Below are 72089 nucleotides of genomic sequence, written 5' to 3'. Positions count from 1 at the left end.
TTTAAAATGGCTTGATTGTGTTAAACAAGCATTAATTAAACTCCAGCAATTTCTAAATGTTGTGGTAAAGATGATGCAGTCAGTGTGAAATCCAGTAGTCAAGCATATTGTATAGTTGAGAGTGTTTAAGTTGATTAGAAAAACAGACTGACATTTTTCACATGAGTGGTTTTTGGCTGTTTTTATGTACTGTGTGTGTTTTTGAGAGTATCAGAAAGTGAAAATGGATGTTTTACATTTGTGTTCATAAGCCAGATTGGCTTAAGAGCTCTCTCTCTCTCTCTCTCTCTCTCTCTCTCTTTGTGTTAAAATTATTTAAATGCTTTTTCACAAGAGATGTTTCATGTTTTATCATTAAAAAAATGTGTACATGCATGTGTGTGCATTTGTGTGTGTATAGCTTGTGTGTGTGTGTGTGTGTGTAATAAACAGAGTACATCTGTGGGCTGTGGAAGCCCGGATGTGCAGACAGGGAGAGACCCAGGTGCTGCTCTGTTTTCATGGCCTCTGTGGGGAGGAAGGGTGTTGGGATGGAGAGAGAGAGGGAGGGAGGGAGGGCAGGCGGGCAGAAAGCACATGACCTTGGGCCAGGCACCAGAGACCTTCACACTTTACCGGGGGACTCTCTCCACCTCTGCTTATGTCTTCCTTCACTTTCACTCTCCTTTCTTCTTTCTCCCTCTCTCTCTCTCCTTCTCACTCCGTCCTCCAGCCATCCCATAGGAGGAGCACACTGTCCAGTCAGTTGGTGTCTGAATTAGGGCGTTAACTATTGCTGTAACTTGCTGTAAGTGGGATAAGGAGTCACCTAGAGCATACAATAGGGTCACATCTGTATCTTTATCTATATCTACACCAATATACAGCTCTGGGGAAAAAAAAGAAACAACTTAAAAATGGCTAGTTTCTTTGTTTTTAACAAATTGTAAAACCTCTGGAATATAATCAATAAGAAGATGGATGATCACAAGCCATCAAACCAAGCTGAACTGCTTGAATTTTTGCACCAGGAGTGGCATAAAGTTATCCAAAAGCAGTGTGTAAGACTAGTGGAGGAGAACATGCCAAGATGCATAAAAAATTTGAATAATACCTACATATACCTATAAATAGCAAAATCAGAGAAATTGATTCAGAAACTAAGTGGTCTCTTAATTCCCAGAGCTGTATATGTGTGTAATATTTTTTCCTGGTTAAAATGTGTTAAAGGTTAATTTATTATTGGATACAAAATGATAGGATCTGTGTGAAATGGCCCTCCCTTTAGAGATTGCATTGGTCTAATCCCGATTACTGGGATCAGGCCAATACAAGCAGGAAATGATGGATCTGATATCTGAGCAGAAAATAAAAAAAATCTGATCCTTGAATCCTTGAATGATGTCACCTAAAGTAGCACAGAATCACTTGCAAAGAGAATGACAATAAAAAAATCATATTAAATTCTTCATTTTGATTAGTTACTCAGATTTAATAAGACTAACGTTGCATAAAATGTAGGGGTCCTACACATCCTGGAAAATGTGGAACGACTGGAAATTTAGAGACTGTTTTTCCATTAATGGAAACTCATGGAAAATTGCTGGAAATTCATGGAAAACTGTCCTGGTAATTTTTGTGAACTGAAACCACTGATTAATAGAACAACTTACAGAGGGATTTTCATCATTGAATGTCATTGAATGGTACATCCAATAATTTGTCAATGCATAAATACTGGCATGCAATCATGGGAAATGTCCTGAGAAACATGTCTTTAAAACAATGGGAACCCTGAATTGTTTTCACTATTTTTTTGCTTCACAATCAATATTTCCTCAGTTATTTTGATTATGTTATATTTAATTTAATTCATGATTCTGTGTTTGTAAAGTACCTCTTTTAAACATATGTTCATTAGTTTGGTGTTATTATACATGTATTATACATGTTCCAAGCATTATGAACTAATAATAAATGTAAATTGTTAAAGAGTCATGAGTCAGTAAAACAAACCAAAGTATGTGTTGTGAATAGCTGCAGTAAATAGCTGGCTACATGTATTACTATCCTAACAATAACAAATATAGTACTGTATGGAATTAGTACTTTTTAATAATAAACTTTTTTATTAAACAATCTGTTTCAAAAGACTGCTTGTAAATAAGATATACTGAGATTTCACTGTAGATAACCACTACCGTGATTGACTTGCCTTTATTGTGCCTTGTTCAAAAATCAGTCCAGTCTGAAACATTCCTTTTAAATTAAATATAAGTGGGCAGGGTTTAACTGCTGTGGAATGCATAGTTTCTAATTTCCTAACATTGCAGAAGCAAAATAATGTAAAATAGCCTGTTTGTGCCATTTTAGATCCCATTTACACCTGGTGACTTCAGGCATACTGAGACCAACCCACATAATAATACAAGTGTAAACACGACTAAGTCGTATTAATACATTAATTACGAGCCCAAACTGGGTTGTAAATATTGATATAAAAATTAAAGTTGAAAAAGTAAAATTAACTGAGCAGTTTTTGAGCAGTTTTTCTCAGTGTGAGGAAGGAACATAAAAAATGATTTAAATTTATTTAAAACTTTTCACTAGTCAACTGGTTAAAATCAAAAACTGTCCTGTGATTCACTCAGGATGTTCAGTATATTTCAAAGAAGCACTTCCTGCTGTTAAAGTGAAAGACAGTGTTTCCACATCTTTTAAAGTGTATGTAACATGCATGTGAACATGGGCTGATCACTCAAATCATTTAAGGAGGTGCTTTCGATCCATGTGCTACAGCAGTGTGAAAAAACGTTTGTCTACACCAAGACACATTTGACAACCAAAAGCTATCCCAGTACAACCAAAACATCAGTAGTAATTGCTGTGCTTTGAGACAATTTGTATGTTCTCTTTTACACAGCAGTCAGATTTCAGTCTATTTAAGTGAAGATCCCTTTGAGCGCCCAGTGTAAATGCATGTGGCTTAAATCTAATCAGGATACAATCCAGACACTATTTACATAAAGTGACCAGGTGTAAATAGTGTTTTAGGTTGTTTTTTTTATATATATACTGTAGATATGCTTAAAACTTATTTAAAACTTTATAAAAAAAAAAAAAAAACAGTTTTTGGGGAAAAATAAGATCAGGTAGTTTTAAGACTAAGACTCAAGGCCATCTTTCATTGCCACCATCACGTCCCGCCTGCAGCGGTGATGCATGGCTCTTTCACTTTAGCATCAATTTACTCAAACAAAAGTAGCTTGTTTACATAATCATTAACTGGCGTAAAGGCGTTCCACTCGTGACGTGCCTTTTTCCCAGCCAAGTGCATTAAGCACCAGTCAGCCTTTTAAAAGCGAAGTTCAAAAAAAAAAAAAAACATCCATGCGACAATGTACGCTTGCCCCGTTGTTCTTAAGCGTATTCGGTTAGAGCGCGGCTAAAAACCTCACCACTTTAGCTATGAGGGGCCGCGGTCAGCCTTAATCCCCCCTACAGTATATGACGGGGCTGCCCTCACCTTGCCAAGCACTTAAAGAAGCAATCTCTCAAAAAGTCGCCTTTCAATTAGGGGCATGTGTGTGCGCACGAGTGCGCGTCCGCTAAAGGGGAGACTGAGGGGCAGAGAATGGGGGCCCATTCCTGATGTAAATGAAGAGATGCATATCAGCGTTAATCCATTGCTTTGTAGTCACAGCCATACCCAAAGTCTGTCTAATTTCCCTCGCCCTCCCCTTTCGCAGGCAGGAGTGTATCGATCCGCCGTAATTGAAGTGTACTTGATAATCCGAGAGGCAACAGGGGAGAGGGAGACCCTCAACTCTCACACTGATGCACGGGGAATGTAGATGTGTGTGTGTGTGTCTTTGTCTGGGTCTGCGTCTGTGTGTGTGTGTATGTGTGTGCGCAAGCGCGCTGCCTCCGTAAGGGTTCTTAGGTATGGGCGGGTTGGGCAACACCCCTTTCACAATTTTTTCTCAGCTGATTAAACTCATTGAGAGGCAGACGAGTGGAACAAATGGATACAAAGCTTTGCCTGCCAGCCAACAGCAATACAGATTTCTTCATTGGAACTGCCAGCTCCAAATCTCCAAGGCACTCTCCGCGCCGACATTACCCCTGCAGGAGAGACTTGCCTGACGTTCTCTTAACTATAGGAACCACTGCACAAAGACAGCTTATACCCAGAGAGCGAGAATAGCTCATTAGCAGGGATATTCCGCTCACGCTATCATGCAGCGCTGAGAGTAAATGTTTCTCTCTCAGTGCGTGAATATTGTTCAGATGTTCCACCTCCTAGAAGACAAGCGGAATTGATGGAAAGAGTCGATTAAAACAATGTGGTGTAAAGAGGTTTAAATGAACCAATGTAAAATTGATACTGATTGACTTTTGACTTTTGAATATTGTTCGAATACTGAAATGAATTAACTTAGGCTGCTTTTCCACAGCAGTGACAACAGCAAAAACATCCTAAAGTTTAATACACACGTGCTACATGACAATATGTCTCAGTCTGAAAAGCCTGATTGGAAGTCATGTGAATTTTATGGCCATGCAATTTGACATTCACTAAGAAGATTAGGAAATGGATGACAGCAGTGAGGAAGGTTTTCAGTGGTGGAATTATGAGGAAACATGCCTAATAAATACGTATTCCTGTGGTACGTGTAACGCTGGTGGTACATGAGGCACACCAATGGGATCAACCACCAAATAAACTATTTTTCTGTATCAGAAACAAAATATTTTACAAGCAAATGCATGTGGGTACCTGTGGATGTCCAAATCTCTGGGTCTTAAAAATTGTTACTGTCAGATAAAAAAAAAAAAAAACCTTATATCTCTAAAATGAACATTTTTTTCAAATGTCATAAACTCAAAATGGAAAAAATAAATTAATAAATAAATCTCTTTTCTTTCTTTTGGAATTTGTAGCATTCATTTATTGTGTTTCAAACTGACATCTGGATATCCAACAGTCCCTAGTTTGCTTGCATATTTTCCTGTGCATGACTTAAATGTGATAATTTGAGTTCCTAATTCGAGTGTAGGTGTTGCATGGTCTAAAATGTTTGAGAACCACTGCTTATATGGGATATATACGTTTAAAAACATTTACTAAAATTAGAAGCCACAGATTGATAGCTCCTGTGGCTTCTGTGAAGATGAAAGCAAATTGCATGCGCATCAGTTCGGGAAAATGAACGGTTTTAGATGAATGCTGGAAATTAGAAATTAGAAAATTAGATTTGCGCCACATAACATGCTGTGTGAATGTAGCATTAAAATTAAATAACTATATTTTATTTTATTTAGAAGTAATCTTACAAATAATAATATGTGCAAATAATGTGCAACTGTATTAGTCAAAAAGCGGCTTTATCATAGCTATAGGTTGCAGAACATTAGTTTGTAGAAGTCTAGACGTTTTATGGATATGTATCATAGTTTATCACCTAGTAGATTGTATCAGATCAGATTGTGTACTGGCTATGGATTTCATCTGGTCTTTTCTTCTGAGATTTGAACCCTATGTTAACCAGAGAACAAGGTACAGGCTGGACTACATTGTGTAGTGTGATGCAATTCCAAATTACATTTGCGATTAGTCGACTTTCTTTTTTATAATCAACTCTGCAAAGCCACATATAGTTGCGTATGGTCAAACAGCTATAGATGGGTTTTGCCGATTTTTTTTGTATTACAGCAGTTTCTTTGTCATGCAATTTGATTGTTAGCATATGGTAACAATACCTGTTTAGGGGTTAAAAGCTGTTATAAATATTGTTATATTGTTATAAATATAAACAGTTAACAATAATTCTGATTCACTAGACAGAAGATTTCTTTCAAAGCAGCTTCTAAAAGAATTATCTAAAAAAAAGGAGTAAACCAGGCTCCTCAACATCTGCATTTATGTGCTCATTTACATTTAAATCAGTCTCAAGTCTTTTTTGTATTTTGCTTTTGTGCAAAGCACTCATTTTTCATGCAGACTGCTCAGGTCACACAAAGCCTGCATTATCAGCCCTGTGACGCAGACACTTGCTTACAGTCCGGCCTGTTTCCTGTCCTCTTGGCGGCCAAATGTCAGCGCATTTCGATCAAGAACACCACCACGACTGTGTGGGAGCACTACAGTTTTAGGCCTTCAAACACACAAGGGCAGCACTGGAACAAGTGCTTCTTTATTGGACAGGCTCTCAGAGACACCCTCCACCAACACAGAGTGCACCCTTTCCTCACGCAGGCATTAAGAACAGTAAAAAGTGTCTCTTTAAACACATTATAGCAAGATGTAGAGCTGCCAAAACAATTCACCCATACAAATATTTCATTTTATGTGTCTGAAAATAAAAAATAAAAATAGAAAATCTGAAAAGCACCTAAAAATTTTCCTGGTTTTTACCATATTTTGGCCATTACATGTTCAACTGAATAATTAAAGTGTCTTAAATTAATTTTGTAAAGGCTTCTAAGTAATATTAATTCATAAAATTGACTCTGAATTATTTAATATTAGAGTGATAGCCTTCAAATTTGAGTATGTAATTTCAGGCGGAAAATTGTAAAAAATAGGCTTGGGGCTTAAGAGGTTAACCAACATTTTCCAGCAACCTCGCAACCTCACAACCTCAGGTGAGTCTGCAGTCACTCACTGGATACGGAGCACGGAACTAACCAGTAGTGACTTAACTGGCAGCTAATTAGGTGGGCAGCTTTCCAGAACTTACAGGAGATTATGTGTGCAGCACTTGTACTTGAAGCGCTTAGTGGTATCCAGTTTTAACCTTTAAGCTTAGCCACCGTATAAGATAACTTAGTGCAGATAGATGCAGCTACTGACTGGACTTTGACCCAACATCACACACAGACAGATGTTTTGTGTGAGACTATAATGTACTATATATACTTATTGTCCAAAAAAAAATGCACTCAGAAGGAATCAGCTGACAGGAATGAAACTTGGTGGGAAGCTTTGACATCATGGGATATGCAAATGGTTTAAGTGCTTTAATGTGACAAAATAAAAAGATAACTGGCCTTTTTGCAGCATCTTACTGCACTGTAAACCCATACGTTGTTTGAACTCAAATGATTTAAGCCTGTTTTACATAAAATTGGATATTTCCAAACAATACTCAACTTTTTTGAGTTAGTTGAACATTTGTGGGCACATATACATTAAAACTGAGATCTTTAAGTAGAACCAGTTTATAATAGCTGAGTTTAGTCTGTTGCCAGCTTTTTTTCCATTGGCTTCTGTCACAATTGATTTGCATACTCGGTGTGTCCAACTGTTTCTGACTAACAATCACCATCAGTGTGTAGTGATTCCCCCTGGGCTACCTTAGAAATAAATTAAGTTCCCCTTTAGTAATAATAACTTGATGTTTTAATTTATGCTAACTCAGGTTTTCATTCCCAGTACTTTCATTTTCATTACTTGAAAAATTGAGCAAAACAGCTGCCTTAAAAAAGTTAAGTAAATTCAACTTATCCAGGCTTACAGTGTACAAGACTATACAAGGTAATCTCGCTGTGCATGCTTTCCATTCTGATATTTTGTAAAAAAAATGGTTTGGAGAAGAATTTGAAAGCAATTTGAGCAGTTGGAACAATTTACGAGGGGTCGCATCATAAGGCTAGGGTTAGTGTTAGGACAACAAGTGTTAACAAAAATAAAAGAGGGCACACACCAGTGACATAAAGGATCTGGGACACCTACATAAACCATAGAGAGGGAGAACAGATTTATTATCTAACAATCGTGTAGTGACACAACAGCTACAAATGTGGGAATTCAGCAAGCAGTGATGTCCTCTGCAAGTCTTCCTGTTGGTGCCAGCACCATTGGCAGACAGCTACACGATACAGGACTTTGAATTAAAAATGGCAGCAGGTCATCTTCAGTTGAGAAGACCAGAGAATTTATGTGTGGAGGCACTGTAGTCAGTATGAAAAAGATGAACAATTAGTTGTTATGCATTACACATCCAGGTGATCAACACTCCACCCCTACCATAAAATCTGCAGGAACTGTGTAAGTATATTATGCATTATTATGCATGGGATATATTATCACAGCACACCATTAGGAACCTCTACAACTCCTTGCAAAGATGTGCATAGCATTGTTTGTTCTTTTTTTTTCATTGAAGAAAAATAAAATATTACACATACAAAAATTTCAATAAACACTTTTTTTGTGTCCAAAACATAAATGATGTATTGTTTTTATATCTAATCTCAGACTATATTTTCTGTCCTTCATTACTGTCAAAATGGTGCCTCCAGTTCTGTTTGTGTGTTCAGTGTATTTATATTATCACAATTTCTGAACCACATCAAAGATACAGACCTGAATCAGTTCAAAATTAAGACTTAATGATGCATAGACTAGTTTGTTAAAGAATCCTAAACAAGTCTATGTGAGGTTAGAGGTTTACGCCCCTGATAGTTGGAGGGCAGTAAATTGTAGGATTGACGGCTGCAGCTGAAGGGGTTAAAGGAAGGGAATTTGGGTTTAAATCTGGGATAGTCCAGCCGTATGAGATGTCAGAGCAAATGCTGCTCTCTGAGACTGATTTCTGGAGACGTTTAGTAATTGAGACGATGTCCCCTCTTGAACTGGCAGCAGGGTCGCGTCTGTGGCCCACCTCTTGGCTGACCTCAGCATGTCGCCCCGTGGCCCAGTCGAGCACGTTTACAGTCTGCACAGCCCCAACCCATCTCTCTCTCTCTCTCTCTCTCTCTCTCTCTCACTCTCTCAGTCTTTCTCTCTTTCTCTCAGTCTCTCTCTCCATCTCTCTCTGTCTTTCTCTCAGGCTGCTAGGAAACAGACCTTTACTGAGACAGCTTATTAATAGCCAATGAGGAGGCAAAGTGGAACACAGGAGAGTACTAAAAAATAATCTGTATCATCTTTGTTATTGTAATGTTGACTCTTAATCCAAAAGAACACATAGTGGCATTTGCATAACAGACAGAATAAAAGCTGTGTAAAATTCCTTACAGCACTCTGTCTGTCCTTAACTTTAACTCCTGAAACAGGTCTGTTATAACCTTTATGTAATGAAAGCACTTTATTATAATTTACTTTCTTTATTCTTTTAATTTCTGAGAAGTAGCACTAATTTCCATATTCATCCTCAGTATTAGCTGTTCATTAATGTGGTGCATTAATATCAACCAGTTACAGTAAGAATAGTTAACGTTAATGTAGTATAATACTGGAATCCTATGATAATATTCTATATTATATAGTTTTTGAGCATTTAAAACATAAAAATTGTAAAGGACAAATATTCATTGGTGTCTGTAATTGTGGACTATAGCAATCCCCTCATGCACTGCAAAAATAGTAACAATAATATATCCAACATATCCAAGCAGACAAGGATTACCCAGAATTCATTGTGTTGTTTGTTCTGAAGATTTACATGCAGGTTTTTTCCTGAAAAAGACTGTTTTGTCTAGGCCAAAATGTGAATATGGAATATGTTAGATGTGTAAAGATGTGCTGTCACACATACATACATAAACACACACACACACACACATGTATACACACAAACAGACTCAGCAGCCAGACACCTACAGATATCCTAGTGCCCCAGCCTATCACAATAGAGCTGAGATATATGAGGCTTCACACTTTCTCTCAGCATATGTTTGTCTGTACATGTACAAACACACACACACAGCTCAGCAGGTATCCGGACCCAATCTGCCCTCTCCCCTCAGGAGCGAATAAGGAATAACCATAACTCCTTCCTCCCTGCGCTGCCCTCCGCGACCCCTGCTTTAAGTGGGCAGCGGGTAATTGGCGAGGCGGTGTCGCCCATCAGCCAGCACCACCGCATGTGCCTTTCACGCCGCCACTATTTATTATATTCTGCGCACTTCCCCAGGCCGGGTAATCAATTTCACAAGGATACAGCGCTGATATCAGCTGCTGCGCACATCATGAGACCAGCCCCTCTCTTATCAAGTGCAGAATTGCCGGCTAGAGGTCAGGAGCAGATAAACAGTGGCGTAACGCAAACTCCCGCACACACACATACACACACAGACACACGCAGACACACAGACGCTCCACCCCCTAAGAAAAGCGTGTGGAGGTGAAATCAGGGCTAGTGGTAGGGTAGAAACAAAGCACACGCTGCAGCTAAAGGTCGTGGCCCCTGTAATGTTGTCTCCTGTTACAGCCAACCTTCAGAATTTCATCAAGCGCATCATGATTCAGCGGCAGAAGCGAGCTCATCTGTGTGTGTCTGTGTGTGTGTGTGTGTGTGTGTGTGAGAGTGTTGTGAGGAGGGGTGGATTAGCCTGCAGACGCCCTTTCTTTGATTATCTCCCTGCACTCTCGGCAAGCCTTTATGGACCAAGCCCTACTCCATCAATCATAGCCCCGGCTCTCTGGCCCTCTGCCTGCCCCATGTCCCCTCATCTCCACCGGCTCAGCCACCGGGGCAGAGTACAGTCTTACAGCAGCTGAGAGGGGGAATAGCAACACCCCACAGATCGCTCTCCCCCATCTACAGTTCTACTTCTTACTCCAGACCAGCTTTAAAAGTGACCACACACTATTTTTACACTCCTCTGTTGCGGCTGGCTAACCTACACATGATCTTTATTTTCACACACTGTTGTAGGTTAGGGATGCACTAAAAATTTGGCACCAAAAAAACACTTTTGGTGTTCTGTCGAACAAGTGAAAAAACTGTTAATAATTCATAGCAAAAATTAACTAACTCATTTTAAGTCATATTGCAGTGTTTCCTCTAATGCCAGGCTCCAATTACCTCCCACCCTAGCCCCCAGTGGCACTGCGTATCAGTGCGTATCAGTACAAGGCCTTACACCCTGCTCATTTATCACGATTGGCATCTATTTATTCAGTTTCCTGACATTTTATAAACTGTCTGTTTTCCTGCTGAAAGATTAAACTTGTAAATGGTTTCATTCACATGTGACTTGAGTAGCATGGCTACTAGGTAAATTCATGACTAAAATTGCACAGCTGAGGTAAGTTCACGATTAAAGTTGTGCTGATAAATCAGCTAGCTACCTAAATGGCTGATTAAAATAGCACTGCTGACATACAGTAACTTATATCTACAGATAGAATAGCACTGTTGGGGTGAATTCAATGTGTTTTGTTCAGTATGCTGGGAATTTAAACTGTGAACTGTTCAATGGTAAGTGTCAGAAGGTCTGCCCACTAAGTACCAAGATTTGTAGAATATCCCAAAACAAGTCATTAAGTCGTCCACACCTAACACTTAGGTTAACACACCATATTAAATGAAATTAGTTATTATTAGCTAAGCATAGGAGTGTAATTACACAAAAATATGATTAATATTATATGGTTGCATCATCTACAAACACAGAATCCTACTTGTTAATATACCACTTTACTGGCTATTTAAGTGCAAATGTCCAGTTTCTAACACCACTTGAATTTAGCATTAGCATAAGGCAGTGGTCTTCAATCCTTTTCCTGGAAAGCTATACCTTTTTTATTTATATATATATATATATATATATATATATATATATATATATATATATATATATATATATATATATATATATATTTTTTTTTTTTTTTTTTTTTTTTTTTTTTTTTTTTTACCAGGTTTTAGCCCCAACCCAAATCTAAAACACCCCCTTCAGCCAAGCAGGGACTATTGTAGGTAGTGATTAGTTGGATCAGGTGAGGGTGGATTAGGGTTGGATCCAGAACCACTATAAGGTAGCTCTTCAGAGCAGGATTTTGGACAAGTCCTCTAAAGAAAAGACTTATTTGGCTTGTAATGTTTTAAACAGTTCTATAAAGAAAAGACAAAGATTTCCAAGACCAATAACTGCTCATTGGTTCAGTTAGCTCTCATGTAGCTTCACAGGAGTGCTCTGGAATTGTGGTGAAATGGTTTCCAGGTAGAACCTAATTATTTATTATTTTATATTCCTTAAATCCTCTGTGACAAAGCTAAAATTTGCTTTTATTAGCTTTTATTTCATTTTATTTTATTTTTCTGTTACACCTTAAATGCTGCAGCCTCTGCCATCTGTGGCAGCATTTAAGGTGGAACAGGAAAGTTAGCTTGCTGGCTAGCTACTAGTGATTTTTTAAAGAATGTTGTGAAGAAAATAGCAATAAAAAATTGAAACTATACTTTAAATTATGGTAATATTGTGTTTATTGTAATGCTTAGGAAACAAAACACTATTTTTTTGTTTTTTTTATTTTCAGCTCTCTGTTTTGAGTGTGCCTCTGAAAAATATCAGTTTGAAGGTTAATGTATCCCCAACACTCCCCTCTACCCCTCCAGCCTAACAAGCATTAGGACACCCTACCCCTAGACATGAAAATGCAAAACAGAAGGGTAGGGCTATGTGGTAGGGCCAAGGGGTGAAATGGCCTTAGGCCTTAGTGCTCCAGCCTTTTAAAAAAATCATACATTGTGTGCAAGGTCTTAACGATGAGGTGAAACCTGAAAAAGCTGCAATAGTTAATAATAGGGGTTGGATAAAATATTAATATCATGATAAATAGTATTGTTTTCAATTATGATACATTACTGATACATGGCATTCAATGTCTATATTTTTTATTGAAACATAGGTGCTGTAAACTAAGCCACTGCTTTATTACTCTAAATGTTGACGGTACTCAAATAAAGAGGGTAAACCTGTAGTAAGGAATATTTAATATGAGGTGATACCTATCATTATTGTGAGCAACATATCGTGATACCATTGTTATCATAAGATGCCCTGTGATTTCCAATCCTTACTTGGTAACCTCTTCTATACCTCTATATTTCTCTATATGTTTGGTGTTACATGATTGACATAATTTTTATCATGATAATATATTTTACTACATATCAGCTCTTACACAAAACCATACATGCAGAAAAAGACATGTCAGGTTTTGTCTGATATCACATAATGCAGTTTCTGGGGATGGATAGGGGGCCAAGACACACACCTCCAAAAGATGTTCATCTAGGACCCATTCCCCTCTGCAAATATACACAGCTGCTTGCGGAGAATCCTGGGCTGTGTCTACACAGTCGGGCCCGCGACCTAATGAATGTTTACACAGGCTGATTCCAAAGCGAATGACATCCTCCTGGTTCTGACTCTCCGGTAGGCCATCAGACAAGCCCTAAACTGCACCGTGCCAGTAGTTAACAACTACTCCCAACGTTATGACCTTTCAATCCCTAACAACTTGATCTGGTTACTGTGATCTAAATGGCTATGAGAGACTCCGCTAAAGTACTAGCTTGTATGTGTGGTACATGTGAGAGAATTGCAGTAAATAGAGTAATGTATAGAATATTCTTACATTTACATCTTCAATTTAAGCTTCTTTTTAAGCTAACAATGAAGGAAAAATGAATATACTTTATAATCAAAAGATTTACTTATCTTAAAAACCCTTATATTCCCATATACACATGAATGACCCATTTATATTCAAAACGTGGCACAATACCAATATATCTTACTTCCAGCCCTTACAGGTTTTATTACCATTATACACACATTCATACTTACCATGGAGGTTCTAGCATCTTTGACTAGTATAGTGTATTGTCTTAATTTTGCACATTAAAAAAGCTATTTTAAATAAAATAGTATACTGTAAAATAAATAAATAAATAAATAAATAAATAAATATTGTTTAAAAAATGATTTTTTTTATGAATGGTAGCAATGAATACAGCTATAGCAATAAAACATAAACTGAGCTTTGGAAATGGGTTTTAAAAAAAATGTCAATTTACAAAGTCTTTCTCTGTAATAAAGTAATGTAGGAACAGTTCATGTTACTTAACCTTCTACTGCAGCATTTACACAATTACACACAGCACATTCACACTTTAATCATAAAAACTAGAAAAAAAGACACAGAAACACAGATAGTAAGACTCTCTAACTATTAAAAGTATAATTCTTTTCTTTAGTGAAATTACAGACAAAGCTAGAGAGTGATGAGTACTGCTTCCTAAACATTCAAAGACATTGGAAACTGAAGAAAACTGGTATAGGAAGATATGGGTCAGGTCTGGCTGACCCACATGGCAACACCTTCAGCTCAGCTTAATACTAGACTTAGACTCAGTTTTAAAAGTTAAAGAGAGGACTTGAATGTTAGTGATAAAGTCATTACTAAAATGGGAGAAGCTAGCTTTTAAAAGCATATTTTAAATATATTTTCAATCTCGACCAATTGTAACAATATAATAGTAACATAAAATATGTATTATATGTAAAAATAATTCCCACATAACATTCCTGTTTCTGCACATTCCGTTGGACAGCAGTTAACTGTGATTGTGTCACTCCTTTCATTACGGGTGTAAGGCACTGCGGCACAGTGACTTAGGAGTGTGTAGAGATTTATTGCAGTAAGCTGTTGACACCTGCCTCATTCCTGTGGAGGAATCTACTATGTCTCTCCTACTCTGTCTCCTTCTGTGCAATCTCGTCTGACCCCATGATGATTATCTGGGCTGAAAACTTGAGTTTTTTTTTTTTTTTGGTGTTGTTGTTTTTCTCCCTCCCCCTCTCTTTTTCTTAGCCCCTATCTCGTCCCTCGGCCTGCTGGCTCCATCCGGCCCATCAGTAAAGCCTCCACACACAGGCTTTAAGACACAGCCATATGGTGGTGCTTGTACACTGTGGACAGGGAGACTCAGGGACAGGCATGATCTGATGAAGCGTTCTCAGAAAAAAAAAAAAGAAGGAGGGAAAAAAAAGAAAAGAAAAGGAGCAGTTTACTTCACCACTGAACCAGGCCAAACTGTGTGTGCACGTGCTTCTGTCAGTGTGGTGTGTGTGTGATGTGTGTGGTGTGTGTGTGTGGCTTTATAAGCCCTGAGGATAGAGAGGAGATTCATTGATGTCTCTCTGTGGCACCACCTAGGGGACCTAGAAAAATCTAACAGGAATGTTTTTCCTTCATATTGATCACAGATAAAAATAGATTAAATGTAATAGCATGCAATGATATTTGTTTTAGAATTAAATAATTACATATTAATCTTTTTTGTGAGGATTTAAAATTGGAATAGAAGCATTATACTCTCTAATTACTATGGTACACATATACTGTAACAAATTGCTGTAGTTTTCACAATATTACTAATGTATAAAGTACAAAGCCTTACTGTAAAACATGTATACACCATCCTACTGTCGTTTTTTCTAGCACAGTAATTATGAGCGTTTCCTTTTTAGCAGTTTAAAAAAGATTTAATCTTTGCTAATAGTATGAATTTCCATTATTTACAACTCGGACACATTTTTTTTATTTGAATGCAGACAGAATTACAGCTTTAGATCCTATTTTTATATTGAGTTGAGAAGAAAAACATATGTTAGCCTCCTTTTTGTGAGTTTAAAGATCATAGACATCCATAATATTGATATATCCAACAAAAAATAAGAACCACTGCTGGCCATGATTGTCTTGTTATGTAACTGCATCATGTTGCCCATCATGAGGGAAAAAAACAACAAAAAGACAACACTGTTTTAGTAAGAAATTTAAATCAAAACAGCCACAAAATAACAAACACATTGAAATGACAATGCAATAATAATAAAAAAAGAATCTTTGTTGCCTGAAAGCAACACTATGCCACAGAGGCTAACAGGTTAACAGAGGCTAGACGCTAGTGGTCAGTTACCTCAACTTGCTATCAGCTTGTATCTTTTAAGTGATTAACAGTCAGTCTGTGTCTGTAAAGATGTAGTTACCCATACTAAGTGTGAAAAGTACCTTTATTTTATTTTCAGTTTATTAGAACAGAGTTTATTAACAGATTTCAACTTGTCGTTTATTAGCTTCTTGACACCAAGAAGCTAACGCTAGCTACACGACACCGGGAGAGAGAGATGCATGAGAGTAAACCTCCCTGAGTTAGCTTAGCTGGTAAGTAAATCACTACCAAAATAAACTATTTGCACATAAAAGTTTTATAGATTTAGTTACCTGGAGATTCATTGTGTGTGTCAGGATATATTGCTAGCTAGCTAATTAGCTAGTTAGCTAGCTTACATGTGTTTAATGTTAGCTAACCTTGCTCCATTTAGTAAAGCTTGTCACTCTTCTTACTCCTAATTAAATTTAACTTAATACATGTTTTAAAATGTTGAAAATGATTACATTTATAAAAAAAATGTGATTTAACAGTGTTTTCAGTTTACAGTATATAAGATTAATTTAACATTAGAATAAATGAACTATTTGTACATAATATTTTATAGATTGTGTTATCTGGTGGCACATATTTAATAACTGTGTAGGAGTAGCATTATTGAATTAACGTCTGTGTTTGTGTCTGAATATATAATATATTGCTCGCTAGCTAGCTTAGCTACCTAGCTAGCTGCATGTGTTGTGCACTAACTAGCTAGCTCTATTAAAAAAAGCTTGTCACTTGTTTTACTTTTAACTAAATGTAAATAAATATTTTAAAATGTTGAAAATCATTAAATTAATGATTTAAAAAAATCAATCTTACAGTTTATAATTATTTTACATTTGTAATTTAGCTACAGTAGGGATGTGTTTTAAAGTAGTCTGCTTTTTGTTGTGATACAGCAGCCTATATTAGATAGATAGATACTTTATTTATCCCGAAGGAAATTTAGGGAATAATTACTGTGATAATAAATAATTGCTAATGCTAATTGCTGCCAGCAAGTTACTATACATTAGTAAAAGTATTCTTTTTACAGTGTTTTATTATTTTACTAAATAAATGCATTACAGCTTTGCAAGGCTAGCTACTGAGGGCGCTGAAACAGATTAGATCCGGACGTGTAGCAGCTAGGTTTGTATGGTCAGCGAGTGTTAGTAGACGCTGGGCTGCCCTTGGAATCTTGAAGAGCATGTACAATGGCGGAGGCGAACAATGCCGGCCGGCTGTGCAGTTAAGACGTTTGGTTTGTCTTCGGGCGTGTTTGGTATTCGGCTGGTGGAGCATGGAGAGATAAAAGAGGAAATGTCTATCTTGGAGGCCAAAGGAGTCCAAAAGAAGCCATCAAGCTTCCAACATACAAGTATGAATGGACCGCGCTGGCAGCGGCGAGATGCTATCGGCGTCCACAAGCAAATTCCCCCCAGATAACCAAACAGAGGGCAGGCAGGGAAGAATTTATACGCCACAGGCTTCGTCCATGTGATCCAGACACAGCATATTCCCATGAGTACGTGTTTGCATGTGTGTGTGTGTTTGTGTGTGGGTATGTGTGTGTGTAAATGTATGTGCGAGTATATGTACGTGCATGCATGCAATAACAGCAGCAATAGGCAGAGCGAGACTGTGCTCTGTCCAGTTTGATGACATTGTAACCATAGGTCATGTGTCTCTGACCTAGTTTCTTGGAGCAGCAGAGGGGAGGGGCTTATGCACACATATATACACCCCCCTCCATACACAGGCGAACACAAACACACCCGACACGCACACACACTCACTTACGGTGTGGGCCACAGGGCATATGCCGAGATTGGGGACAGTTTAATGCAATTAGCTCAGTAGATGAGGGGTGACATTTCGCTCATCAAAAATGGCCTTAGACCAATGGAGTGCTAAACGTTCGAGCACGCGTGCGACACCTGTCCTCTCGGCACATGACGCTGTCTGCCTCGGCATCGCGCTGTCTGCCTGCGTGTTTTCGTCTTTTTAGGATATTAATCTATTTGGAGTGACCCAGTGACCTATAAAACGCCAAAGCCAACTGCAGGGCCTGGAGCCATAAGCTCATTTACTGCTGAGCGAGATGAAAACCAGCTTAAGCCTGTAATCACAATTAAAGCAGAGAAATTAAATAAATAAATGAATATATTTTTCTAAAATCTGTTAAAATAAAATAAAAATAAAAAGTGATACTACTAATTTATTTTTGTACAATGTTGCATAAATACTCAAATTGTATTCTAAAAGAGTATTAGCCTTCTTAATGTTATTTTATTTTTCTCAATTGTTTTATTATCCAGTTTTAGATATGCAGCCAAACATGTATGAACACTGATGAGAAAAAAAAAAGAAAAGAAATTAGTTCATAGAAAATAAAAAAAAATAAAAAAGTAAATAAACAGAGGGATGCAGGAATCGTTAATACAAAGGGAAAAAAATGATTTATCCACCCCAGAAAGTTCAATTTGACTTTTCTATACAGCAGTCCAGACAGATTTATCCAGCCAGGCTCATTTAAATGAAGGGTTTTACTCTATTAGATGAGTAAACTCAACAAAGCAACGTCGCGCCTCTTTCAAAGCATTGCCACTGAGCTCCCACGATGTCACTGTAAATACGGACTGTATTTGTTCAGCACATTATCACCAAGGGATACGGCAAGACTCTGCCGCATGGTCACCTACAGACGCTGCCCCGATGAGCAAATTAGATCACACAGGCTGGAGGAGACTATAGCACTTTCCCATGCTTTCACTACTGCGCATTTAACCACGAGAGACTGCTGGGTCTCACCGGGTTTCTGCCTGAACGTCCCGAGATCCAGAAACTGGCACCGGGGGAAATGTTATTAAGACAACAGTTGTCAGGGAAATTAAGAAATTCGGAAATAATCTCTTTTTAGATGTCAGGGGCGGTTTTAGGTGCCTTCTTTCTTCGGGCTCACTGAAGCAGTCCGGCCTACCACCCACCCGTGCACACGCCCCGAGCCAACACACTTTCATGTATTTTAATAGGCCTTTAGGCCTCTTGACTCCTTCTTCTTCTCTCGGCTCTTTTGTGTGCATGTGTGTGAGTGTGAGTTTTTGTGTTTGTGTGTGTGTGAGTGAGTGTGATTGTGTGTATGTGTGTTTTTTGTATGTGTGTGTGTGTGTGCATGCAAGCAAAAGGCAAAGGAAGGCGGGGAGCTCCAGATAAAGGGAGCCATTTAGTCAAAATTGAACTATTACAGATGGGAATTATTAATTTGTATCTGTTTTCCTTCAGCTGCACCACTTAGAGTCTGAGAAAGAAAGAAGGAGAGAGAGGGGGGAAAAAAGTGTCATTCTTTTCGATTTTCTGTGGGACTTAGTCTGTGGGCTTCGGGGCTGAGGCTGGTCCAGGGTCCTGAGTGTTAAATGTCAGGCCTTGTAGTGAGCTGTCAAAGAACAGAATAGGGCCGGCATGATTGATGACTGGAGGGCCCGAAACCCAAACCCCCCAATTGCAAATGCTACCTTGCGTCAGCCGTCCAGGCGAACCGCACGCCCGCCCCCCACTGCCGCTGATAGTTTCCCGCCTATTCAAGGTCAGCCTGCATAGGCCAGCACCCAAACGTATTGGCATCTCTCGCTAGGGTTCTTGTTGCTAGCCTTTATTTTGCAGATGGAATCACCAGAATCTCCTTGTGCATTTCATACCATCTGAATGAATCCCAGTAAAGGAAAAGTCTCTGATCATTTCTACTTTCATGCTTCTGTTTTTCTCATTCCAGCCTGAGATGGCCACTACTGAGACCTCTGTGTGAAGGACCCCACCAGTCTTCATCTGGCATGAGCGGTGGAAGAGAAACTCAATGTGGAGGAACACCATAAGGTACTTTAAGGAACCTTAACACAATTTTTTTTTAGAAGAGTATGTTCCAGAAAGCACCGTAAGCATTCTTCAGAACATCTTAAGGAGTTCCTCTACAGTTTCCTCTACAAATTATTAAACTCCTAAAAGTTTCTCAAAAAAGTATACTTTTAAAAAAATATATAGTTCAAGTAAATATACTGGGAACAGGAAATATTCAGGTCTGTGCTTGCTCTCTTAATAATAAGGTGGCCAAAGAGGCTTATTTAAAGGATCTGCCCTCCCATACAATAAAGATACTATTGAAATCACAGAAGAAAAGCTTTTCCTCAAAGCATATGCCCAAGCTGAAAAAAGCATTTAAGAACCTTTATTCTACGAGTGTGAGAGAAGGGCACGGAGGAAGCAGAGGAAGTGTGAGCGTTCTAATCCGATGACAAGATTATTAATGGGGCAGACTGCAGCATATCTGGCCCTTTGCATATTCATGGGGATGTGCTACACATGGCACTGGCGGGCACAGCTGAATGTCTGAGTGTGGGCTGTAGCCAAGGTGCCTAGCAAAGGCTCAGGCACAGGGCATTGTTGCTTTTAACTGGTAACCTTAACTATAGAGATTTTATAGTTCTACAGATCTACAGAACAACTTGAATATATACGTGTGTGTATAATGTGCTGTACATATATATTACCATGTATCACCATAATGAAGGCGTGGATTTGTCATTCAAGGTTGCTAATCTTATTCAGAGATGCTTGTTAAATATGGGAACAGTACAGCTATTGAAAACCGGGGTTGTTCTCATGCATTTTATTTTATTTATTTAAAGATGAGCACAATTATGAGCAAATAAAAAAATCAGTTGAAGAGTTCAGTTGAAGATACTACACTGAGGTGCGTTTCCAAAAACGTTCTTAAGAAAATTGTGGCCTCATACTTAAGAATACTCTAAAAATGACTAGCATGACTAACGTAAATTACATAGTTCTTAATTTCGAGAGTAAAAAGGCTTTTGGAAAACAGGCATAAAATAGGCATTCTTAAAGTTACATTGTTTGTAAGTTGTTCATATTTTTTTTTTACTAAACTGAACCATAGCTAGATTTTAAACACTGTAACCAAACCATAATGAAGTGTGTGGTCAGCAGTTTGCAGGATGGAGCGTGTTGCACACGTAAACGACAACATACACTTGGTTCAAACTGTGTTTGGTTGTGGAGTAATGTCCAAAAAAAGAACATTAGGAACAGGGACACTGACATAAACAGAATAAAGAGCATAAATAAACAAACAAAAAATATTAGATATTTGAATAAAAAAATACTAAATTGTATCTCTCCTTATTTATTATCCAAAATAAAAGAAAATATCAAACAAGGTTATAAAGTCTAATTAATGTGCTTAAAGAGTTCAGGTGTTTTTGTTTTTTTGTAATGATGTAATGTTGCCAATAGTAGTGTCTCATGATACTAACAAAAACTAGTAAACTAGTAAAACTAGTTACGTATCCTTAGTTATGATGAAACAAATACATGCTTTGATATTGATCTATCCAAAATTGTGTGATTTATTACTTACGTTTATGGCTCACATTAAAAATGTGGCTAGAAGTTCCTTTATGCTTGAATTTTGCTTACCTTTTGTTCATTTTTTGGATTTAAGCATGCAGTTTCCATGTAATCTGGTGCAATAACCAATAGCAATAACCCTATTTTTTTCTTTGTTTATTTATTTATTAACTTTCTGTTGTACCATGAAGTAATCTTTACACATCAAGAAATCCACATGACCCACCATGTTCAACAAAAGACCATCCTCAGTGCAGCAAAATGCCAGAATCCTCAGAGAGACTGAAGAGAATGCTAGGATTCTGGAGCCACGTTGGAAGCTGCAGCTTAGATATCCTAATCTGACCTCCCTGCTGATGCCTGCAGGTGATAACTCAAATGAGCACTTGTGGTACACCCATCTGGATCAACATGGTCATGATCAAAGGCTACTTCAGTGTAATAATGGCGAGGTTTGTCCACTTGTACATATTCAGTGGTTAATCACAGGGCTTCAGTGTCATGGATGCCAGACCCTGCCAGGCCTGAAGAAGCTCAGAAACCGCCACTCTACTCACATTACTTTATCTGTCCTTCACTGCAGGCTCACAGATGCTATCAGTGGCCAGAAAACCATGCCCTGCTCTCGAGATCAAAGGCCTCCTTCTGAAACCTCACTATGCTGATTATGCTTCATTTGTTGCCGTAAGTGATATTTAGCCTTCATTATTGACCGCAAGACTTATACATATACAATGTAAAGCATTGACAGAGCTATAGATAAATGAGCTCAGTGTCTTTTCTCAGCTTTCTTTTCTTCTCTTTTTTTTTTTTTTTTTTGATGGCCTTCGTGGCTTTGCTCCACCTGGACTTTTGCTCACCTGCGTTAAAAGGGCTGTTTCGCTCTTTGGGTACCTAAGTGGATAAGGTGATAGGGTTATAAAGGTAGAGCCAATGCTGGACGGCGAGAGTAATGCCAGGAAAAAAAAAAAAAAAAAAACGAAAAGAAACATAAAGCTAAATACCAGGCCATGCTCTGTTAACTTTATGTGATTAAGAATGATTGGGTTCTTGCCTCGCCACACAGCGAGGATCAAAGAGCACTGGAGGCCTGTGAGCGCCCCGCCATCCCAGCGGAGCCCCTTTCCCCATTTCCTTTTGTATCTAATACATGTAGAAGTGTCACCATTCCCTCCCTCAGCTAGCCGAGCCTGCAATGCCCTGTCACATGCAATGAACGTATCTGCGAGGCGCGTATTTAAACATAGCCTGTAATTTATAGCCCAGAATGAATAGGGCTGCATGGGGAACTTGTAAAACTGCTTTCTGCGCCCTGACATTGAATGATCTGACCTTATAAACTGGAAGAAACTTGCACTATCTTTGAAATCTGGGTTCGTGTGACTTATAGCCGTGAAGTGAAGTCAGGAAGAAATGCGGACTTTGCTCTGCAGTTGATTTGCGAGCTGTACTGTACGCTGTAATGTAACAGATGTATGTGGATTTGTTTGATTTGATAACATAAAGTGCTTGGATCTCGCTGTGCAGTCCCAGAACATACTCTCAAGACCTGTACGATTGGAGTCCTGTGCAGGTTTTTAACACTTTGTTAAAAAAAGTAATTTACATTACTTTTACTTGTAAGGTGTTTAGCAGATGCAATCATCCTGAGTAACTTAAAAATTTGTGCTTTGTTGATTACAAAAATATCCATAGCTAGTTTGTAGAGACTAGAAAGATCAGAAAGATACATTAAGCTAACTTTGTTTGAAGCTAGGTAATGTTTGAACCAATAAGAGAAAGTTCCTAGTATAGGGACTTCTTGAACAGATAAGTCAGAAAGTGGATTTGCTCTTCTGACACCCAATGGAAGTTTGTTTCACCACCTTGATGCCAAGACAGAGAAAAGACTGGATGTTTGTTTTATTTGTGACTTTAGGGATGGTGGATCGAGCCGAGCTGTACTGGAAGCTCAAAAAGCTCTGGGTTCTATTAGCAATAATATAATAATAATAATGATTGTCTACTCTGGTGGACATAAGTCAAGCATCATTAATGCAATCTCTTTAAATTCTACTGTACTCTCAAGAGGACATAGTACGCTATCCAGTAAGACCTTACAGATCATTCACACTGGCAAACAACAGAGCGAGAGGTGACCATTCCTTTCCTATAGGAGGGCGTGTTTTGTAGCTGCAACCAGCAGCAAGTGATAGAGCATTAAGGCAACAAACTGAGTTGAGATTTTCTCACCTTTATACAGATAAATTATGATGTAGTTAAGTGACATTGAAAGTGAAATTCTTCAGACCAATCACAGGCAAGGGGCTCAGAGTTGCGCAGTTTCAGCTCTGTGAACATTTGATTCCCAGCAAACTTTGTTCATATGGCATGAAATGTGGTTCTGAACATAGAAGAGAGGTTTATGACCACTGATTTATTTATTTCCATTTTATATGATGCAGTTTTCCACAAATACATGGGCAATTTAGACAAAAACAATGCTTGGAAGAAAGTAGTGGTTTCTTTTGAAAGTAGTTTTTTTTTTTTGTTCAAAATCATCGCAGCTTTCACATATGGTGACAACGAGAGGGGCAAGTGATCAATTTTTGCAGATATTATTTTGTTTCTGTAGCTTATAACCAAATTGTTTCTACAAAAGGAGACTATTAGCTTGATTTTTTTTAAGAGTTCAGAAATGTACAGTAATTGTAACCTTTTTAAACCACTGCTTTTATTCAGTGCCCTCGGTAGTACTCAGTTTTAATACTGAAGAGTCCAAAAAAAATATTTTTATTCAGAATTGAGAGCAGTTTTTGGAAATATTTTTGGGATCTGTGTTCAGATTTCTTTTGTTCATCTTCTTATTTTTTATGTTAATGAAGTCAAGAGCAATCTCTGCAAAAATCCAAATGAAAATAAATACAATTTCCTGATATAACCCCCATGTTCTGAGACCAAGTATTACTTGTTCTACCTAATTTTTTTCTGTCAAGCACAATACTTTATTTATCTAAAAAAAAAAAAAATCTATTAATTTTAGTATCATCATACAGTGATTCACATACTCACTAGTTCATTCTTTGACTATAAATACAGCAATGTCAACCAAAAGCATAGATTACGGCATATAACCAGCATTACATTTAAACCTTTTGAAGCTAGCTGTGCCGCTGAATCTTGAAAACAGCAAACATGCTTACTCAAAGTAAATAGTCTTGGATTTTTCATCCCGAAGCTTCCTTTTAAACAACGTGTCTTAGGAAGGTTGTTATGGTTGCACAGTCAGCTTTTGTCTTCCTCCTTAATGTTCCTCAGCACAGCAACATCACAAGGCCATTATCAGCCTTTTCAACTTGTAACTGCTGAAACAGGAAAGGAGGATGTGGATACTTTTTCAAAGCTGAAATATTGGGGGAGGCACTTGAAAAGAAGGGATGCAGACGGACGGCTGCAAATGTTTGTTTGCCACGCAGCGCTCTAGTGTCACACTTCCTCACATTCAATCTCTGTATATGCACTTCTTTCCCTCTTGCCGCGCTCGTATTGTCGTATTGTTGTGAGCATATAGGAGATGGGATGCATCAGCACAACAGAGCAAAACAGCAGCAACAGCAATAATTATATATAAATCATCTCTAATTCCCTGCAAACAATAAACAGGTGTCCCATTATTTTTTATATATATAAATATATGTTTTTTTTGTCTGTATATGTTTTTAGGCTCATATACACAGTATAGTCCTAGACCACATTTACACCTGTTCACTTATACAGCTCAAAGCAACACTAGGTAGGATTTCCTTGATTTTTTATATTTTCAAAGAAGTGAAATAACAGCTTGAAACTCACTGCAGCGCTGCATTGAGGTGTAATAGGAGGAATAGCGGTGCTCTCGTGTCTGTGCCGGAGCTCCTCTGAGCCCAAACCAGACTCTGAGAACTGCGACCTGCTTTCCGACCTTAGGTTCTAACAGTTCTACAAGGACTACTGGTTTATTCTTTACAAACTAACATACAGACACTCTGGGGGGAGCCCACGAGCACAAAATCTCAATCCTACCTAGTGGAGCTTTAACTTTCAGGATAATACCTAGATAAGGTCAAACTATTTTTTTTGTCAAATCATGTGGCTAAAATCTTATTAGTATGCAACCAGATACAAGTCACATGATGTGACTAGGAGTAATCGAGTCTTATTCTATTGGTAATATTTAATATTTCTTTAGGGACAAGCTGTGTTTGTGCATTTGCACATCTAAGTTAGGAATGTGTACAACCTAAAGTCATATTTATTTCAGTAAGAGGGCTACAAATGGACCATCCACCTGGCATCCAGTCCTCACTCGGACTTACATACTTTACATACTGTTTTCCTATGAATTTTGGCATGTCCATGTATGCTATTACTTTACATAGGCCTAAGGCTTAAACCCTTTGCTAAGCCTATTGATACAAACCTACAAAAAATTAAATAAATGCATTTTTTTTCATGTCTATTTCTATTATTCTAATGTATGCAGTTCAAATGTAGTAATCATGTAGTCATTGTTCACAAAAAAGAGGGCATATTTTAATCATATTTTAAACAGCTTGATTAATCGAGTTTGAAATCTACATTTGATCATAAAGTGTTACAGGATGTACCGTGATATAAGTATATAACTTGCATCCAGTATACCAACTAAACATCCAGGTTATCCCATACATTATTTAATATATAGCTGTCGTGAGTTACCCGCTAAATTACAGCATATACCTTTAAAAGTTAAGTAGTAGAGCATGCTGGACTGAAATCAGGCAAGTCTGCACCCAACGCCAGGCCAAGGGGGTCCAGGGATATGTTAACTGTGCCAGCGAGGGGCCGCAGGAGGAGAGAGGAGGGGGCTGAAGGAGGAAGCAGACAACAGCAGAGGACATTACAGGCTGGAACAGGTTCATTCTGTGCTTATCTCAGGGCCCCACTGTCAACAAAACTCTCCCAGTCTTGGAGTGTCGGTGTGTAAAAGAGAGAAAAAAAAAAGTATTTACAATTTGAGGAGGTCAAGGACTCCAGAACAGATAAGTATTAACTGAACATGCCTGTCATGGCCTTTTCACAGTAGAGGGAAACTTCACTTGAGGCTATGCAGTATGCAGAGATCAGAGTTTAGCCTGATGTAAAGGCCTGGATGCATTGCAGAGCATTCTTTACAAATACAGTTTGGGCTAAGTTTAAAAAAACAAAAATGTGCGTGATGAATGGTGGTCTGTGTAAAGAATCTATAAGCTCACAGCACAAAAAATTACATTTATTTATTATTTATTTTTATTTGTAGGTTTGTATCAATAGGCTTAGCAAAGGGTTCAAGCCTTAGGCCTACATTTACAATATACAAAGAAAATACATCTCTCACATATACAGTACATCTGATTTTGAGAGATGAAACAGTGCGATTCTGTTGGTCAGTATTCTTTCACTATGCGTTTGAGACTCATATCTCCCTCTAGCTAGTCTTTCAAACCACACTTGTCTTGTGAGACTCACCCACAAATTTAAGCTGCTCAAATGTTACAGGGAATACGTAATCAGCCTCACTGATTTCTGATTTCTCCACCCTTTTGTTGTGCAATCCTCCCACATTCTGCACAGCTCTCCCTCAAATCTGGACCTGTAAAAGAGAACAATGCAATATGTGTTTTTTTATGCACACAAACCAAAAATGTACCAGTTTCCTACATAACGTGTGACTGTAAATTTTGTGTGAATGTGTGAAAGCTCCATTCTATAGAGTTTCAACGGCTCCATTCATTCCTGCATTCTTTTCAAAATTATCCACAGGTAGTCATCCAAAGCTTTGTATATAGTTTGACAACTGTATACAAATTAAATATACATTTTTTGGGCTCAATACCAATCAAGGTGCCAGATAATATGTAACAGGAAAATTTGATAATGCATCATCATGCAGAACTTACCTCTCAAAATTTCCCTCCAAAAAAAACTTACCTCCCAAAAGACTTTTTGGAATCATTTACATTTATAACTGCTGTGAAAACCATGTCAAATCACATGCAAACCTGCACAGTGGAGCTCAAAAGGCTACTTATTTAGCGCCACAACTCAGTCACTTTGGATGTGAATCTTTTGGTGGTGATTAAATGTGGTCTACAATGTTTGCTGTTTTGTGTGGTGTTTGCTAGCTCTGCTGTGATCTGATATTCACTGTACTGGTCAGATTAGTCAGAGTGATGAACTCTTGAGAGGGGGATCTGGTTAGTGGTGTTTAAAGTCTTACCCATCTTCCTTCATGAGACATACTGTAATAGAACAATTATTCTAGTCATCTCTAAACAAAGACAAACGTATAAATGCACTTCAGTGCTTAAATCCGAACTTTGGTGTTCCTTAGAAAAGGTGCAGAAGAATCTTCAAACCAAACAACAAATTAATTTTGCGTTTGCCATGTCTGATAAGGTACAAATGTTTAGAGGATAAAGCCTCATGTCTGAGATCACAGAGTTGAGTGAATAGTCACCACCCTGCCCTAATTAGAACATGTCCAGCGACTACTTAGGTTGTATTTACAAATGTGAATTTGTAACAACTTTTTAAAATAATGGGTCAAAAACATGGGTCAAAAGTGACCTGGCTAAGTCATTTTCTATATATTTGTAATAAATTAATGTAATCATTCAGTATTTCAGTATTTTATTCCTCAATTGACTTGTTTTTGATCATCATACATCGTTGTTTTCTTTTTTTCTTTTTTACGTTTTGTATTAAAACCCTTTTTGTAGCAATACGCCTTCAATGCATCACACGGGTAAAAATTAGTGTTCCTGTGATATATCTTTAAACTTTTATCTTTTAAAAATGAATTATTAATCATTCCTATTTCAATTATGCAGTAAATATATTGTATTTGTTTAGCACAAAGTTTACACACATGGGTCAGACACAACTTACAGGCATTTACCATTTCACAGCTCAGCACAGCTCCTGTGACACAACTAACTCAGTATGGCTTCTAACATTGTTCTAACATTACTTTAGAGAATATTTGATTAAAGCAGTGAAACATAACTGTACATAATAGTTATTAAGTTTAGCTTATTTTCAGAGTAAGCATATTACCTGTCAAAATGATTAGCTAGCCATTAGCTGTTATTTTAGATATCTAAATATGTCTAAGTTATAACTACTTACTAAGTACGTTGTTAGGCTATTTAGCTAGTTAGTAGTTAGCTTAGCCACCTGGTATTTTTGTAATAACGATATTCTCGGGGACAAGAATATTAATGTAAATAATAAACGATTTGAACAATATAATTGATACAATTTTATATAGTAAACATTTTGAATTTTTAAATCCAAAAAATCTAAAATGTAATTATGTAAGTAAATTGAACACCAAATACTCTGGAGAAAAATAAGAAACCACTTAAAATTATGAGATTTTTGGATTTTACCAAATTGAAAACCTCTGGAAGAGGAGAGGAAGATGGATGATCACAGGCCATTAAACCGAGCTGAACAGCTTGAATTTTTGCACCAGGAGTAGAATAAAGTTATCCAAAAACAGTGTGTAAGACTGGTGGAGGAGAACATGCCAAGATGCATGCAAACTGTGATTAAAAACCAGAGTTATTCCACCAAGTATTGATTTCTGAACTTTTTAAACTTTATGAATATAAACTTTGCATTTCTTTGCATTATTTGAGGTTTTTATTTGGAATTTGGAAGAAAAAAATTCTGTAGTTTATAGAATAAAACTATAATGTTCATTTTACTCAAACATATACCTATAAACAGCAAAATCAGGGAAACTGATTCAGAAACTGAAGTGTTCTTATTTTTTTTTCCAGAGCTGTATATTCAGATGATTTACTACTGCTACAGGATGTCACTGATATGTTGTTTAAATCTTACTGAGAGTCTGTTGAGTGTTTGTCATGTTTAAAACGACCACTCAAATCAAAGTGTCACCATATTAGTGCTAATTCACTCGGCTTTGTGCGACGCCTTTCATAAGACGGGCTCTCCAGTGATTCACAGGTCTAATCTGACGTGTGACATATTCGCATGCTAAAATAAGCCACTGATTACTCATGGCTATTAGATAAGATCCTTCAGCTGGGCAGACATGTTGCTCCCCTTGTGCCCTGACTGCATACACCAGTCACAACACGTCCCCTCTGTTCGAGGCAGGTTGGTTGGAGACTCCTCTTGGCCTTTTTCCATGAGGCTATCAAATGAGACGGAGTAGAACTGTGCCAAGACACTAGAGACAGCACCAGAGCTTTGGACTCGGACACACTTCCTCCTCATGTTCACTAACAAGCCACAGTATCCTTTTCAGTGTGCATGTCTGAGAGAGAGAAAGAGAGAGAGAGAGAGAGAGAGAGAGAGAGAGAGAGAGAGAGAGAGAGAGAGAGAGAAAAAAAAAGAAGGGCAGGACAGGAAACAAGTCTACCTATAGCTGCTTTAAATTCACTGTGTTAGACTTATGTTATTTTAATTCTGGGTCATAAATAACTAACCTGATTTTTTTTTATGTAGCTGGAGGCAAGATGGCTCCAAACACAATAATCATTAGTAGCTTAGTATAAAAAATCAAAACAGGTTAGTGGTGATCAAATGGTTAACAGTTCATTGCAGACCTGGAATGCAAGTGTTTCAGACACATCAGAGGACATCCTACTTATTCCAGCCCGCTGAGCTTTAGCCCTGCTAAGGTGACTGAAGTAGAGCTCACTGATGCAGCACACACACACACACACACACACACACAGACACACACACACTGCCATCCACTGTTACAGTTTTTTTTTTCTCAAATGCACAGATGGCACAGATCTCAATAGAAAATGACTGACTGTTACTGAAACAATGTGTGAAAAGCTCCACATCAGCAGTTCATTTGCGGACAGCTCTGCATGCTTTCCTCATTCATTTCCTACATTTTTGCAAACACTACCTTCAGTTTTCTTTAATTGGCTCAAAATAAAAATCCATTGATTTTTTTTGTTAAACTGTATTACGTTGTACTTTCAATTGCATTAATTTGTATTCTCTTTTTTACACACATTGCCCATTTTATCAACTCTACTGATCATATAGAAGCATGATGTAGTTCTTTAATTACAGATTATAGTCTATATGGTATGTTCCCCAGCACATACCAGTAAGTGACACTGTTATAGTTATGTGTGTGTATGAGTGGAGAGACACAGCAGTGCTGCTTGAGTTTTTAAACGCTGTGTTCACTCACTGTTCACCCTGTTAGACACTCCTATTTAGTTGGTCCCCTTATACCAGTATATGTAAAGTCACAGGACGCTGTTGACTGGTATTTCTGCTATTTCTGGTTGGTAGACTAGTCCCAGATCAGCAGTAACACTGAGGTGTTTATTTAAAAATTCCATCAGCACTGCTGTGTCTGATAACACGCTACCACCATATCAAATGTTGTATCTATGATGGTGGTGACTTACTATCACACCTTGCTTACAGGTGAGGGAAGTTGTGCCTCAAAAGGTAGTAGGCTGTAGAAAAAAATGGCAAATTGCAGTAAAACATCCAGTGCAAGTGTTTTTATTAAGTGCCATGTGCAGAAAAAAATTACACATAAAAAAATAAACACATAATGGAAAAAATAAATATTAAATTGGCAATTGCACACACCATAGCCTACAACCCCATAAAATAAACAAGGACAAAAGCAAAGAAAACAATAATTAAAATCTTAAATCCCCTCTAAATGGTATGGCCCAAAATGGGGCCTACTGAGCATGCCTCATTTGGCTCAGGCACTATTTAAGGGCAGCTAAAACTGAATTTGGGTCCTTTGCCAGACTAGGAAGGGAAAATGAAGCACAGGTCAGTATGTAAGTGTAAATATTGTGCTGCAGCTATTAAAAAAAGAAATGTATTGCCCAGTAGCATACCTAAACTGTAAAATGTTATAATGTAGTAATGTTGTGCATCTTTGTGAACATATGCATGAACTAGTATTTTTTTTTAATCAGCGTTCCGCATATGCACAAATAACAGCACTGCTGATGAATCCATCTGAGAGCCAGTTTTTGCTTTTAGCTGGTTTCACATGGTCCAGGTTTTAGATGATCAACTTGATTCAAAAGCTGGTCATCCAGGCAAAAGCATAGCTTGTGCGGGTAAAGAAGCTGCTTGATTAGCTCTTGACTAGCATAGCGTAGAATTTTGAGTTTGGTCATGTTTGATCATGCTGGTTTTGTTGATTGGCCAACCGTTATTGTAATGCTGGTCATTTTGGTTTGTCCTGTTTTGTCAGGTTGCTCATGTTTAAAGACCAGCTAAACCATCGAAGTAAAAAAAAACATCTTCTTATGATGGTCAAGAGCTAAACTGGTCAAACAAAGCTTTTCATCAGGGATATTCCTTTACTAATTACAAAACTATTAATGTGTCTAGTTGTCCCATGGAAAATAATGCATAATCAATGTTTTGTCTCAGATAAATTTCATATGCAAGTGTATATTAAGGGTATATATTATTTGTATCATATGCATTTGTGGTAAATCAAACAATATTGTACACTGTGCGGCTTTCAGAATTGTCTGTCATACAGACACTCTTCTGTAGTGTGTTTACAGGCTTGGTAATAATAAGTGTCTGTGCACTCAGTTTTTAATATATTTAATTTGAAAATGTAGAATTTAAAATGTTTACATTTTAGAATGTAAAATGTTTAGTCGTTTGGAAAAGTATACAATTTTAAAATGAATTAGAACATGCATGTTGTGTTCTTAGCCCTCATTGCAGAAAGAGTTAACAGAGCCAAGGCTTTTATATCACTTTCAAATCCATAATGATAAGCTGGTCAAAAACGAAGTAAGTCCAGCTTAACAGGTATGATCTCACAGGGACTTCCTGAGGTAATCAAATGTGACACACTCCTGACTGGTCTCTAAGATGTGATTAATGAACTACAGAGGCATGGCAGGTTCACTGAGACTGTAGGAAAATGTTTGCTCAGGATTTTCTCAATAACGGACAAAGACAATGGTTCTGATATATTTATGTGGATATGTCTGAATCTTTAGTTAGTAAGTTTATCCAAAATGTTTATACAGATTATACAAAAATGTTTGCATATTCTTTGGACTAAAGGTGGTATGTGGTCATGTTTCTATAGAAATATGAGAAATGTTTATTAAAAACCTATTGGTGATCCTCTGAGACAGGTATTTTATTATTGTTTTTTTTTTATATATTTTCCCTTGATAGTTGATTAATTAATCCTTTGAAAAAGTATATTTTCCTAAATCAGGCATGAGCACAATTAAACTGTAAAGCAGTTGAAACTTTTTCCAGTTTTCACTTTGATATTTTATCCAAAAATATGCATTAACATTAAGATTTGACTGACTGACATGCAAATTATACATACAGTACAATAAACAACATTTAACTCATATACTACTTATTATATTAATTAAAACTATCAAATAACAGTGTTATAATCATCATGACAGGGTTGAAAACATAAAAGTCAAGGATATGATCCACATTTCAATTAATTAACATTTTTTTAGGCTTTTATATTTTGACTTCTGACTGCCCTATACTTTATATACATGTATATATTTTATAAATGTATACATATAATTAATTTATATATACACAGGATTATTCCTGGATACCAACTGTTGGGTGTCTTTTTTTATTTTATTTTACAGCATAATGCAAAAACACTTAGTTCTATTAAATGATTACTTTTAAATGAATTTTTGGGTTTCCATTAACTAAAAATTGAGTTTTGGAGACTTCAGAGAATTACCCATGAAGATTTATAGGAATATGTAGCCTGCTTATGTATTTTTATACCATCTACAAAAATTACAGTATCACCACATTAAAAACCTGATTGGAGTGAAGTCATTGTTTTTTTTTTTGTTTGTTTGTTTGTTGTTGTTTTTTGAGGGGGCAGGGGGGGGCATTGCAGCAGTACTCAGTTCTGGTGATGGAGAACCGCTGCCCTGCATGTCTTGATGTTTTCCAGCTGTAACACATCCACCTCTCTCACACAGGGCTTGCTGATTACTTCATTAGTTAGATCAGGTGTGTTTGAAGAGGTGGGAACTTAGGGTACCAATCCACCATGGTTCTATACTCCATATACCTCCATTATGAGACCCACCTCTTCTCCATCTCCCACCAGGTTCAAACATTTTTCTTCAGGGCCTTGTAAAGAAAAACAGGTTTTCTGCTTGAGGGCATCCATCCTTTCTCAGTTTCTGCCCACACTATACTCAGCAACAGTAATTTGGTAATGGCTTGTGGTCAGTGAAGATGATAGGAATCAACTGTCCAGCTGTTACACTTACAGTACATTCCACACTACACTTTATGCTGCCTTTGGATGTTGGATGCAAGGGTTGGACACATTCTTTCATCCTGTTGTTCTTCAGTGGTCAGGACCTCCACCAGAGCAGGTACTTTTTGGGTGGTGGGTGGTCATTCTCAGCACTGCAGTGATACTGACATGGTTTTTGTTTTAATATGCAATGTGATGGTATGAGTAGATCAGTCACAGCAGTGCTGCTGGAGTTTTTAAACACTGTGTTCACTCACTATCTATTATCAGTCTATTAGACTTAGATTTGATGTCTATCTATCTGCTCCAACTTAGAGTAGAGTAAAAGCAGAGACCGAGACAAAGGGTCATAAGTTTTTGCACAGTTTGTGTTGGTCATCTCTTAGTCCTTCGTCCGTGGTCTTAGGATGCTGTTGGTGGACTATTTTCAGTTCAGGTGTTTAAAAACTTAGTAGTGCACATCCACCACCATGTCAATTGGTTCTGAGCCTTAAAGAACAGGGTGAAGGCAAGATAACCACAAAGTTATCCTACTGTATATCGTCGCTGTCCAATGAAAAACACTTAAGTCTATTTTTGTTGATTTTAAGTGTACTACATAATTTGAACAGACAAACTGTTTTTACACTGTGCCAAAATTTCTTGATGAACGGACCAATAGAAACCTGAAATAAACTCTTTTTACATTGAAGTTTACAAGGTTTTTCCTCTCTCCTATAAGGTTGCTGTTTTGGAGATAAGTGTTTTTCATTAGACACTGACGATATGCTCAATGGAGCTAAAAAAAAAAAAAAACAGATTTTGGGTGTAGACACAAAGAGATGGCCAAATTTGTTTTGTTTGATCAGTGTACATCAAGCACTAGCTTAGTTAATACATTATTGAGTACAAACAGCACCATGTTATTGTGTAATATATGAATTCACATGTTGTTCAGTATAGTATTTTGTAAACAAAACCCACCTTTCTATCCCTACTCATCTGCTATTGTGAAGTAATGGAACATTAATTGACTAATGCAGGTTGTCCACCTCCAAGAGGTATGCTCTCGTGTGGAGCAGTGAACCACTCGGTCATCTCAAAAATCCTGGGATAACCGTGTAAGATATTACTCCATCCATCAGCGCTCCCTCTCCACCAGGCACTCTGGATTTAATCCATTCAAGTGCACCCATTCTCTCTCTCTCAGGTCTGACATTGAGCGGCTGGGGAAGGACTCTGTGTTGACATCTTGGTGTGGGGATCACCCCTTTATTCAGCCATCACCTCCATCTCTGCCTCTTTCAATAATATCCCAGCTCAGGGGGTCAGGCCGATGTGGCTTCTCCTCCAATCCCAGAGATCAGCTGGGTGAAAGGAGGCGATGAAGGAGGCTCTGCCTGTTGACAGGGGCAGCGTGATCTGTCTAAACAACTGCTCCTGGTAATGACAGCTAATGAAGGACCTCCCATAACAGCACGCGGTAAAACTGTGCAGGAATTCATAACAAACAAGCTTACAAGCAAGTTTTGGTGACTAGAGGGGGTCACCTCTGATAGCTAGGCGCGCTGAAAAGAGAAGATGTCACAGTTGGCAGGACGATTGCAAGGAAAGTAACTTCGATAACTTGGATTTGTGTCTGATTTGTAAGAAATACTACTAACTCTGAAAGAATTCTAAGGCAGGAAGGTACCTAGTTATGCCTGAATCCAAGTTTAGTAATGTAAACTTCTCTTTTATTGGGGTAAAATGCTAATAGCTGATGACAATGTAACCCAGCTGTTTTCTAGACATTTAATGTAAGGTTGCCCCTTAATTAAGCGCTGCCCCTTTAAGAAAACCGCAGCAGTTTTCACACACACTACACACTTTATGTCAGTTCTGTCTGCTTTACGGCAAAATCACGCAGATCCCATAGGAATGCATAGGCAGGAGAGCACGAGGCTCAGACAATTAGGCGCGAAGGGAGAGAGAGGTCTGATAGCTGCAGCTAGCTCCAGCTGCCGTCATATTATTAACTCGTGTTTACTGATTCTCCTGCTAGGTGAGCATTGTCCGCTTATAGGGCATCCTAGTGCATAATTATGAAGAGCTTTATATGTTTTATTTGTTTCATAAAAATAGCACTAAATGTGTTTAAAAGTTCTGCTGAAGTTCAGTTCAGTTTAAGCTTGAAACTCTAGTTTATCTGGTCTGTATTAGTGGGTTACATGGTCTCTACATGCTTTAAGCATGCAACTCAAATGTTTTGAATAAAATATTAAGTGTATTTTAATTACTAAAAATGCCTTTTATATACTTTAAATATAAGCATTTAGTTAAAGTGTTTTAAGTGAAATACTAGAGGTATTTTCTAAAAGTTCTAAAAGTGTATGTTTGTTTAATATGCTTATTGTAAAACAGCATTTGGGTATTTTCATTTTATTAATGTGTACTTATAGATTGTGTTCTCTGTATAAGATTAAACTCTGCTCTGACGATTAGGCGCGAAGGGAGAGAGAGGTCTGATAGCTGCAGCTAGCTCCAGCTGCCGTCATATTATTAACTCGTGTTTACTGATTCTCCTGCTAGATTCTCCTGCTAGACTGGTGGTGTGCTCAAGCTAGTTTCTAAGCTGAGAGAGAGAGAGAGTGAGGCGGAGAGTGAGACGGAGAGTGAAGGAGAGTGAGACGGCCGCATCTGCTCTAAACCTTTCATGGATCACTTAAGTATACTGAATTGAGTTTCTATATATATTTTTTTTGGGTACCCAAATAGTTTTTTTCTGTGCATTTTTCCTTCAATTTTTCCTCCTGGAGTACGAATTGTTCAAGGACTGTTTCAATTCCTTTTTTTTTTGTCTACTTCACAAACACTTAAAGGAACTGTTCTCTGGAAAACAAATATATACTTTTCGAGGTTAAAGAGCTCTTCAATATTGTTCAGTGAATTTTTTTTATTATTTGGGTTTAATCACATTCATACAAGGTGAATTCAGGGAAGTGTGACTGTGTACATTTTATATAAATATATGTATATATATATTTTTTTTTTTATACACATATTTTCATAAGTGTCTCTCTATATATATAATGTAATTGAAATATTTTACTCATTGCTGAGAGAAAGAAATGCTCCAGTCCACTAAACTCTTATTAAGTTGGACACAGGTAGTACACTGCTACAGACCCAAAAATAAATGCCCTTCACTACCAGTTATATCAGTTTCTTTTGTGGCTCATTTATTTGGCTTGGAACATTTTAAAAATGCTCATACCTAGTGAGCAGTGAGCTGTTCATACCTCAGTTACCAACATTAGGACGTATCATCATGCCACTGCCTTTTAAGTGAGTTAGTGTGGACTGCAAGGCATAAAGTGAGCATTGTATTGGCTTTCAGAAACAGGGAAAGTCAACAAAAACACAGGTGACACTCTATTTGGATGATCCATAAGAGATGACTCATAGATACTCAACTAACATTCATTCAACTGATTGTCTATTAAATGCAACTTAGCTCTTAGTTGAATGTAACTGAGCCTAAACCTACACCTAACCCTAAGCCTTACCTCAACCATGAATCGACCATTTGACACAACACTAGTACTTTAGTCTTTGGTATTGTTTAAAGGCTGATGATAGCCTTCCTTAATTTTTCAAAAATTAATCAAAAAGTTTGAACCATTTAAAAAAGTGATTTTATACTGCAAATAAACCAAACCATAGTTCTGAACCAAGACCACCTCTTTTGGTTTGGGCCTTGGTTCACAACACCTTTCACACATGTCTGCATCAAACAAGACAGGTGTCAAAGTACCCTAAGATACTTATTTAAAGCTGTTTAATATATGATGTTGTGCAGGAAACCAAACTGTGGATCTGTGGAGTAACTGTGGAGTAACTTGAGTCAGCCATTGACATTTATAGTATCACTGACAGTGTTTTTCTCAACTGGCCAAAATGCGTCATCCCAAAATATCCCAAAAAGGTGAGCCGCTCCATGTCTCCATCCAAATGATGGGAGACCTAGAAAGAGGACGGGAGGAGGAGGAGCTAACAAGGAGGGAGCTCAGTCCCTGATGGCCGAAACCCCATGAGGAAATGTTATGTTTAGGAATGGAGAAAAGCAGAGTCGGAAAAGGGTATTGTTGTTGACACTATTTAACATAATAACCTTTTGTCTTAATACCCCCGGAAGAGGGAAAAAAAAAGCTAAAGGAGGCAACTGTCTGTGATTGGAGCAGACCTGGTAACCCTGTTTAGGGGGAGAGCAAAAAAGAAAGGGGCAGTAGCTGGTGCTTTAAAGTGTCAGGGCCTTTGTAGCCGTGACTAGTTTATGATGCTGATGTCAAGCATCTTACTCAATGAGGCCTTTGTCCCGGGCCGGGTCCGGGGCAGTGGGAAAGCTGCCCACACTTAGTCGACAGGCCCATCCATCTTTCCCTCTAGGCCTCGTTGTCCCCTTTGCGCCGAAACTCTTGTGTATTAAAGATCTCCTGGGTTAATGTGCTGGAAAATTGGCTTGCATTTTCATAGGAGAAGGCCAGCTAAATGAAAGAATAACATCTCGGGGAGGGCCGACGAGAGAGGGAGAGCAAGGGAGAGAGAAGCGAAGAAAAGGGAAAGATCTGGAGGAGTGATCGGAGAGGGCAAGCCCCGAAGACTTGCATCCTGTGACCTCGATAAAAAAAAAAAGAGAGTGTCACACTGGAGACGATCTGGCAGCCTGGGCAAGAGTGCACTTCTATCCATTTATCATCAAAGTTCATAAGCGGCGGCGGTTGTTACTGTAGAAGTGGTGACCCGGTCATGATGTGCAGAGAGCCGCGTTACCCATAAATCTGTGGGAACACCAACGAACAAGGACGAACAGAAAAACGGAAAAAATGAAGGGGTAAAATTTGAACCCACATAAAAGTAAATCCAGGAAAATCCATTTTACTCCTTCTCATTTAAAGCTATTCTACTTAAGACTGATCTGGCTGTTTTCCTAATCTTTCTATATCGCTGCAAAGCTTTTTGTCTGGCACCTGGTTGCTGACATATGTGTGAAACAAGTACGGGACCTATTGGTCTAATCAATAAGCTACGAGTGTCCAGCTCATTGGACATGTTTATGGGTGTGGGAGGCTAATTAGGCGAGGCTTCCCAGGCTCTGGGAGAGATGTACACACAACAGCTGGTCAGCACTGGACTCTTGTCTTTAGGTCAATTTTCTGGTAACCCCAAAGCACCACCAGGATGGCTACATGTCCACTGAGGCCACTTGACTCGAAATTTCTCCAGTATGCCCTTACTTAGTGTCTTCCAGCTAATGCTACGACGAGTCAAGACCTCTCAAGGTCTGCTTAAGAGGTTGACCCATTGTTATTGCTATTTTTTTAAAGGGAAGACAGAAAGTAATGGTCGATTAAGAAAATCAAAGAACATCATGTCAATACTTGCCCCCAAAAGAATATACGCTTGAGGATTCATGATCATTTTTCAACACTTACTATACTGTATATATTGTTTTTTTTTTATTTACCCTCCTCCCTCTTTCAAAAAAGAGAACAAAATGCTAATCCTTCTCTCTACAGCTACAGGCTTAGTACACAAGCGCTGACACAGTACAAGGCTAATGGTCTACATTTGTTTTTCCAAAAAATGAAAAGAGGACAAGCCCAAAGCACACACATCCCCTCGAGGGCTACAAGTCAAACATCGGCCATTGACATCCAGCAATCTAAAAGCTTGCTTCGTTCCCCACTCAGTGCCCCAGGGGTCAAAAAGTTTTGGTCCCAGAAGTCTCTTAACACGCAGATGTTACAGTAACATAGCCAGGAAATCATGGCCAAACAGCACCTCTGACCTGGCCGTCAGCTGATCCGACCCGGCCTCTTTTGAAATAGACTCCCTCTTCTATAAATTACCGTCTTTTCCCACCGCCTTGCCTCCATTCAGCCCGCTCAGCCCCAGCCATTCACCAGTCCAGGGCCCTGTGGTCAGCGAATGGCGGTGGCCCAGTTGCTGCAAAATCTGACCTCCTGGCTCCAGGAGGGTCAAAGGGCTCGCAGTCGGGTCAGGGCCCCTCTTTGTGTCTCTTCCCACCAAAGGCTCGGTGATGAATGGGGAGCCTGAGGGAAACAAAAGCTTTCAGCAAAGACAAGCAAGCATGCTCTATACATCAGCGCCTCTAACTCACACTGGCTTTCTCCCTTTCCAAGCGCAGGGAGAGAGAGAGAGAGAGAGAGAGAGAAAGAAAGAGAAAATAGCCTCACTTTCTAATTGAGAAACTAGGAGCTGCAAAGAAAAACATGATCCACAAAGAGGCTATAAAGAAAGGGGATGAGAAAAGGAAGACAGTGTTGAGGGACTAGATAATGACGCAGCCGCCTCTGGACTGTACTCGTCATTGGCTCAGTGACTGGAACAAGTAAGGAGAGGACACAGAATAAACAAAGCGCCACATTCTTGTCTTACAATACGACTAAAGAACAATCAGCAGGGAAGAATGTGCATGTTATGTTCTTGGGCTGCTGCTGTAGTGAAAAATTATAAAAAAAAGAATCTTTATTTGCAATTGTTACAATCAGATTTCAGGAACAAACTGTCATAGTATAAAACAACAAACTTATTTATTCAAATTCATATTTTATTCATATTTAACGACAGAGTACAACACTGTTGCAGTTAGGCCCATACATATTTGGACAGGGCCTGGCAAAGCATCACACTGGTTGAAACCCAGTGTTTGGTCATGTCCATGTGTTTCAGATTCTCAACAAATTATTAAAGATTGACATTTTATTTATGATTCATTTGTCTAATAATTTTTTACCCACAGAAATGAGGAGACTTTGCAGAAACATGCAGTTGCAGTTCCTAAACGCTTCTTAAGATATATTTTTTTTAATTAACCCCTTGAAATAGGATCCACGAAAGTCCACAGTTTAATTACACCTCATTTCTTTAAGTTCAAATCCAGTGTGGTGGCATACAGATCCCAAAACTTGAAAAGTGTGTCACTGTCCAAATGTTTATGGATCTACTTGTATATAGTTGATGGTGTTTAAACGCAACATAAAATGAACCACTAAACTAATAATTAAAAATCCATACTTTGCTTTTAAAAATTGATAGAGTATTGCAAAACTTAAAATGTGCAATACTTACCAAAATTTCAATATATACCCCAGAACCTGTCCAGATTTTTTTTTTTTTTTGGAAAGGACTGTAAGTTCAAGGCATTTGGAAATCACCAAGAGCTCTACTTAGCACTTAGGAAGACATATGCATTTTGGATTGACATCCCTCTGAAAAACGCCCTTTTTTTTTTTTTTACTTTATTTACTTTATTTATTTATTTTTAAGCTAAGGTCAACGACATGTCTGTTTCACACCCGCCAAAAAGTTCCAGTTGCTGAGAACCGGCCTCCTGACTGACGTGACCCCAGAGCTTAGACATGCGGTGCAAAGTTTATGTGTCCTTGGCTGAGCTCCCACTGCCCTCAGATGATCACAATTGGTTACATTATTCCCAGAGTTCAGGCTGCACTGTTCGACTGTACGGCTGGACGGTCATGTGGCTGTCAGGTTGCACCGGCACATGCCTGGCTCTCCCGCTCTGTTAAGTCATTGTCCGCTCAGACTGACCGAAAGGAAAGAAACACTGAGCAGTGTTTGGAAAAGGTTACTCATCACATCATCAGGAGTCCATCAGGAGCGAGGCTTTCTTAAACACATGCTCTGTGTTGTTGTTTTCCCTGCCATTGCGTTTGACCCTTGTAAAACTCTATCAGCAAACTAATAACCGGGCAAAGCACCAGTCCACCACCACCACATCCTCTCTCTCCACGTTTCTTGGGCTTTTAATGTGTTGCAGATTCCAGAGGTCGCTGGCGGCAGGGCCGTTTTTAAGCAAATGGCATGTGGTGAGGGGTCAGAGTGTGGGGGCCCAGTGGGTGAAAGGTTGAATAACTTGAAGTAAGGTAGTAAGCGGTTCAGAGGGAAGATTTTTAACAGGTTTAGACTTCTCTGGCTCGCTTTTTTTTTTTTTAAGAAGAAATCTCTCATTTCTTCTCATCTCATTTCATCTCATCTAGTCTAAAAGTATCCTGTAAAACTGCATCTATAAATATGCTCATATTTCTTCTCCATCCTACAAAAATAGTCTTTTATTGCTTTTAATCAGATTCTAACCAGAAACAAGATTTTATGGTTGTTTTTAATGTAGTGATGGATTGCAAAGGTAAAAAATATATATATTTGTATATTTGTGCCTTGTTTCATATTTATTACATGTTAATAATAGAGTAATAAGCATTAGAAATGCAATTTAATGTCTGAGCTATAATCTGTGTACATTGTTGACTCTTGAATCTTGTTCTTGGAAGAAATCCACATGCTGCTGTGTTTTAAAGAGCCACATCAAAAAAAAGTTTGATTGCTGAGGGGAACAGATCACAGTTTCTGCAGAGTTCAAAATGCAGGTGTTTAGAGCGGAATGTATACTTTTCCCCTAAATTAGGCGTTGAGGGCTTAGGGAGAGGGGCAAGGAAATTAGTGGAATTACTGGTTGATTTTAACCAGATGATTGCTAGAGTTGGACACCAGAGAGTTTTCATTAGAGGCCCTAATTTAAGAGCCTACCTCTGCATTCCAACACATGGCCAAACTCCCCCAGGTCTTAAAGTTCAGCTCGACACCACAGGTCTGCAGCTGAGAAGCACAATTTCTTGGTTTCTTGCACGCATGAAGTAGGAACTATGATTTGTGTTGTGTTGTGCACATATTAATGAGGATTTATGTGCCTAATAGTCAAAAACCTCCCTGATACATTTTTTTTTGCACGTTGTTAATCATGAATTAAAATCTGACAATATTTTGGATTATTAATCATCATTTACCAACTACCCTGCAAAGCATACCCTGATCATCCCTCTGTGTTTATTTCTTACACTAATGTGTACCACAATACAGTGTAGTTATATCATCTGTACATTGAAATATCTGTGTAATTTGGTAAAATGCTCTGTACATAGTGGCACACTTATTAGTATTAGGCATGCAGTACAATTTATACAATTCTAAAATATATAAAATAAATTAATAAATAATTGTGCACACTTCCATCATTTGGAAATTGCACCAGGATAGCAGAACTGGCAGTAAAATTCTGCACCAATTGTAAATATCTTTAAAAGCACAAAAATGATACCCTTTACTACAAACCACCTTAGGCCAACATCTGACTAACAACAACATTGTAATTATTCCTCCATTTGGTGGCAAAGTGCCCAAATGATTGTAGTTAACCTTTAAGCAAAACGAATAAGGGTGGTCTGTCGAAAACAGCATTTCCAAGTCTATTTAAGATCACTTAACTGTTTGATGCAAGTATGTGATTATTTATATATTTAGGCTTTCACTTGACAGCATGACAACAAATTGTGAAATGCTTCTGTTACTCATTAGTGGAATTATCCCCTCAAAACAAATAAAGAAATATTTTGGACATCAAGCATTTGGGATAAGGGTAAAACAGTGAATCTGTTTTCGTACTGTATATACAAACTGCATGATTATCATTTTGAGCAATTAAACGAATGTATTAGATAATGTATTTTAGACTTTTTAGAACAGTTCTGTATTAATGAGATTGAGTTTGAGTTTTTAAGTATCAGTCAAATCTTTGGACACACCTTCTCATTCACACCATTTTATTTTTCTTTATTTCTTTATTTGATTTATTTTCTACATTGTATATTAATATTAAATACATCAAAACTATTAATGTATATATGGAATTACACAGTATACAGTTAAAAAAAGTGTTTGGCCTCCATATTCCCCTGACCTAAACCCAACTGAGATGATAATTAAGGATGAGCAGGAGCTTCACAGCGAGAATGAAAAGCAGCTACTATTGTTCAGCACCTCCAGAAATCCCTTCAAGATGCTGAAAAAACTACTCCAGATGACTCTACTTCATGAAGCGAGGGTATTTTGAAAGAATCAAAATGTAGCTACTTAGAAGAATCTAAAAGATAAAACATATTCTGGATTGTTTAGTACTTTCACATATGACAAGATCTGAAAATGCATTAAATAAGAAAAGCTGTGTCCAAACGTTTGGCTGGTACTGTAGAAGTTAAGAACTTTTGCTGGGTACTGATCACTGCATACCAGGAACACCCACATGACCCTAATAATGGTTTGAAGATGTTTTGACCCAGATGTCATTTACCCATCCCAACCCATCCCAATTTTACAAGTATTTTGGATCACCCACTTGCCTTTTTTTGTGTTTTCAACACATTAACTTCCAGGAAATAACGGTTCACTTGCTGCCTAAAATATTCCACCCCTATGTCAGGTGCCATTGTAAATTAATTAAATTGGTAATATTGAACTTAGCTACTGTATTTCTTGAGAACCAAGGGCCAGAATCATTTATTATTTAACACTTAGTAAACCTACCAATTAATCAGGTAGTTGTTTTCAGGTGTTTCAATTTAAAACTATGCAAATATAATTATTTGTTACCAATATATTTTCTTTATCTAATGTGTTGGATCTGTTTTAGTAAAATCCTACACATTTCTCTAAACATTTCAGAATTTCCTCTAGGTCTTTGGTGGGGATTATATATGTTGCACATTATATTAGATTTGATATGGTCTCATGTGTTCAGAACTTATTGGTTCCACCAGGATATTAAGAGTAATCAACACAAGTAGAAGTAGCTTCAGAAGTAGTTTTGCTCTGTGGTGTAACTAACAGTAGAATATTGTACTGGTCGGTCTAGAAACTGAAAGAATAGTCCTCTGTCTTCTGGCAGCAGACTGCCTCTTGTTATAGGCTGCTCACTTCTCATCTGTGCCCTTGGAAAGACCTGGAGATGGCCTCTCCTTGGAGACTGGTGCTTTTCGTCAAACACTGTAAAGCACAAACCTACCTACTGTCTGGTGTATGATTCTTCAGAGACGTGGCCTTGCGCCGACTTTTAGCTGACAAAACTTTTTTGAGTGTTTGTCCTTAACCGAGCTCAAATCCAATAGTAGAACATTATATTGCTAGTGCAGTGTATGTGATTTGAACTCAGAAATATAATATATTTGTTGAAATGTAATATACACTAATCGTCAAAGGGAAAAGATGCACCAAGAGTGAAACTGTCTTGTGCTAGACTGTAATAGAGTGACTCAGAATGGCAGCAAATGACCTTCAGTGACAGGATCTGAGGTTCGTTTTCACGAATCATGCATCTAGAAGGCATAGTGTCATGGTGTGGGGTGCAATTTTGTATGATTTGTATGAGCACCTTTGATATTCATTACAGACATTTTGCAGCCCAACTTTACGCTAAGAAGATCCTTCAACCAGTAACCCTTCCTTTTCCAAATACACACTCTAGTGCGCTATTCCACTATTCCATTTTTTTTTGGGATCAATTCTCTGTATGTCCTGTACATATGCAGTATTGACAATAAAAACTGCTTGACTTCTTGACTTGACTTGACTTGGATGGGTCGGATTATCACAGGACGTGATTAGGAACCTCTACAACTCCATACCAGGATGTCTGGCATGTTGCATTGCATTTTTTAATGCACTATGTCTGAATGTGTAAGTCAATAAAGGTTTTCTCATATTAGTCTGATTCTTAAAATCATATATTGTATATCCAAAGTTGTGTATGGAAAAAGAAGCATCACATCCCATAGTAAACAGTCGCTGGTCACGGCAGAAACTCTGTACATGAAACAACTCTTAAATTTGTTTCATTGTGTGTATCTTGGAATCTGGGAAAACCATGAAGAAACCATGCACCTGGTCCTGTAAAAAAATGTCCTAATATTCATTGGTCATTATACAGCCATGCAGAGTAATCAACAGACCTAATGACTCTCAGGAAATTGCTGCCTGTAGCACTGCAGATTCACCAACATGTTTAATAGTTAGCAAAAACCTTTGTGAGCAGAAATTCGTCTTTTGTCTTTGGTTAATAATACCCCAATAATTCATTGTAGATTGTCATTGTAGATAGTCAATAAAATAGCTATATTTGCACTGTGTACATTGTGACCCATGCTTCCAGTCTGTTTACAACTGGCTTTAACTAATGAACTGGGTGCTCTTTTCATCAGTGACCAGTATAAAGTACAGGTGTGAATGGAATTCAGTGCTTCATAACTCTAGGACGCATCATAATCTGATCACTCCCATCACGTTCGTCAGAGAAGCATGTGACCAAATGATTATTGTGCTTTGATGCATCTCTGGCAGCAAAGCACTGCCTACATTAAAAACAGGTCACTGCTCATGTCCAAACATACATAATAGTGTGCATACATCTGCACGGGTTAGCTGAGAATGCTACGATAAGAAGCTAATGGATAAAGGTGATACCTTTGGCTGGTGCACAAGTTAAACAAAATATGAGACTTTTCTTGATTTGGAATAAAGACACAGAGTAAAGAAATGACAGGAGATGCATTTAAAAATGCTATTTGTGAACAGCTATGGCAATGATTGGAAACCATTAGTGATCGAAGAGCCACAAAAGGCATGTTAATGCCAGGTGTGAATGAGCCTAAGAGGTTCTGAGCTGCACCTGAATATGTCTTCCAACCGTTTGGCATTTTACAACTATCTTAGGGTGTTGTGACATCAATATTTGTTCAAATCGATTAACGGGTTTGTAAATTTAGAAAATTTTTCCCCTGGTTTGGTTTGTTTTCACACAGATAGAAAACCAAGTTCACAAAAAATGCCTCAAAATAAACTATGTGCCAATATTCTCGTTCTCTTTGCTTATTGGTCAGAGATGTCTGGAGCATGGCAAGACAGTAAATACAGGAAGAAGGTTTTTTATTGTGTTCTGGTCTAGTGCATATTTCTGTGCATCTTAGCATGAAGCAACTGCAAAGATGCATTTGTGCACTGCTTTAGTAATTATTTGGGCAATATAGCAAGTTTTACTACACCTGCAGTGCCATAAATAGAGGAGACTTGCAGAATACACCTGGTAGTTTCTGGTGAAATCGAGGGTGGATCAGGTTCTCAACACATATGAACTGCAGCACAGTTTGTTTGGGACCAGACTGAGACATCCTTTCAAGGGTATTTGGTGTGGATGTTTTGGTCCACATCCGAGAGTGGTGGCACAGAGTGTGATGTCACACGTATGGGTGGAGCTTAAGACGTTGCAAGGGAGTACCCAGTCACAGTTTCTGTTTGTTGTGGTTATTTGAGGGGATATATGTCTGTGTGTGTGTTGTTGGGTTCAGTGGTTGTAATTCTGGTTCTGCTGGAGAAATATTGTACAAACTCCTGGTGTTGGGGTGGAGGGAGGATAAGAGCCTCACCAGTGAGTGAAGCTGCCATTTAAAAAAAAATTGCCATTTTATGCCCTCCCTCTTCCTAAAAAAATAGTTTGATTGGTATAATATACTGCTAATATCCATTCAACTTCAATTACAATCCAATAACTGGTTTTATAAATGTGATATTAATTATTTTACTTGCTGTTATTACTAACTTTTCCCCTAGGTCTGCTTGCTACAGGTTTCTTTATGTTGACCCCAACCATAAGTTTAATATTCATTGCTCTTCCTCTTTAGCGTCTGCATCAGACTGAGAAACTCTCTGGTCAAAATTGCAACCAGCAGTCCAAACAAGAACGTTCTTCTAGGTCTGCAAAACTTCGGAACCCTCCACTCCCTCACCCCATTAATTTTCCTGCTCGATAAATCAAATCTCAAGCCCTGTTGTCTCGGCAATGACCTCTGATCCCTTACAAAAAGAGGTCAGAGTGCCCAGTGCAAATTGTAAAAAAAAAAAAAAAACGGGCAGCTATGTAAACACCATCAATTGCCACTGTAGGAGAAAGCGCGAGAGAGAAGGAGAGACACATACGTCGTATCAAAGGATGCCTTAGATGTCTAGAAATCTGAAGGTCTAATGGTATTTCATTCATCAAATTGTCTGGCCTGGCTAATGGCTGCAGGCGTTTAAGGTTTAAGTGGGAATGACCAGTTGATGGCAGCTCCCCTACCACCACCAACACCCCTTCACACATGTGGATAAGATTGTATTTTTTTTTTCCTTTACTCTGTGGTATTCCCTTTTACACCAGCACATGAAGTAGTGTGAGATGTTTCACCCTCTTTTCCCACTGTAATTCCTATAAATAGGTGTGCAGTTCTGTCAAAAGTGAGTTTTAGAGTTTTAGAATCCCTTGAAAATGGTGTACTTAATGAACCCTCTTTATTGTTAGCAGACCACATTAATTATTATATAGTACTTGTTACTCTTCCCTCCCCCAAAACACACACACTTACACACACACACACACACACGCAAATACATTTACACACTAATCACTTACAAAGGGGGGTAAAAAACAAACAAAACAAAAATCACACCTAACTACCTCTTCACAGCCTGCATTTAAAAAGAGGTCTTTCCCCTCTGCTTCCACACTCCGAGTACAATTTAATGATCCTGGTGGCTTGTTATTGTTTCCAGCCCATTACGTACTAATGCCAGGGTACACAAATCCGCAGGTTGCAAACAAGTTCACCTCTCACGTATTTGTGAATGTGTCTGTAAACAGTGGTCAACAGCAGGGGGGCGGAGTCCTGGTCAGACCCAGCCAGTCTGAGTGGAGTGTGGTCACACTGCTAAAGGCACAGTTTAGCGGCTGCTCGTAAGTGATTAAGAGTTGGTGTCACCTGGACTCCCCGCTGGGACTCTCAGCCCTCTTGTGTTTCTTCTGTCTGGCCTTTATCCGAGCGCTGCAACCAGCGATTCTTTCTGAAATTGATTAATTCACTAATCAAACTACTGATACAGCTTCTATGGTCTTTTAGGTAACACTTTTCTTGGATGGTCCATTTTATGACCTTGTTGATGCTCAACTGGCATTCAACTAAGACTGAATTGAATGTCCATTAAATTTAACTTAACCCTATGTTGAATATAAATTATTCAAAATATAACCAAACCCTACAACTAACCCTAACCTTAACCCTTAATCAACCATAAATCAAACCCTACACCTAACCCTAACCTTAACCCTTAATCAACCATAAAGCAAACCCTACACCTAACCCTAACCTTAACCCTTAATCAACCATAAAATCAAACCTTACACCTAACCCTAACCTTAACCCTTTATCAACCATAAAATCAAACCCTACACCTAACCCTTACCCTAACCTTAACCTAAGCTTAAAATCTAAACCTAAACCCAATCCTAAAATACTAAGACAAACGTTTGGGTTAGAGTTGAATGTACGGTTATATTCAATAGAATAATTTATTTAAAAGACATGTAGTTGAATGTTAGTTAAATGTCAGTTGAGCATCAAAGAGGCCATCAAATGGACCATCCAAGTAAAGTGTTACCGTCTTCTATAATGCCATATTCTATAGTTTTGTCTGTGTAACAAGCAATTCCTTCGTTTATGGTGCAGCCAAATAGCAGAAAACAAATCACTCCAATGATTCCAAGCCAGAATTATGCTATCTATTACAATTGCAGTGTTAATTATTTTACAATTCATTACATTGTATTTGCCATACGCTTTTGTCCAAGAAATCGACTTACAGTAGTGATATACATAGAGTAATGGAAGTTTAAAGGTAAAAAAAAACATTTTTAGATAGGACCTAAAGGAGGCCAAAGGGAAATAATGGGATAGAGGAGTAAAGGAGGGGAAGAAGGAAATGAGGTTAGAGTAGTTAGTGTGTTAGAGGTGTTAGGAGAGTAAGTGCTCTTTGAAGAGCTCTGTCTTCAGGAGTTTCTTAAAGTTTGTGAGGGATGCTCCTGATCTGGTAGTGGAAGGAAGTTTGTTCCACCATTAAGGAACAAACACCATTGGGGAACAAACTTAAAATGATTTTTTATTTTTTTATTTTAGAGCATTTACTACCAGAATTTTATTCCTACATATAGTCTTATAATACTATTTCAGTATTTTACCATTGCAAAGCTGCAACTGGATTTTTTTTATTTGCTCTCTATTGACAGTTTTGGCAGGAAATCACTCAACAATCATTGCTATCTCTGATAAAAGCATGGCAACAACCAAGCTAACCAATTGGATGTGTCCAAATACCAACTTGTACTGTGCTTAGCTTTATCATGTATGTTGTTGCTGAACCCAATGGCTTTTTCAGACAGGAATCTTAAATCCAGTTTTTATCATATTTGTAACAGTGAATTTCTTATCTCTGAATGGCTGAATAGATTTTTTGGCAAGTCTCGACATTTGACTCAGGCTGACCAGGTCAGGGCTTTATTTACCAAAAGCATTTGAGCACAAATGTTTCTTGAATGATAGTGTGAACTTTTCACTCAACACCCCAGACTCCAGTTAAGTTTGTAAGGTGTTTTTTTTTTATTTATTTATTTATAATAATTTGTGCTAAAATGGTTCTTGACGTTAAAATGTTAGATGTTAAAACAAAGGCATTATATCCAGTGTACAGCCTGACCATGCAAATCAGATTCGCTCAATCGTAACATAACTTCTGAACAGTGCATCTAAAAATCTGATTGGAGAAGCAAATCTGATTTGCTCTGCAGTGTGGGCAAAAAAAGTCAAAAGTTAGCATTTGCCATTTTTATGAGAGGACTTTTTTTTATTCCAAACAGATTCCTTTTAACAACAACTAGAAGAGTTTCCTAGTGAAAGTATGTTTACAAATGGACAAATATACATAAATCTTAGAACTTCTGGTGCAACAACAGATCTGTTTATAAAGATGACAAGCTTAGTGATAGGAAAAATATAAAATGAGTGGTATAATATTCTCAGTTAGAGAGTAGAAAAGGAAAATTTAGCTTGAACAGCAGTGTAGATCAGAGTGTTAGACACCATATAACTTATATAACATATAACATCCACCTGCTTCCTAAGAAGACTCTTTGTTTAAATCATTCACCCTGAACTTCCTTATGGCTCCTCTCACCATCTTATGGAAAGAGAATCAACACCAGAACATTTGTATCCAGATAAATGGCTCAGTTTTAAAGCTCTAGTAAAGTGGACACAGCATTATGAAATTGGACAGCAGTGTTTGTGAGGCTATTAGGTTAGCTCCTAAGCTAATATGTCCCCTCACAGACTCACAAACACCCATGGCATCAACTTCAGCAGAGCTTGATAACTGTGTCTTCCCTCATCCACTCCTCTTGATGTTTGGGTGGATGGTTCTTCTTCTTTAGGAAGCCATGAATTTAAGTTTTACACACGTATTTGTTGTGTTGTGTCAAAATCTAACTAAAGCTAGCTCTAAATATGGTTAAATAGTCTGGTAAAATGTTGGGTTAGCATAGCTAGCTACTTCATGGTCAGTGTCTTCATGGTCAGACTGTCTTCACTTAATATGAAATTACCAGAAATTCTGACAAGAACTCAGAAAAAAAGGCAAAAAAAGCAAATATCACAGATACAACACATTAGTGAATAAATGAATGAATGAATGAATGAATGAAGTTACACTTATATAGTACCTTTCAAGAAACCCAAGGACACTTTATAGACAACACAATCCTTAACACTCAACCATCACACACTGATGAGGCCCATACACATACAGTCCAGTAGAGTGACCAATTCACTTAAATGCCATGGGAGGAGACACTTCATCCAGATAGGGACTTGAACCCAAGACCCCACCAGGTGCTACAGAGTGACATAGAGGAGACACACATGGAGGGTACATTTTAACTGTTATTAAAGGCACATGGGAGAACATGGACACTCCATCCAGAGAAGGACTTGAATCAAAGACCCAAAATGAAAGGAAAATATGCTAACCAACAAGAGATAAAGAAACATGCAGGAGACAAACATGGCGGACACTTTCACTGTTACTAAACACCCATGGAAGAACGTGGACACTCCACCCATATAGGGACTTAAACCCAGGACCCATGTGCTGAGAGGTGAATGTGCTAATCATCAGGAGACACACAGGAAGACGTACATGGAGGAGAATTTCACTGTTAATAAAGGCACATGGATGAACATGGACACTCCACCCAGATGGGGACTTAAACCTTAAACCCAAGACCACAAGAAACCTAAACTAAAAGATGAACAGTCTAAAAATCTGAAGACACACATGGAGACATGGAGGAGACATATACTGTACATAGAGAAGACTTTCACTGTTATTAAACGCACATGGGAGAATGTGAACACTCCACCCAGATAAAGACTTGAACCCAAGATCCTTGTGCTAAGAGGTGAACATACTCATCACCAGGAGACATAGAGACATGCAGGAGACATACATGGTGGACACTTTCACTGTTATTAAATACACATTGGAGAATGTGAACACTCCACTCAGACAGGGACTTGAACCCAAGTGCCTTGCATTGAGCCACAGTGCCACCCAGACAGTCCTTTGTAGACAATTTGAATTCTGATTCTTAATACATTTTAAAGAGTATTCAATAATCTCTATCAGAACATCTACCCTTCCATTTCTGACCAAATACACTGTATTCTTTGAAGAAATATCATATAATACAATTATGCTACCATTTGTATGCTTTTGATTGCATTGACTTTTACATAGAGAACAAAACGATGCATGCCTTTAATGACAGTGGAAGTCAATTACAACCTCTTCGCATTGTCTTAGTGCTACAATTCCCCTTGTGTTGCCTTTTGTCCCTTTTTCTGAATTTACCGTATACTTAAGTGTCATTTCCAGCATTTATCTCATGATGCTGTATGCACAGTGCCCATATGATCTGAAAATATAGCGCAAATCTTCGCGCATAACACGCTGTTTGTGTTGATCTGCAGGGTTTGCGAGGCCTTTGAGCAACAGATGCTGAAAGAAAACGCGTTCCCCTCGTAAAAGGAAACAAGACAAACAGCAGACTTAGCAGTGGGTCTATGCTACTGTAAAGCAATTGGGAAGCATTTAAAGTTCCATCCATTTGGTTTCAAATGAACATCCAGAAAGTCAGTCTATCCCTGCTCTTATTGACTGAAGATAATAAATAGTCTTTAAATTGTCCCTGAAATTGTGTCCAACGGTGATTACAACCGGAGCCATGCTGTGCCTGTGTACAATAGAGAGGGAGCGAGAGCAGAAGGGAGGGAGAAATAGGATAAAGACTGAGGGATAGATAGATAGAGAAAGAGAGAGAGAGAGAAAGGGGGGAGAGAATGAGGAAGGGAGGGAGGGAAGGAGGCAGAGAGAGATGTGTGTGTGTATCTATGTGTGTGTGTGTCTGTTGTGTGTGTGCGTGCAGTTTCCTTTAATCACGGAACTGCATGTTAAGTTCAGGGTAGTGAGTGTGTGTGTGTGTGTGTGTGTGTCTGGCGGTGGAGGCCCATGCTTATGCAGTGCTCTTTCACACATCTCAGTCAGGATTTCACAAGCTGTCACTCGTCTTTTGAAATCCAGTGGGGTCTCTCCCTTTGACTCCCCTCCGTCCCATAGAGCTGGGGGACAAGCCCCCCTTTCACAATGTCTTTATTATGTACCGCAAATTCTTTACCCCAATTTTTTCTCCTCCTTTTTTTAAGGTAACAAGCAAATGGCTCAGAACTAACGAAGACTAGTGCTTCATTGGAAAGCGCAGGCCGATAATCTGAGCGATTGATTGCCATCTTTTTCTCTTTCTTTTTTTTTTCTTCTTTTTTTTTTTTTCTTGCTTCAGTAGACACAGATAGTCAGCCTGAGGTGAACACCAGCGTACAAAACCAAGGAACATCAACCAGAACAAGCATTTTTATATGTGTTTTGATGGTGATAAGAGGAGGATGCTTGCACTTTTTGCATTCTTGCTCCATTTCTTCCTGCATTTTTTCCTGCATTTTTGCTGCATTTTTGCTTTATCTGCTGCCTCTCTCATATGCAAACATGCCACAGATATCACTCCGTCTACAAGGGGTTCCTGAGAGGGAGCAGGCAGTAGTTGCAGTCGGGACAAAGCTCTGAAGGTCTGTAGTGGGAGGACAGGGGTGGTGGTGGTGGTAAGAGGGGGGTGTTAGAAACTTGGCTCTTAGCTCTGGGAGATTTCGACACATTGTTAATCGGTGTGTAATGAGGAATTTAAGAGCAGGAACGCAAACACACACACACACACACAGAGAGAGCGTCCAGTTGGCTGAGAGTGTGAACAGGCAGAAACAGATTTGTACCGTAATGTTTCCAGGATAAGTCGAATCCGTTTGAGACTAGAACGGCTTTGCAGGGGAACGTCATCGGGGTTGATCGAGGTGTTTCACCCAACAAGAGCTTTTAATCATGATAGCGTGGATCAGCTCAGCTTGGAGAAGATGGTAGCTATCTGACCAAAAACTGCTGACATCACGGCATTATGAGAGAAGACAACAATAAAACTAATAAAGGTGCTTCATTTAGACTTAAAATAACCTAAAATAAAATGATTTACTACAGACTAACACTTTGCGGCCTTATAACACATTGATAAGCAGTGAATAATGTGTTTATAATACAGAATATTTGTGAATAGCTTATGCCAGTACCCGAAACGTGTCATTTGGATGATTTGTGAATTGAATGCGCTTGTATTGATTTAACATGTTTTTACAAGTTTTGTAATAAGTTTTACAAATCATATACTGTATGTTCCTTCCTTAATATGGTGTAATGTGATTCAACTTATAAGTATTGTTTATAACAAAGGCATCTGTCTTCTAAAATCTAAAGTATATCCTGTGGTAATTAAGCTTCATAAAAGTATCATAACATGATCAATATTTCATCACTTTACTAAAGGATATCAAAGTTTTTCATGAAGCTGAAAAACATCATTTATACAAACAAATAAGCACTGTTCTGGTATTACTGCTGAAAGAGACTCCATAGATATGTTTTACGAGAGGGAAATGTATGTATAGTATTTTATAGTATATCATGTAAAGTTATACATAATAAAATATAATACGATGTTTAAAACATGTACATTGTCAACACATTGTCGACACTGCCTGATTTCATAAAAACTGTGATGCCATGTTACAAGTTGTGGCAAAAGTTTTTCATGAACATTAAAGCATTCTTTTTAAATACATATATAAAAAATATGCAATGCTTATCTACTGTACGTGTTATGAAGCACCTATGTAAGCTACCTTTAAATTATGTATTACCATATTGAAGAAAATAACTGATTTCTCCCAAAAGACAGAAATGCAGTCTCCCTTGTGTCACCAAAGCAGATTCTTTAAGTCCTGTAAGTTGTGAGATTCATGGGGCCTTCATGATCCTGCTTGTCTTGTTCACAGGTTGTCCTACTGACTGCTGAATACTGGGTACACCACACAAGACCTGCCTCATGTTCTGATCAAAACACGAGGCATTTGTTCTGCTTCCAACTGACTGTTCACTTGCTGCCTAATGTGTAGAGTATATCCCACTCCTTCACAGGTAGCACTGAAATGAGGTTTTCATAGTTGTATATTTTACTCATTAATGGTTTAATTTAATGACTGCTGTATATTATCTCATATTTCATAATCTATTAAGGCAAATGTTTGAAATTATTTTACTTTAAGTACTTTACATAAGTATAAAGAATGCTGCACTGACCTGCCGACAAGGGCTTATGGTAATGAACTACTAACTACTTTACTGCTGTACTTAAGTACTCAAATACAGTATCTGTATCTATATCTACTAGAATATTATTTTTTCCTCCTACTCTCACTTTTACTTTACTATATATTTTTCCTGAGTTTAATACTTTTTTCTCTGATACATTCATTTTGTGCTGCATCGTTACTAGTTTAATTGATTAAAATGTTAAGAATTATTTTAATCCATATTATCACTAAAGCCAGAGCGGAAGATGCTCTGCACTGTCACCAGGTTTAATGAAGCTGCTCATCACTGAGCGAATTAAGCAATCAAGCTGATCTTATAAGAAGACCACGCTGGTCCTGTTCTGCTTTTTGCTCTACTGCCTGCCTAAAATACGATATTCACTGTAATACTGCATGACCCAGTACTATACTTTTATTTTCAGTACTTGAGTAAAACATTTTTCAATAAACTATTTGCAATACTGAAGTACAAAAAAATGTTAAATACTTTAGTATATCCACTTAAGTGCGGTGCTTAAAGTCCAATTTATACTTATGCGCTGAACCTATGCCGTAGCCTACGTGTTTTCAGCGAGAGTGCACTATGTAGCAGAATGCGTTTATACTTCTGCTTGTGCTTATCAGCAGCTCTGCGTCACTCTGCATTTTAAGCCGCAAAGGCGGGAATGCAAGGCCTGGTGGACCAATCACAGCTTCGGCTGTCTGCATCAAGCTTTATGCAACGACGCATAGAGGCTACAGCGTAGGTTTGATGCAGAAGTATATATTGGGCTTAAAGAACTGCTACTCAAGTCACTTTTTTTGATATACGTCTGGGTTTATAGTATTCAATTAAATCCAATTCAATGTTATTTCTACAGCTCTTTTTACAACAAAAGTTGTCACAATGCAGCTTTACAGAGAAAAACCGGTCCACACCTCTTATGAGCAGCACCACAGAGATATCAATTATTGTGGTGACACAGTGGCAAGAAAAAAATACCTTACATTAGCAGGAAGAAACATTATACATGTCTGCCTGTGTGATATGTACGTACATGTGGAGCCGCCTGCACTGAATTTGTATTTAATATCAGTTTGTATGCACAATCCGAGCTAGACACCACAAGATACAATCATTATCATCCACTGCCCTGTTCACTGTGGGTGGTAATGTCTTATATGCAGCGTTCATACACATGACAATACACATGGATTAAGTACTGTTTAATGGCCTCATTTTGGCAACATTTTTGGAAATGGAATGTGCTATCCATTCCGCACCCACAATTAGGACTCAAACCCACATCCCCTTGCCATGAGCACACTGGCCAGTGTTCAACCTCACTCAAGACAGTTAAGGCTGTTTTCTTTTTTATAAAAAAAAAAAATAATTGTATTATATTTTATTGCTTAATGATTTTTTTTACCACCTTTATTTTATTTTATTTTATTTTATGTCTTAAATAAGTTATCCCTGTTTATGTAGAGCATGTTCAATGTGCTCCTAGGTATGAAGAGCGCTATTAAAATAAAACTTTACTTGCCTAAACTCGGCTTGTTGTCAAAAAAGTGTCAAAAAATAAGCTAATATGCTGGTCTTGAGCACTTTTGCAACTTTCAAATAATGAGTAAAATTATTATCAGTCCTGAACTTGAACAAAAATGAGATAAAAGGGGTCTGTAGATGATCCTCTCTAAATGTACTGAAGGAATAAAGTGCCTCATGTTTTGAGTTTTTTATAAATGCTGAACTTAAATAATAATGGGTGTGAGACTTATTTAGCCTAAAACAATTAAAATAGTCTATTTATGATAACACTTTACAATAGGGAGTGTACATAACATAACAGTACTTAGGATAGAATGTCGTAACTACTATAAATATGAACTGAGAGTAGTTAAGACATTATTACTCATTATAAACTCTATATGAATGTCTCCATTAATTATTACTTGCAATGTTTTTAAACAATACAATTTACAGTTGCAAATACATTTTAATGTTTTAAATTTGAAGTTTTAAATTATTGTATTAAATTGCAAAATACGAAATTGACATGATTAAAACTATAAAAGTTTAACTTTTGAACTATAGTGCCAATTAATATATCATCAATATGCTTAGCAGGTGAGGAGGAGTGCAGGTGAGCACTTATAGTTTATTTTACAGGGTTTTTTTGTTGTAATTTTTTTTCTAGTTACTTTCTAATTTGAGAGGTTTATATAGAGCATGTGTTGTCTGTTTGTAGTTTGTTGTAGTTTGTAGTTGAGTGTGGTGTGGTGTAGTTTGGTGTGGTGTAGTGGCCTTGCAGGTCACATGGGGGTTAAATTGTGCTCTGATCCAAGTGTCTGCTAATGATCTCATTATCTCCCAGATCCACTTATGGGCCAGTTCCAGGAACACGGGTCGTGTCTGTGCGGCTAAGCACTACAACAACACACGAGATCATGGATTAGCTTTACCGCGAAAGAGCAAACCCTTTCCCTTTATTTACTATCGCTGAGTGAGTGAGGGCTCACACTCATCATCTCTATATCTATCTCTCTCTCTCTTTCTCTCACTCGTTCTCTCTCACTCGGTTCTATCTCATTCATCCTTTTTTTTCCTTTTTCTTTTTTTTTAAGTATTTTTGGATTTAATATCTACTAAACCGGACTTTGTGGGCAGTAATCTGTGTGGAGTATTACATGGTTTATTTATTTATTTTTTTTACAAAGGGTGAGAATATATGGCCTTTTTTGTACGTACAGTATGTTGTAAATATTAATTTTTGACACCAAGAATAAACTCTAAGTGTTAAAACGTAAGCTGATCGTTTATAGTGTGCCCTCGCAAAAAAAAAAAAAAGAAAAAAAAGAAAAGAAAAAAAAAAGGAAAAGATGCAGCATTGTTAATTCAGGGGGAAGCGAAAGCGACATGATGGCACTTGTAATAGAAACAAGATTGATATGCCGAGGATCTGGAGAGATTTGAACAAAAGTGGCATTCTCCGCGGCTCAGTGTGTGTAGGGTCGGGTTGCGCGGGGGGAAAAGAGAAGCTCCACTTTCATTGCGCTCCTCACCCCTTTTGGCCCGGTGCGCCACTGCTGCTGCCAAAGAGGCCACACTGCGGTGCTGCTGGGTGCTGAGGAGGCATCTGATATTGACAGAATGCTGGGGCAGGGACGTGCTGAGAGAGAGAGAGAGGGAGAGAGAGAGAGGGACAGAGAGGGAGCAGGGCCAGCGCGCAGGGCCTTGAGTCGCACCAGCTGCAGTGTGTGTGTGCGAGTGTGTGTGTGTGTGTGTGTGTGTGTGTGAGCAAGTAGGCTTTTGGAGAGAGGAGACGGCAGGTTGTGCAGAGCCGAGCGAACGCTGGCTTGTAAACTTTCCCCCTGCCTCTTGCTTTGATTGTCCTTGGACATCTGCCTGGCCCTCCCGTTAGGAATGCGGGGCAGCTGTTTGTAGCGAGTGCCTTTGCACGGGGCCCGGCTTAATGAATTGAGCCCAGCCTAACCAGGGAGTCCCGGGTGCACTGGGCACTGGGCACTGAATGCACAGTACAGTGTGCAGTGATGTGATGAGCAGAAGTTACAGTATAAGAGGTGTCTGAGAGGAGATTAATAGATTCAAATGTGAAGCTGTTTATGTGGGAAGTAAATTTATATGATTTCATACCACTTGTATATCAAACATCAACTTTAACAGTACTTATAACAGAATGTCACAAGTAATTTTTAAGTGACACAATTATTTGCAACATTTTAAGCATTAAGTCATTTTCACCCAATTTTTTTTTTTCATGTGATTTTCATTGTGTTGCTGCTGTCTGAGTTGCATGGTTCTTTGGGTTTGTAGCTTCAGGACGCTCATTGATGTCATTTATGTTATGGTTGATTCCACCCTCCCATCTATGGTTTTGAATAATGAATAACTTTATTACGAGTCATGATCTTAAAAACAAAAAATAGATGAAAGAAGTGAAAGAGATGATTCTTTCTAAAAGGACTGAAGGAATAAAGTGCCTCATGTTTTGAGTAAAGATTTTTAAGATTTATTTAGCCTAAAACAATTAAAATAGTCTATTTTTGGTAACACTTTACAATTAGGAAGGGTACATTACATAACAGTACTTATGATAGAATGTCTCAAATAATTATTACTCATTACATAACTCTCTATGAATGTCTCAATTAATTATTACTTATTTTAACTATACACTTAGTATACTTATACAATACATTTTACAGTTGCAATTACAATTTATTGTTTTAAATTAAAGTTTTTTAGTTGTATTAAATTGCAAATGGCAAAAAGTATGTAAAAAAAAGTAAATGTAACTTTTAAACAGTAGTGTCAATTAACATATATTTATTAATGTACTCAAAGGGACAGGAGGAGTTTATTTTACAGTGTTTTTTTGTAATTTTGGTTCTAGATACTTTCTAATTTGAGAAGGAAATATAGAGCATTTGTAGTCTGTTTGTAGTTTGTTGTAGTTTGTTGAGCCCAGCCTAACCAGGAAGTCCCGGAGGCACTGGACAATGAATGTACAGTACAGTGTGCAGTGTGCTGATGTGCAGAAGTTACTGTATAAGAGGTGTCTCAGAGGAGATTAATAGATTAAAATGTAAAGCTGTTTATGTGGGAAGGAAATTTATATGTTTTTATACCACTTTACATCAACATTAACAGTACATATAACAGAATCTTAAGTAATTATTAATTGACACAATTAATTGCAACATTTTAAGCATTAAGAGATTTTCACCCTAACATTTTTTTTCATGTGATTTTCACAGTGTTGCTGCTGTCTGAGCTGCATGGTCCTTTGTGGAGCTTCAGGACGCTCATTGATGTCATTAATGTTATGGTAGATTCCCTCCTCCCATTTACATTTTTTTTCAAGAGGCATGCGTTCAGGTGATTTTTTAATCCAATGTTAGTGATAGATAGGGGTAAAAAATATATTTTTTGGATCTAATTTTCCTGATTTTAGTGTTTGTGTGTTTAAATCAAGCGCTCACATGTCTCAGGAATGGGTGGACCAAAGACCCAGTTTCCAGCAGCATTATTTTTTTGGTTAGGACATCACCTGATTAAGGATTACCTGATTCTCTAATATTTTTTCAGCTTTTTTATAGGGTCATCCATGGTACCTTTTTTATTTTATTTTATGTGATGTAAGTTGTAAAATTAAAAAAGGGTTCCACAACCCTTTTTTATAATGTTGGTTATACAGTGTATAACCAACATTAGTGATGGTTTTACTTATTAAAGTTTATAGGTTTACTAATGTCATTAATAACAATCACTTGATCATTTAAAAAAAGGTTATTACTGTTGTAAGTGATGTAATTTGGAACCCATGTTATAAAGTCTTTCCGAATAGTTATCTTTAAATAAAGACACATTAATAAATGTGCATCTGTGCAGTTAAATTTTGCAGTTTCCAGCTGTTATTACGTCTATGTAACCAGTCCTTTAACCCCTTAAATTAACAGACCTTGGTTTGTATGCGGGCCACAGGTATTGGTAATACAAAACACTTTTTTTCTGTGTAGTAAAATAAGATATTTGCCTTCTGAAAACTTTAAGGGCTTTGAAGACTCCTAAAGGGCATTTGTAGAAGCGTCAGAGATCAATCCCAAATCCTGCATTTTTAAAAATAGAGATAAAAACTAGACTGTAACAAAATTAAAGGTTTGGAGGACATGCAGGAGAATAGTGAAATTTTAAAATTTCAAGTGTCATTTTTATTATTTTTATTCATTACAACTATTCATTTTAACAGTTGCAGATTTATTTAAATTTTAAACATTTTCTATTTTAATTAAAATTCAGATTTTCAGATTTTTTAAAATCTTTTTATGTAATGCTTGAATAGAAATCCACAACATATAGACGTTTAATATCAAGTCAAAAATTGACAAAAAGTCCTGTCTGTTAAGGGGTTTTTAAAGTCCTTAAAAAAGGCATTTGAGCTACTGGTGGAACTTAACACATTGATGAAATAGTAGCTGGAGATCACAGAGACATTAGGAACCAGCTTAACAGTTTAAACTACAGTAACCTAATTATAACTGTACTAAAAGCAATGCATTTAATATGTCTATTTTCATTTTATATATTTATTTTAGTTATTAGCAGAATAAACACTTTTTACACTTAACAAGCATTTCTTCCAACACATCCTAACATATGCGACTGAAGCCTAGTATCAGCTCAGCTCCAGCATTATATAATTATTTTCCTTCTTCTTTTTTCTTTTTTTCTCATGAATCTTTCAAACTTGGTGGTGGTAGTGTATCAGGAGCTTGGGTTCAGTGTGTGGAGCTGGCAGCAGTGGAAGAAGGGGCTGGGAAACGTATATTATAGAGTTTAACCGTTTGACCTTGCACTGTAATTGGCTTAAATTGTCTCACGTCTGGATTTGTGCATGTGTTTGCGTGCATCTGTTTCTGTGTGTGTGTGTGTGTGTGTGAGAGAGCGAGAGAGAGAGTGTGTGTAAGCTGGGGGGGGGGCAAAAGTTCAGCCATGGATAAAGGCATTCTGCGCATGCATTAAGGTGGTGTGTGTTTGTATGTGTGTGTGTGCAAGCTCAAAAGCAACACATAACTTCTCTTCCACATTACATCCAACAACTTCTAAAGCAACCTTCATTAAAGCACAAGCGTTTAGTATCATGAACCGTGGCAGGCTTGAATAAAAGAATCGGGGGGGAAAAAAAGGAAAGGAAAGAAAAGGTGGTGCAGCAGGAGCGAGAGAAGAGCCGAGGCCTTGGCAGGGCGCCAGGGAGAGGAGCACCAGTCTTGGCACTTTGAGAGCAGAGAGAGCCTCTGTTTACTTGCTGTACCTGATCTGCACACACTAAGACAAACACACAAGTACAGCGCTGCGGAGACGTGTGTGAAAATGAAGATTAATCATGCAGCCTGCAGACACCGCGCTCCAGTAGAGAGAACAGCCGCAGCAGACGCTCCGCTCCCAGCCAGTTGATACGTGTTGAACCACCACCATTACAAGCTAAAACAGATTTGTCTAATTGTGCTGCAGATAAATTGAATGGTTTGAAGTAGCGAACACTGTATATAATGATGTTTTAAGAGGTGTTTAGATATGATTACACCTTAAGAATTCAGTGAAGTTACCATACATTTTTTTTTGGTGCTTTGTTGGTAAGAGTTTACAATAAGGGTCACAGATAACAGTACTTATAATAAAAATGTAATAAACACTGTTAAATGGTTAAGTAATGTCTCAACTTACTCAACTTTACTATCAATGACTGACATTTGTTAAGATATTAGTGATGTTTAATGCTGTAAACAATAATAATAAATTAAGGTATTCGTTCAGAACGATTTGTAATAATTAATAGTGTCTTAACTGTAATTAGTGTCAATTAATAATAGAATTATAGTTGAGACATCCTGTTGTCAGTGCTGGTAATTATTATTAATTAAGCTATTGTCCTTTTTTTATTCTTCTTAATTCAGCATTTTCAAGAAGGAAAAGGCAGTAGATTTTGATTTTATTTTTATTTATTAGTTTTTTTGTTTGTTTGTTTAGTAGCGGTGCTGTTCAGCCCAGACAAGCTTTTTTTTTTCATCTTATCAATGACTTTATTACTGCAGTTCACCTGTTGAGTCTTCTCTTCACTGCTGAGAGCTGAGCTAAAGGTGTTGCCATGTGGGTCAGCCAGAGCTCTTCATGTATCTGTGTTCTCCAGTTTCTCCAGGTTTTTGGATGATTTTTCTAGTTTTAGAAAATTGACTAGTTTTTGAAGGGCTCTAATGTCAAAAATAAAGGGGAAAAAATGGGGTGTTGTAAAACTTAACATGTATGGATGAATGGATGTATGGATAGATAGACATTTATTTTCTCCCCAATTTACACAGTCAATTAGCAAACCCACTCATTAGGACTCCACCTCTCACTAGTGATGCCCCTACACCAGCAGAGTAAAGACTAGCACATGCCTCCTCCCATACATGTAAAGTCAGCCACCACCTCTTTTCCAACTGCTGCTGATGCAGCATTGGTGCAGCGACTCAGTTCTGATACATCAGCTCACAGATGCTTCGTGCTGAGTGACATCACCTTTCGGAGTGATGAGGGGAAAGAGCGCCATCTACACACCCAGAGAGAGCAAGGCCAATTGTGCTCTCTCAGGGCTCTGGCAGCTGATGGCAAGCTACATGAACAGGATTCGAACTGGCGACCTCCTTATCATAGTGGCAGCACTAAGCCTTGTCGTTAAGGGGAATTTCAACAGATTTTTGTTTTTTGGCTCCAAATTATGCTTTACTGAAATTTAAATATATTTAGATTTGTTGGGCATTGAATGGTTAATAAAATGGTTAAGAAGCTTTTTTTTTTTTACAGTGGTTGCATTACTACACAGTAAGGTCAAAAGTATTGGGACACCCATTATTTTGTCCAAAGTACAAATACACACAAGAGTTTATCTTGCCTTTGTTTGAGTCATTTTCAGTCCCTACTGTCCAGGGAAGACTTTCTACTAGATTCTGGATCATTGCTGTGAATATTTGATTGTAATCATTGACAAGTCAGAATTGGTTAACTCATCCCATCAGGATAAAGGTCCAACACAGTTCCTCTCTGCTCCACAGCTCATTAATAAATCTCAACATAACAGTAAGGTTTTGAGAGTAAACCCACCAGTGAACCTACTGTATGTAATCATATATGTTTCCATATATTCACTTCATGTTATTGTGGTAAATAAAATATATATATATATATATATATATATATATATATACATAAAGACCAGAGCTTGAAACTACATCAGAACTATCATAAAACAGAGATTCAGGCCTCAGGCAGAGGGTTCATTATCGTTCCACATAATAGAGCTCTCTATAACGCCACATTTCACATCACACCACTCTCTTTTGTCTTTTGTTTACATCTTAATGATTTAATTATGCCTCTTAAGCTCCAGAGAACTACACACTGTTCCAGATGTGTGTGTGTTTCTCACTCCTATACCTTACGATCACTATTATACATTTTTGTTGTTTTCCATCCCTGACAAATTAATGTATTCCAAGATGGAAACCAAAAACTCGCCTGTGCTGAATGAACAACCATTACTGTTTAAACAATTATTTTGCTTTATATTTTATTTTATTTTCCCCTTCTATTGTGCAGATTTCTGTATAAAAAATGTAGTTTTCTCTATATATTTTCATATACTTTTTATTTAACTTTTGTCAGATGTTTGTGAAGGCCAATTTTTTTTTTTTTTTCGTCTAATACCTAATTACATTTGTGTTCCTTCATAGTTTTTAAGGATTTAATGTTACTCTAAAAAGAAAATAATACAAGTAAAGGACAAATAATTTACCTTTTTTATTTTTGTTTATTTTATTTAATAAACTCTATTGTTTTATATTTTATTTAATTCTACTTGTGCAACCCCTGAACAACCACCTAGCACACATTAACAACAACCTAGAACTTTCAAACAACTGCCGAGCAACTATTATCAAACACTATAGAAGTGAGGTCACTTAAATTTAGCATCTTGAATTTTGTAATATTCTTAAGTTCAAAGGTAAATGTTTGACCCTTGGGCTTTATTTCCTAATGAAATAATAGTGTTATATTTTGACTGACAACACAAGATATATAAATGTGTTATTCTGTGCCACTACTAAAACATATAAATAGTTTCAATACAAATATTCTTGCTAATATTGTGACATAAATTATTCTGTGGTAATTAAACTAATAAGTATTTATTATCGGCAACTTTTATTATTCTCTTTTTACTGAAAAAAAATGTGTTGCATGAGTTTGAGGTCAATAAAACCAACAGGTCATTAGATAAGACTGTAGGTTAATAAAAGTCACAATACTAGATGATAATATATATGTATTTTTATGTTGCCTATAATTAGCTAGATTTTCTGATAGTTTAATGTTAATTTGATTGATTGGAGAGCAAATAATCATTGTCCAATGAAAATAAGAATCTCCATTTCTCCTTATAATGTGCCAAAATGTATTGATGAATGGAATAGAAATTAAATAGAAATTAATAGAAATCATCCCAAATTACCTCAAATAAACTCTAGAAAGTTGTTGTTTTGGAGATACATGTTTTTCATTGGACAGCGACAAAATATTGTGAATAATACAGATAATTTTAAACAGGAACGTTTGCAAAGTCTTCAAAGTTTGAGGTTTTTTTTTTTTGTGATCAACCTATTCTATATTACGAGCTTCGGAGTAGAAAAAATGTGTTTAATAACTGGCCAAAAAAATGACTGTTGGCCAATTGGGTTGTAAAGGAATCCAAATCAGAGCAGGCAACAGAAAGGAAATCATATGGACGTACTAAATTCACAATACGTAGTGTATGAGGAGCTGTGGATCATTACACCCCTGCTGTTTACTGCCGGGATAAACTCTGCAGTGTGAAAATGAATGTGAAACAGTGATGTGAACTAATACCGCTTTACTTCTTTGGCAGCAGTGTCCATTACTGTATGTTCTCGTAGCTTTTTTTTTTTTTTTTTCTTCCCTCCATAAGACACACACACACCCACCCACACACACGCAGACAGAGCATGGCAGCCGCTTCACACCAGCAGACTTGTGTTCGGAACACACATTGTGCTGAGGGGTAAAGTTACAAAGGTGTGGATACATCGAGGATGGGAAATCCCTGATGCAATGAGGAATGCTTTGATATTTCTCTCTCTCTCTCTCTGTCTTTCTTTCTCACTCTTTCACTCTCTCTCTCTGACTTTCTCACTCTCTCCGTCTTACTCGTTCTACCTCTCCCTCTCTCTGTGCCTCCCTCCCTCCCTCCCTCCCTCTCTCTTTCGAATCTTAAAAGCAGATAAGAGGTTAAGATCCCAACTCTCAGCACTTCTGTAGAGCAGACTGTGGGATTAGTGCTAACGTGGGTAGTCCTTGCTCCAAACGAGCGGGGATGAGGAGGCATGGGGGCCGGCGGAGGAAGATGGGGGGAATCTGCCCATTTGTTTGAAAGAGGGGATTAAAGGGAAAACGCAGTATTCAGGAGAGTAAATAGGGGAGAGGGGATTTGGAGCCTTTTTAAATGGATCCATGAATAAGCAGTGACGTGTGTGTGTGTGTGTGTGTGTGTGTGTGTGTGAGGCAAAAAGAGAGAGAGAGAGAGAGAGAGACACACAGAGAGAGAAAGAGAGAGAGAAAGAGTATTATGTGTAACACTTAAATCACACCTGCATATGTAAAGAGCAGCGCTTCACGTGAAGTTTCGGTTTCATCTTCTCCAGCATCACAGGAGCTTTTAAGGAGAGAGGAGTAACAATACTAGTGTTGTTTTTTTTCATCTCTTATTTGTGACTAGGCACTTTTTGCTTGACCTTTGCTTCAAGTTTCTTCAAACTGTTGGTGCTTCTTAATGACACCATCATTCAGAACAAAAGTATGAGGATCTGCTCTCTGCTGCATCTGCTTGCATTTGGTGTCTCTGAACTATATATGACGTAGGACCAACTACAGACTGCAGGCCAAAGGATTTAAAACTTTGAAAAAATCAATAAAAGCATTAAATTGATGCTTCTTCTCAACAGTGTAATATTTAGTACTAGACAAGAAAAAAATAGTTTGACATAACTGATATGGGTTTACAAAAATGTTTGAACTTGCTTAGTAGTCGTAACTTGACATAAACCTCTCCAGTCTATGTATGCAAGCAGTGCATCACACTAGTTCTTTCTTAATGTGTCTATTAATAGCATAGCGATGACACAGTGCATCAATATGCTTCAGACTGTTCCTGAATCTGTAGAATCTGCCTTTTCGATGCATCCAATAGTCATCATAAAATCAGATGCACGTGACGCATTGGCAGAGTTGCAATCGAAAGAGCCGATTCTACAGATTCTACAGATACAGATTCGTGTTTGAAGCACATTTCTGTACTTTAGCATCACACAACTATTAATAAAAACATTGAGGAAGATTTTGACATGCCAGTGTGTCCATAGACCCCAGAGGGTTAATTAAGGAAATTAATTTTTTGCAAAAAAAAAATCTAAATATTAACCCACTAAGCTTGGTATCTAAGATTAGTTAACTACGTAAATGGACTGATTAATCATCTGCACAAATAATTTTTTTCATTCTATTTCTTATAACAATTTTAACAATTATTTTAATTTGAGGCATAATGATGAGAAAATGATGAATTATTGAAGTTCCGTTCATCATTTTGGAGGCTAGGAAGAACTCTTACAAAACTAACCCTCTTAAAGTACTTCAGAAATGACTAAGATTAATATTTCTGTTGTCAGTAAACCCTCATCTGATTTCTTATTTGTAATACTTCTTGTCATGGCAGTTCTTACACTGTAAAAATAAGGCCAGTGTGTATGAACAAAGCTAATTCTGGGAAGGCACTTAGTAACTTACTTAACTCCATTTATTCCTCTTTTTAATATGAATAAAAAAAGTAAAAAACAGAGATATGTTGCTAATACTTAGAAATTTGCTATTTTTATATTCTTTGGCTAAGTAAATACAATTCTGGAAACAAGCATCACACCCTTTGTATATAAGTTGAGAATGATTGCTTCTACAGCAGGGTGATGACCCTACATTCACAATAAACTAAACCAAAAAGTTTCTAAGCAGAAAATCTGTGGATAGACCTCAAAAGTGTTGCCTTTTGCCCAAAAGATTAGATAAGAATTGAAATAAATAAATAAAATTAAGCAAATATTTACTTGCTTAGAAACACATAGCAGGCAATATTGTAAAAAAAAAAAAAAAAAAAAAATATATATATATATATATATATATATATATATATATTAATGCCGTGTTCATGTATTGTACAATAAGGGTGGACAAAATTATCAGTTTACTCCTTTTAATCAATGATTATCTAATAACTATTATTCCTATTTTCATTCCTAAATTCGGTCGTTTGTCAATTTCCACTTCATAAGTTACTATTGTAACTAGTATGTCAGGCCTTACCACGCATTTTCCTATCTCCAATATTTAGTTTCATACTAATGACCAAGTAATTACATAAGTACTGTAATCATGAAATAAAACGCATTAGCATTAATAATAAATTATCTGATGTAACAAAACAATAAGATAATTTATTTTATTTATTTTATTTAACAGGGACAGTGCACATTGATCAGAATTTCAGTTTCTACATCAATGTTAATGTGCCAGAGTTAATTTTCATCTGTAGTCCCTGGGCAGGTCATTGTAGAATAATCAGTCCAAGCAATTAATGTTTATTTTAAATTCATTTATTGTTCTATTGGTCCATTCATCATGTTTTTCTTTTTTCTTTTTTATTCACATTGTGTAAAGGCCAGTGTAACTTAAAATGTATTCACAATTGTGTCATTTTAAATGATTAAGTTTATCCTTTCTGCAACATTTTTATTTATTTATTTTCTTTTATGTCTTTTTTCTTTCTCTTTATTCTGGTCCTATATGTTTAGCTTCATGATGAGGCGTGCTGGGGTGTTCTGCGCTCTCCTCGGAGCTCGATATGTTGTTTAAAAGCTAATCAGAAACTAACTTGTCCCCGGCTATTTGTTTCGGGGGCCCCTTGCGCTTGAGAGTTCCCAGATGTGGTGGAAGGTAGGGAGTCGATTGTTTATACAGCGGCGAATCTTTCCCAAACACACACATTCTATCAGCCCTGCACGGCTATCTATCAAGGGAGGCAGAAGTTACAGTGCTTTTTTTTTTTTTTTTTTTGGGTTGCCCCCCTCCCTCACCCAACTCCCCACCACCTTCCCCTTTTCCCTTCTTCCTCCTGAAGTCGGGCAGACGTGAAAGCCCTTCGGCTAGCAAATTACAACTCCCACCCCACCTGCTGAAGGCAGCTCGCTGGTGCTCAGACGCGCGGACCTGCCTCCGATCGATCGGTTGTTGTTGCAGCTGGGCTCCGCTTGATGGTTTATTTAAGCGGCTCCACATGCTTGCGGAGGGGTAGGTTGGGGAAGAAGAGGGGGGGGGTGTTGGGGGTGTGTGTGTGGAGGTGGGGGGGAAGGGGGGTTGTTGAGGGGGGTGGGAAGCAGCTGAATACATAAAACAGGCTCTCAGAACCACTTTGTGGTCCGGGGGAAGAGTAAATGGAATAATAAAATCCAAATGGTTTCATCCTATTTTCTGGGCTCGTAAATCCGGGCAGTCACCGTTTACCTTTATGATCGGACGCACGTGGAAAGGGGGCGGGTGCGTGGGTGCGTCCGTCTGTCTGTCTGTCCTGAGAAAGTGTGTGTGTGTGTGTGTGTGTGTGTTTGAGTGAATGTCTAAGATTATTTAAAAAAGCTCTTAAACCTCAAGGGGTGTAATGTACTGTAAGCTAAGGCTTAGGTTCCTTACCCCCTTAACTCTATAAAATAACTATAAATATTGATAATGTATATATTAGCACTGTGTTAGTGTAGTAGCTGTTATAGAAGGATTGTGTAGAATATGCAAGACAAGACAAGACAAGACAAGATAACCATCATTTTTATACTTTGTGTTGGCCTTTTAACTTATTCGTGCTGTAAACATGAACATACACACTGTAACATACAGTGAGCACATGTGCCTGGAGTGGTTGGCAGCTACTACTGTGATGTGTGGGGAACAGTGGGAGTTAAAGGCCATACATAAGAGCCCAAAACTGGCAGCTTTCCAAACCCAAGTAACAAACCCTCAACCCTGTTATGAGTAACGTGATGCTTTAACCACTGAGCCATCACTGTTGTTACTGAAAATTGTTACATCAAAATATTCTGGAATAACTATTGGTGCAGAGCAACAGGTGGATCTATATAAACTCATCATAGATTGTGGATTTCTTGAGATTTAACCGTCTAACCAATTTAACCATTCAGAAATGTATGATCCTAGTATGGTGCTAAATATATAAACGTCGAAAGTGTTCCAGTATATGTTATCAATGTGCAGTGACAGACATTTTTGATATTTGAAATAAAATATATAAATAACAAAACATAATAAATCTATATTATTTGTGTTGTTAGAAGGGCTGTTATAAAATAACAGTAATAAAATCAACATAATGCTTAGGATTCATATACTGTATTAATCATAAACCATTAAAACTACAATAAAAACTACACTGTCAGGTAGAGTGAATAACATTGATTATAGGCCTGTCACAATAACATTTTTTGGTCCCACTTTATCATATGTGTCTCCAATAAATGTGTGGTTTTACAAGTCAAAACTGATACTGATTCATATATGTAATTACATAAACTAATAACAAATCTACAACAATGCATACTTCATCAGTAGTTACACTGTTATTATATGTATTGGTAGTGTGTAACTACACATTTATTAGAGACACTTATTATAAAGTGGGATCCAATGTTACTGGACAATAAAGTGTCCCAGAAATAATATTTATTAAATTATATCATTGAGACTAGTTCATGTCTGTTTCATGTTTTCAAACAGTTGATATACTGGCTAGCTGGGTTCTTCTGGCTGAATAAACACAATGGGCAGTATTGGGGTCAGCCAAATGTATTGAGGTTATGTCCATATATTGTATCATAAGTCAATAATGTAATTACTATGACAAGCCTAATTGATTATTTATATTTATTTAAATACTGATTTCCTGATTCTCTTGTCCGAATCCATTTCCATTTGAATGCTACATGCTATATGTACAGACTTTTATTGTAGAGTAGTTTGCTTCCTCAGTCAGATAGGCAATCCCTGGTCTGCTCTAGCATGACACAAGAAGAGCAGAGGAGTGTTATTAACTACACCACGCTAGTGATTATCCTGATACAGTGTTTGTCATTATCCTGATACAAAGTGTGGCTGTATCAGGCAACAAATGGACAGGCAGTTCTTAAAAGTAATTTGTTAAAAGTTTTCCTAGAAAACTAGAAAAGCATAAGAATTTGGGACATCAAAAGGAAACTGTGATGACTGGGTCAGAACATCTTCAAAACCTCAGGCAGTTGTATCAGTTTGTGTTCCTGGGGTGTTTCTGGTGTGCAGTGGTCAGTATCTACCAAAAGGACCAAAAGGTGTCCAAGAAATTGCAGCAAGTGAACTGACGACAGTGTTGTTTGTAGCTAAAGTTCATTGATGTGATTGTGGAGGTCCCACCTGACCACTCACACCTTCAGAAGTCTTGAGGAGTCCAGGACCCAATGGGTCAGAACTTTTTTTGTAGAAAAGAAACATTTATTTAAATATAATATTGCACTGTGGTTTTAATGTTATGGGTGAGCTGGATATATTTCAAGAATGACAATCACATCATGAAGCAGGTATTATTGTTTAGACTTCAACAACTGTGTTAATTACTTTAAAAGTACTTTTTGATCAATTTTGGTGTAGATATATTGATGATTATTAAATTGCATGGACAGTAATGCGCAATATATGAATATACTTTAGCATTACCCAGTGCCGAGCAATAAAACATTGCATTAGTCCCATTAAACACCTTAATTTACACTGGCAGAGACCTTATTCACCCGCTACCCCAACACCAGGAGGATGAATAGCACTTCACTGGTGGAATATACACAAACATACACACACATGCACACAAATGAACTTAAAACCTCTTAATAACCCAGACATATGAAGTAAGGACAATCACAGCACACGCTGGGAATGCCACATTAAGCTCCTAAGCTCTCCACCAATACTTAATACTGCCTCAATACAATATATAGTGATATACGGTATAACATAAAGCAAAGTTCCTCAATTATCCAGCTCTAATGCAGTAATAATAGCCACTGTGTACTAATAGCCATTATTTTGATAATATGTAGAGGATTTAAACATAAAGCCTGTCATTTTAAAGGGGTTCAGATTTGCCAAATAACAAATTTCACCATAAAAAAGGGCGGCACAAGATTAAAGCTTAAGTGCCGGTTTGTACTGTGTCACATGTGCAGCAGCAGAACTCATAATCTGAACTAGTTTTAGCCTCGCAGTTTAACGTATGACCTCAGATCTTTGGCTCAGGCAAAAAAAAAGAAAAAAAAAAACTGGGGTAATGAACACTCTGCTCCAGGAGGTTTAAATAGCTCGTAAATGCTAACAGAGCTTCCAGAGAAATGTATATA

The sequence above is a fragment of the Astyanax mexicanus genome, chromosome 9 (genome assembly GCF_023375975.1).
Source record: "Astyanax mexicanus isolate ESR-SI-001 chromosome 9, AstMex3_surface, whole genome shotgun sequence".
In the NCBI taxonomy this organism is placed as follows: domain Eukaryota; kingdom Metazoa; phylum Chordata; class Actinopteri; order Characiformes; family Acestrorhamphidae; genus Astyanax; species Astyanax mexicanus.
The sequence above is the reverse complement of the archived record's forward strand: the minus strand, read 5'-3'. Positions refer to the sequence as shown.